The sequence below is a fragment of the Vigna umbellata genome, chromosome 8 (assembly GCF_029865625.1).
Source record: "Vigna umbellata cultivar VRB3 chromosome 8, Vumbellata_1.0, whole genome shotgun sequence".
NCBI classification, from domain to species: domain Eukaryota; kingdom Viridiplantae; phylum Streptophyta; class Magnoliopsida; order Fabales; family Fabaceae; genus Vigna; species Vigna umbellata.
The window spans coordinates 31167609-31239697 of NC_142172.1; the positions used below are offsets into that span (position 1 = coordinate 31167609).

General features: G+C 30.7%; 4 protein-coding genes and 1 long non-coding RNA gene across 7 annotated transcripts; 2 read left to right on the forward strand and 3 right to left on the reverse strand.

The window, feature by feature from the left end:
* The first annotated feature begins 33143 nt into the window (after nucleotides 1-33143).
* LOC124837079 (WRKY transcription factor 23-like) lies at nucleotides 33144-35254 on the forward strand. Its single transcript, XM_047312363.2, has 3 exons — nucleotides 33144-33724; nucleotides 34257-34400; nucleotides 34595-35254. Exons 1-3 carry the CDS (start codon nucleotides 33318-33320, stop codon nucleotides 34995-34997), a joined length of 954 nt encoding a protein of 317 aa, XP_047168319.2. The 5' UTR covers nucleotides 33144-33317; the 3' UTR covers nucleotides 34998-35254.
* Nucleotides 35255-37617: 2363 nt separating this feature from the next.
* LOC124837080 (uncharacterized) lies at nucleotides 37618-39359 on the reverse strand. 2 transcript variants are annotated; one of them, XR_015781514.1, is made up of 2 exons: nucleotides 39080-39359; nucleotides 37618-38574 (listed from the first exon to the last, which is right to left on the reverse strand). It is a non-coding gene; the product is annotated as an uncharacterized LOC124837080 (long non-coding RNA). The 2 variants fall into 2 exon arrangements; XR_015781515.1 differs by having other exon boundaries at nucleotides 39015-39359.
* A 5834-nt stretch (nucleotides 39360-45193) lies between these two features.
* Nucleotides 45194-46084, reverse strand: LOC124821514 (uncharacterized). Its single transcript, XM_047293403.2, has one exon. The coding sequence runs from the start codon at nucleotides 45869-45871 to the stop codon at nucleotides 45194-45196; it is 678 nt and encodes a 225-aa protein (XP_047149359.2). The 5' UTR covers nucleotides 45872-46084.
* Nucleotides 46085-51694: 5610 nt separating this feature from the next.
* LOC124837078 (3'-5' exonuclease-like) lies at nucleotides 51695-52294 on the reverse strand. Its single transcript, XM_047312362.2, has one exon. It carries the CDS (start codon nucleotides 52292-52294, stop codon nucleotides 51695-51697), a length of 600 nt encoding a protein of 199 aa, XP_047168318.2.
* A 14689-nt stretch (nucleotides 52295-66983) lies between these two features.
* On the forward strand, nucleotides 66984-69789 carry LOC124841863 (uncharacterized). Of its 2 annotated transcripts, XM_088096119.1 has the most exons (4): nucleotides 66984-67125; nucleotides 67326-67890; nucleotides 69343-69483; nucleotides 69566-69789. In XM_088096119.1, exons 2-4 carry the CDS (start codon nucleotides 67326-67328, stop codon nucleotides 69571-69573), a joined length of 714 nt encoding a protein of 237 aa, XP_087952245.1. In that variant the 5' UTR covers nucleotides 66984-67125; the 3' UTR covers nucleotides 69574-69789. The 2 variants fall into 2 exon arrangements, with proteins under 2 accessions (XP_087952245.1, XP_047174189.2); XM_047318233.2 differs by having other exon boundaries at nucleotides 69343-69789.
* Nucleotides 69790-72089: the final 2300 nt, after the last annotated feature.

Here is a 72089-nt window from a genome sequence, read left to right on the forward strand (position 1 = left end):
CATTCTTACCATTTTCCAATCGCCAAGCCAAACTCTCACAGGGGGAACCCACTCACTTACTGGATAACCTTCTCCGCCCAATCCCTCTCCATTCTCTATCAACACCAATAACCTATTTTTCCTCCATCACACACAACTCGTATTCACCCTCACCAACCTCATTCGTCCTACACTGGAAATCATCTCCAGCACCTTAAGAAAACTCCTTCTTCTTCTTCTTCTATTCTCATTTTTTCACCAATTCTTGGCCCACACAAATCATTGGATCCAGAACATATAATTTGCATCTTCCATCTCCCATCTTCTTCTAGTGGTGAACACATCTGCCTCCATCATCACCACTTTTCTCCCACGCACCGATCCACCAACCAATACCATACAAAACCAAATTCAAACTAGTGAAGTACGGTCAATAAGATTGAAAGGGGAAATGAAGCAATAGACTCAGCGGCTTTGTCAATGGTGGTTCCTAGTGATGTTTCCAGTTGCAATCCCGGTGCGCCAATGGCAGCGACGCTGCAAAAAGAAAAACCCAAGCAAAGGTTTGGTGTCGCATTCGTAGAAAATGATTAGACTCGAGTAGAGACGAGAGGAACGACGACGGAAGTGTTCACAGACCTCTGGCGGCGGCGTTGACGGTGCTTGAACAGTGCTGAATTGGTGATATTGGCACATAAAAATGGTGGAAGGCGCCAAAGAAACTGGGGAAAGAGAAATCCCCACACGCTCTAGTAGAGATGAAGATAGTGATGGTGGCGCGATGGCGGTGGAGAGAGCTCGATGGAGAGTGACGACTGATTTTAGGTGGAGTTTATCACCAACAAACCCTAACTTTGCTTTTCAATTTGGGTAAAACAGCCATGAATCCTCTGCTCTCAGGATGAATCACCAATTCACAGTGCCACGTCAACAAAAAAATGTACAGCTCATCAGTTTTCTTCCAGCTGGGCAGCTGTGCCGTTAGTTTTTTAACGCCGTAACCAAAAAGGACTAACTTGCACCGTTTTTGCGAAAAGTGGGATCTTAGTGAACTTTTGAAAAAAAGTAGGACCAATTTGAACAGACCCTACGAAAAGTGGGACCAAAATAGGAATTAAACCTTATTTTTACATCTTTTTTCGATGTATAAACTTTGATTAATGTCAACATTTTTGTAGATCTATACATCAAGTTTCCCAACATGGTTTTTTATTATTGAATTTTTTTAAGAATGTAATACTTTAAAAGAAAAACATCACATTCTATAATGATTATAGTTCTCTGATCAGTATGAAATATCACATTTCATCAATTAGAGTTGCCAACAATATAGAAATAACATATTCTATTCAGTCACTATATAATCCTCTCACTCTCTAAAAACTCATTTCCTACAATAAAATATTTACAAATATTGAAATCTCCTCACTTTTCATATCAATTCATTAACCAATATAAAAGACTCAAATAATCAATACGAGAAATTTATATTAGAGTAGGGAATTTATGCAATGTAATAAAATAAAAATAAAAATATAAACATAAATCACTTTGTTAAACACATTTGTCTTTGCTGAGTAAATTTAAATACGAGTAATGTATAATTTAAATGTAAAATGTATGCTGAGTGGACAATAAAGATAAGTCAAATATTTTTATAAAAAAAATTGTGAGAAGTATGCTAATTAAAAAAAAATGTCCAAAATTATCCAACTAGCCAGAATTGTCGAACAAAACTTGAGTTACCAAGCTCAAACTACCGCAATGAATTAGTGAAGTTATTAAATTTCTGATTTTAAAGTTTACCTGTATGTTATTCTTGCAAAATTCTGGGTTTACTTAATTAATGCGATAATTAATGTGAATCTTTAATATAAATTAATGCAGGGCTTAACATTGGCTGATTAAGTAGATTATTGAATTTTTTAAAAATTAAGGGGATTATTTAAATTTAAATTTTTTACAATTTAAATATTAGATAACTAATTTTTAGCTAATGGAATAGTTTTAGCATCCCATATAAAGATAGTTTAGACCAATAATTTAATGAACCCCAGATTAAACTTAAATTAAATTTCTTAAATATTTTGGTATTTATTTAATTAAATTGAAATTTTATCTTAATAAATTAGATAAATTATCTTTTAATGTAACTCTTATATTACAAATGTTATCTATATGATATTTGTCCTATTTTAACCCAACAAACTACACTTGAAGTGATATAACCCAACACCCAACATGCCAATTCAAATAAATTGAAACAACTGACACCTGTGTATTGCTTAGTGGGAACGGTTAATATTTTATTAAAAAATGCTTTATCTTTTAAAAAGCACTTTAAGGGATTTTTTTATATACAAAATAAAACATTGTTTCTTTAAAATAAGTGGAACGTGATGCACACTAATTAATGAAAGAGGGTTATAAAAGAATTAATACAAGTAAATTGTAAGTGTGAAGTTTGCACAAGATAATAATAAGATAACATAATTCTTCGTTGAGGGACTGACTACATTTTATGTTAAGACTATATAACTATCAAAACAAACAAAAATAAAGAAAAGGGATTTTTTTAAAGAGATCAGTGATGCAAAAGTAAAATTAATGGAACGTGATATTATCTTTATAACGATGTGGTCTTCATAGTTGAAACACATCATGAGAACATGTTTGTGTGTATTTTTTAGTACAATAATTTGTGTTGTCGTAAATTAAAATATTTTGCTGTATCACTTTCAAATGTTTTCATTCGCTCGACCTGTTTCTAAGTGCGCAAGACATTTCCTTGTTATGAAAGCTTTGTTTGATCTCGTAGAAAAGGCGTACAGAAAGTTCATTTCAATGATTTAACAATTAGCATTGTCATAACAGAATTCAATGCATTCATGGTGTAAAATAGAGAAAGCTTATTGGGTTGAAGGTGTGCATCATCTGTCGTGCATTGGGTATCTTTTCTTTCCCTTGAAATCAATAATACTCTCTACAAACATTTTCACCAGCTACTATTTTTTCGTATTCTAACCCTAATAGGAAATTATGTCTGAAAAACTTTGATGCTTAAATAAATTAAATGTGTCATATTATAATAAATATTATAATAATGAACGTAACTAATATATATATTGCTTATAGATCCTTATCTAAATAGGAGTGTGTCACATGACTTAATTACATGTTAAGCTTGTTTTGATCTTTTATTCATAACTTAATCATAATTTACAATATCAATAATCTAGCTAGTGTAGTTCTTTCTTAGTCAAATACATTTGGACCGAGTATATGTCGACTTACATGATTGAGATGTACTTCAACAAATATAGTATTTATACTTGGATGGTCGATGTATGACTAGATGTGTATAATTCATTGGTTCCCAAGCTTAAAATGTTACATGTTGAAGTCTTACGAGATGTTGCCATGATAATAGTCTACGGCCTAGTCATCATGTGCAGAGAAAAATTACATTTTTTTGGTCATCTGACTTTATAGGTATAGTATAGCCTCCAGTCTCAAGAAGCATAACAAAGAAGAGATTTGATTTGATGGTTGTCAGGCATGAAGGAAATGATGTGACGTTGGGAGGAAGTAAAGGTGTAACCTTTGACTCTTATCTGATGGTTGGGATTATAGAGGTGGAAGATGAAGTGTTTCCATGATTGTGCTATAAATAAAGTACACATTTGTCTCATTTGATCACTTACGTTAACATTCTTTCTTTATTGTTGATACTCTATTTCAAAAGTTCTTAACATCATATTGCCGACTAGAATGAGGTATGTCTTCTAGTAGTTTTAATATGTTTGTTAGGGATAACCCAAATCCAAGTAGTAGTAGTTCTTTGTCTAGTCATTATTGAGGGTTTTCCCATGTGAACCAAGAGGTTTTGATCGAGAAAAGCATAAAGTTGGCCAATGAAGTAATTGAGTCGTATTGATAAAAGAGAAAATGATATAAATGAATTGATCCTAAAGTAAAACAACACTTCCAAATTTAAGTGGTCTTCCATGTTAAGATTTTGGCTAAACACCATATATATATATATATATATATATATATATATATATATATATATAAAAGAGTGTGAGGTCAAGGACATCATATTTTTCAAAAGAGCGAATATAGTAGATAATGTTTTTCATGACCAAGAGGGTTATTCAAAGGAATTTTTTTATGTGTATATGTCTTTTTTTATCTAAGTATATGTCCACTTACTGTTTGATGAGTTTGCCATGGGTGTACAACACATTTTGAATGTACCCATCAAACTTCATCTGAATAGTTAAAGTTATCTCGAAGCATTTATGCTTATAAGTATTGATATCATAACACACTTTTACATTCATTTGACAAAGAGTATGAGGGTAAAATGATCATAAAAGTGTAAAGTTTTTGTATTTTTTCAAGAAAGAAAAGAGTAAAAAGTAAATAAGGGGGTAGTGTCAAATGAATGTAAAAAATATAGATGTGTTAAAGAATCATTTTCCTATGCTTTTTTGTGAAACCTTAGCTCTAAACCCTACATCTCAATGTTTTTTGCATTTTTATAGCACACATCCTCGACATCCAGTTAAATGACCTTCTTTGGTCAGTTAGTATGGGACAAGCTTACTAGGTTCTTAATTTGAATCATTCAAGAACTTTTAAAAATGGTTTCTTCTAGGTCATGGTGATTGACAATGGTCTATCTCATTTTTACTATGAGAAGAATAATCCTAGATTTCCTTTTTATTAGACTAACTTTCCTTTTTATTAGACTGAAAATCTAACTATGTATTAGGAATGGCCGAGAGAAGACACGACTAATTAGAATAAAAGAATTTTCAAACTACTGAATGAACTTCCCCTTCGGCTTCCTATTAGCGAGATTGTTAAGATATACTTATCCTCCAACCCTTGAATGATATGTATAGTAAGTAAACATTTTCAAGTTTATGATGGACTAGTATTCAACTAATCTAACTATGTTTCATCCTTTGCAAGAGTGATGGCTTAGCACACACAAAAGGTTTGGATAGGTGATTTCTTTTGTAGCTTGACGAATAAGATATTACTGGCGACAAGCAAGGAGAAGTTCATTCGTTCCTATGATAAATGGGTTGATTGTGGATATCCACCCTCCTCATGTTACCGCTCATAAGAAGATTTAGCCTTCAAAGATCCTAAGGAGGAGGAAGGATGAGAAGAAGTTGCGGACTAAATTGAACTTGCCTGAGGGACATTCTAGTTATAATGCTGATAACTATAGGGCATTAGTTGGTCCTTAATTGAGTATGAAACAATGCCTTCAGTTCAATTTTAACGATGACCAATGCGACTGGTCGAAGATAGTGACACAAAGGTCTTGATAAAGGCATATCTCGAACTTCATAGTCGATCTCTCATGTATGACCACATGATCACCAAGTTGTTAAAGAAAGAGATTAAGGATGAAGGGAAGACAAAAAGGGTCAATGAATTTGTGGCCTTGAAGAAAAAATGTGTCGTTGACAAGGAGGGCCTAGAAAAGGAGTAGGAGGTTGTGAAGGCGAAAAAGGCTGAATTGGAAAAAAATTATTAAAGTTGGAAAAATTGTTGCCTAGAATCAAAGAAGAAGGGTAAGGACAAGGAGAAGGAATTGAATGCGACATTGGCTAAGGAAAAGAGGGAACGAAAAAATGTTGAGGCTGAATTCTTCAATTACTGGAAGCTTGTTCTTTCTAAACATAATAATGATTTTAGTAGGGCTTTAAGGAGTTTCTCTTCAAGATATCGATAGGGGATGAGTGTTTTGAAGTGAATAAAGACATCTTCATATTAGATGTTCGCTTATGAATGTCGATGAGATTGTCGAAGCAAATGCAAATGTCACCCTTGAGGATGCCGACAACGGGGCTCATGACGATACTCAAGTGCATTCCCCTACAACGACCAAAATGTCCTCACCTTCTACTATACAAGAATCTTTCCCTACTATCAAACATCATGGTGCTAGTGTTGAAACTTAAGTCAATGAAGAAAAGAACATAAGACTATAGGATAAGATGACAATATTTGTTGCTATATTGTTTTGTTTTTTTTTTGTAAAGGCCAAGATTCATTTAGGGCAAGACTTGTATAATTATGAGCTAGTCCACGGAAACTTTTTGCTTTCAATAATCATCTCTTTGTTGCTTTTTATAACTTGTACATTATTCCAAACTTTGTGCAAATGTCGAGACTAATATATCTAGGACTAAGTATAATGTAATTGGACTAATTTTAATCATAATGAACATGGTAGTAACTTTAAATAATTTAGATTTGTAATATTCTTTATTCAATCAAGGTCAACATAGAAGTCGACAAAGGACTTTGAGATTTTCTAAAATACTGGAATGATAGTCAACAAAAAACTATTGAAGTGTTCTTCATCCTACACCGATTAGGTTGTTGGTAGGAAACTAAAGATTAAGTTCAACCAAGATTGATTAGGTTGCTAACAAGGAACAAGTGTCTCGTTAAAACATTCTTCATAGAAAACTCTCTTTTAGAAAAAAAAACGACCAATTAAAATAGTACATTATAGATTACAAGCATTAGCTAAAATATAATTTCAAATGGATTACATTCCAAGTATTAGGTATAGGATGTCCCAACAAGTATTTCGGCCTGTTGACATCTTCAACTATTCTGAATGGTCCTTCCCAGTTCACAAAGAACTTCTTAGCATTGCTACCCATGCACCATAACAAGTCTCCCTTTTGGAAAAATCTCGACTTCAAGTTAGAGTTGTATTTCCTAGATTCTCTCAGCTTAGTGGTTGTTTCTCATATTTGAGGTTTTTTCCTCATTTTAGTGAGCAAGTCGAGATCAATATGAAGGCATTCATCATTATTGTCTTCATTGTATTCTTGTTACCGAGATGATGGTTCACCTATCCTCATAGGTATTACATACCAAGCTTAAGGGCATTTCCTTAGTAGAAGATTATAAAGTACACTTATAAGCCCATAACATTTCCAAAAGATGTTTTGGTCATCTATCTTTAGCCGAGTCTAGCCTCTTCCTCAATTGCATTAAGATAACCTCTTTTGTGGCTTCAACTTGCCCATTGGACTAGAGTGTTGGAAACAGCGGTACTTGTTCCCTCCTCTGTGAACTTAAAATGGGCACTATGCGGAAGCGTAGAAATAATAACACCAAAAGTTTTTAACGTGGAAAACCCTCTAGGGAAAAACCATGAGACCTCGTCCAGAAAATTATCTCCACTATAAAAGTAGGATTACAGTGTTTCTCTCACTCTCTGAGGATCTCTCTATAAATATCTCACCCTCTCGAATGGTATACAAAACACTCACACTCACAAAAACACACTCTCTCTAATTTTCTCTCCTTCACCGTGGCTTCACTTCTCTCACGCCTATTCGTGCTTTGTACCTTGGGCTTGGGTTGTTCTCTTCATTCTTGAGCTTGAACACCCATTTGTTTTGTAATGCTCTTCTTTCTTTTGGTAATTCTACCAAATCATTAGTCTCATTTTCCTTTAAGGATTGCATCTCTTCTTCCATGGCTTGCAACCATTTGTCTTTGCCTTTCATCTCAATTGCTTTTGCAAAGCTTTGAGGTTCACCTTCATCAGTGAAAGTAACATATTCATCTGAAAAATAGCTTCTTGACGGTTGCTTCTGCCTTGTTGATCGCCTCAATTGGGGTTCTTGCAGAGCATTCTCAATTGGTTGATCTTCTACCGTCATATTAGGTTGATCAGGTTCTTCAGTCATTTCATCAAATTGTAACTCCTGATCTGGCTCAACTTAAGAAGTCTCTCCCCCTAAGTTGTTCATGACAATAGGGCTTTGATCACTTATCACCTTAAGTGTTGGTTTCTCCACTTTCTTGATGTCTTGGGTCGTTTGATCTTCAAAGAACACCACATCTCTGCTTCGAACAATCTTTCTATTTGCAGGATCCCATAATCTAAAACCAAATTCATCTCTTGGAGAACCAAGGTATATGCACTCTTTCGCCTTAGCATCGAGCTTTGCTCTTTCATCTTTCGGAATGTGAACTGATGCCTTACATTCGAAGACTCTCAAGTTGTGATATGAGGCCTTTTAACCGAACCATACTTCTTCTAGTATCTTACCGTTTAATGGTCTTGATGGTGATAAGTTGATCAAATGAGTTGTTGTTAACACGACTTCCCCCCAAAATGACTTGGGAAGTTTTGCGTGAGACAACATGCTTCTGACCTTCTCGGTAATCGTTCTGTTGAATCTTTCAGCTACACCATTCATTTGAGGTGTCTTGGGAGGTACTTTCTCATGTCTGATCCCATGAGTCTTGCAATAGTGCTCGAATGGACCTCTATATTCTCCAGCATTATCATTTCTCAAGCATTTCAACTTTCTACCAGTTTCACGTTCAACTGAGGCATGAAACTCCTTGAACATTCGTAGAACTTCATCTTTTCTCTTCAAAGGATAGACCCACAATTTTCTAGAGTGGTCATCAATGAAGGTAACAAAATATTGAGCACCACCAAGGGACCTTTCTGATGTTGAACAGACATCTGAATACACAAGATCCAAAATATGCTCTCTTCTTTTTCTATTATCATATTTATGGAAAGATACTCTGTGCTGCTTACCTGCTAGGCAGTCTTCACATAATTCAAGTGGTTGTCCTTTTATACTCTGGAGATGATCTTTCGCAAGGATCTCTAATCCTTTCTCGCTCATGTGGCCCAGTCTTTTGTGCCACAACTCCTTACTTTCTTCTTGAGCAACATTTGTCTCTCATTTACATATCTTTCCTTGTATGACATACAAAGAGTCTTCCTTTTTGCCACGAGCAACAATCATGCTTCCTCGGCTAAGTTTCCATTTTCCATCTCCAAACTGGTTGTTCATTCCAGCATCATCTAGCTTACCGACTGAGATAAGGTTTAGTCGCATTTCTGGCACATGTCTTACCTCCTTCAACACAAGTTTGTTTCCATTTTCTGTTGTCAAAGTCACTTCTCCTATGCCCACAATTTTGCTTGTGACATGATTACCCATCTTCACTGTTCCAAAGTCTCTTTTTTGATAGGATGAGAAGAATCTCTCATGAGGAGTAACATGGAAAGATGCTCCGATATCTACTATCCAAGTGCAGTCATCAAAAGCAATATTTAGATAGTTTACCTTAGTGATAAGGAACACATTCTCATCATTTGATACCATCGTTGTTGTGGTCTTTTCCTCCAACTCCTTTTTGGGATCTATCACATCAGGGTGTATAGTTCCATTCTTCTGATCTCTCTTCAGGAATCTATATTCTTGCTTCTTGTGGCCATCTTTTCCACAATAAAAGCATGTCAAACCTTTGGAACGAGACTTGAATCTTCCTCGTGACCTTTCACGTTTTCCTTTGCTTTTGTGTTCACTCCTTCCTCTATTCTCAACTACATTGGCTTTTGAGTGACTACTCGATCCCCTTTCTTTCCTTCTGGACTCTTCATTCAGCAAACTGTCTGTAATATTATCCAGACTGAGCTTTCCATCTGGCGTTGAGTTACTGAGAGTGACCACCAATGTGTCCCAGCTCTCTGGTAGAGAACTAAGGAGTAAAAGAGCCTGTAAAAGAGCCTGTAATTCATCATCAATTTTCATATCTGCTTTCATTAACTGGTTCACAATATCTTTGAAGGTATTGAGATGCTCGATCATATTCTGGTCGTCAGAGTACTCCAACTTTACGAGTCGTCTGATTAGGTGAGCTTTGTTCCTGGGAGTCTTCTTTTGAATCATTGATTCAAGCTTTGTCCATAACTTATACGCATTGGTATAAGTCGATACATGCTCAAAGAGACTTCTGTTGATGTATTTCCAAATCATAGCCACTGCTTTACAATTCAGAATCTCCCAGTCTTTTTTGGTCTTCCCTTTCGGAATTTCCGGATTTGTGATCGGCTCATACAAATCCTTGCAGTATAGATGATCTTCCATCATCGGCTTCTAGTAGGAATAATTATCCGCAGTTAGCTTGAACATGTCTCCTTCCATCTTGAGTTTCACAAGACCGTGACTTTCGAATCGGTAGCTCTGATACCACTGTTGGAAACAGCGGTACTTGTTCCCTCCTCTGTGAACTTAAAATGAGCACTATGCGGAAGCGTAAAAATGAAAGCGTAGAAATAATAACACTGAAAATTTTTAACGTGAAAAACCCTTTCGGAAAAAACCACGGGACCTCATCCAGAAAATTATCTCCACTATAAAAGTAGGATTACAGTGTTTCTCTCACTCTCTGAGGATCACAAAAACACACTCTCTATTTTCCTCTCCTTCACCGTGGCTTCACTTCTCTCACGATGGTTTTAGTTTCTGCTTCTCTGTCTTGTTCACCTTCTTAGCTTCAACCTTTTTATAGAAGAGCTTCACACAAAACACCAATCAAAGCTGAAAACATGAAGCAATCTTCTCTAAAAATGGGAAAACATTGACCCTTAATTTAGAGAAGATTACTCCATGTTTTCAGCTTTGATTAGTGTTTTGTGTGAAGCTCTTCTATAAAAAGGTAGAAGCTAAGAAGGTGAACAAGACAGAGAAGCAGAAACTAAAACAATCGTGAGAGAAGTGAAGCCATAGTGAAGGAGAGGAAAATTAGAGAGAGTATGTTTTTGTGAGTGTGAGAGTTTTGTATACTATCCAAGAGGGTGAGATATTTATAGAGAGATCCTCAGAAGAGTGATGAAAACACTATAATCCTACTTTTATAGTGGAGATAATTTTCTGGACGAGGTCCCGTAATTTTTTCCGAGATAAAAATTTTCGATGTTATTATTCCTACGTTTCCGCATAGTGCCCATTTTAAGTTCACATATAAGGAAACAAACACCATTGTTTCCCAACATATAGATACTCTAACGATTTTGTGACATTTGATGTCAAGATTGGTATAGAACTCGATCAAACTTTTATCAATTCCATTGTCGAGGGTGATAGTATGCGACACGTTCTTCCAAACAAACCATTGGAATAAGGGATAAAGATGAAAAAACAAATTGGAATAAGGGATAAAGATGAAAAAACAAATAATAGAGTTTTGAAATAGTTAAATTAGGAATGTAAACAGTAGAACAAATAATACTTTTTTTTTTGTTTTACATGTAGGAAATAAATTTTATTCACCGAGAAAAAAATGGGTATTAACAATATATAAAACCAATAAACATGAAAGAAATTTACAATAGATTTAAGGGTCAAGTAAAGGTAAATAATAAAAGATTTATAAGAAGAGATACAAAATCTTAAACAAACTATACAAATATTAGAAGAAAATTATATATCTTTAGAATATAGATGATTAGAATTAGAAGGAAAAGATATTATAAGAAATCAAAATGATAAAAAAGAGAAAAAAGAAATTGAAAGCACATATAATAATAGTTATATTAATCTATTAAATTTGATAATCACTCATAAATGGCATGTTGAAGTAATTTAGTTGTAAAAGAAGAAATATTTAAAACAATAGCTTTAATGAATTCAGAAGCATATGTGAACAGTATTCAAGAAGGATTAATTCCAACACAATACTATGAAAATACGGTAGAAAAAATAACTAGTGCAAACGATCAAAAATGCATACACAAAGTTATCTAATGTAAAAATAAAGTTTGTTATGATACTTCTTTTGTATTAATTACTCCCATGATATTAAAAATCCCATTCTTAACCTCATTATAAAGGTATCTGAATCTGGATTAACAACGAATACTTGGAAAAATAAAATTGCTTTGAATTTATTAAACCATGTAGAACAAGAGAGTTAAACCTTTTAAAAAGAATCATCAATAAAATAAATAAACTCCCAATGCAATAAAAAGATTATATTAAAATTTAACAAAATAGATTTTCTTTGGACGCCACCATTCCTGAAGACTTACCTGTTGTATACCACGCGAGTTTCATACACAACAAAAGCTCTTCATAATCATTACAATTTTTTTAAAATTAACATGTAATTAGTTAGATGTTCACTAATTATAATGTAAAATCGAAATTAATTATCAAAAGCATTTTTAAATCCAGCAAAATAAACAGCGGCAAAATGAAAGATGAAATACCCCAGCGCAACTAGAAACCCAGCTTCGACATCATCGTTTGAGGAGCGGTAAAGAGAGAAATCCGAATCGGAAGTGGAATGCACGAAAGCAAGTTCTGCTTACGAAATGAAAGATAATAAAGAAAAGGGAAATGGCAAGTTTGTGCGTGAATCTAACGCAGAAGAGAGGAACGAGGTTATGAAGAAATTCCGTTAGATTCACGCACAAACGTGTAATTTGCCTCTGCACTCTCTCTTATCTCATATAGACATGAAAAGGCAGAAATAGTATCTGTATTTGAATGGGAGTGGGAAGGAGCCACTTACACCTAGAAGCTTCTAGCGGCTCTCACGCCACAAATAATTAGGGCCGTTGGATCTTATCAAACCCTCAATTTTTTTAAACCGTTCTGCAAAATGAAATTACACGGATATATATTTTGCACACCAAGACCGCTTCGTAATAAATAAACTTATTACCTTTTTTTATTTGTATTTTTCATTTTATCTATAAATAATTCTTTTTAATATTACGATAAATAATTTACCAAGTGTTAAAATTTGTCATTCAAAAAAGGAAAAAATTGTTAAAGAAATTTACTGTCACGATGGAACGCATGTGTTGTTAACGGTAACTTAAAGCTGGACTGCTCTACATTGACGGGACAGAACACTGATGATGGGCCATGTTGCTACTGCGAGGGTGCAGTCCAATTAAGTATTAATTACTTTTTTTTTATCACGCCTTTACGAATATTTTGAATAAAAATACTTAGATAATATCTCCTAAAACAGAAAAATATTTTACACTTACGGTTCTGTTTTATTCAATAATTTCCAATGTATAAAATAATGTATTAGAAAGACTGTGTTGAAGAATACGTATTTTAAATTTGGATAATGATATTTTAAAAATATTTTTTTGACAACATCTTAACAATATTTTAGTATTATCTGCGTTTGTGATTGATTCAAAATTATTCTATAATTAATAATAATTATAAACACTAATATAAAATCAATAATAAAATATGTTAAATATTGTCAAGAAAATATTGTTAAAGTATTATTATCCTTTAAATTTAATTTACAAAACTTAAGCGTGAGATTAACTTGTTCTTGAAAGAAAAAGGTAAAATAAAATTGTTTTGAGAAACAGTTTTTAAAAAATAAAAATAAAAATAAAAAGAGAACCAAATATGTCCAGATGTATCGTAGTTGAAAACGAAAACGTTAAGCTTAGGCAGTTCTGGGTAGTCGGGTTGGTTTCTTTTCCGCCTTAAACAAAATTGTACTATATGAAATATACCGATCGTAGTTAATGGTCATTCATGGGCAATTATCAGGTATTAATAAGTCAGATTACCTTACATTCTACAAATATATGACTAATCAATGGATTTGACTGCCACAAACTCTATAAATAATACAACTGATGTCAGGTACAATCATCTTCTTCTGTCCTAATAAAATATAGACCTATTTAGGAAACATATCTGACTTGAGCGTTGGAGTGTCTTCTGCAGGTCAACTACCAATCGGAAATGATTACTTGAAGAGTTGGTCGATCGGAGCATAGTAAGGAAGGACGACCGACCCTCGGACAAATATTACCGAAACATTTTGGCGCCCACCGTGGGGCCGAGCGGCATCCCCATGAAGCCACCAAGAGTCGGATGCACGCTCGGTCTTGACATCGCTATTCGGATCAACACCAGGTTTTGCAACAAGAGTAAAAAATTCCGTAATAATTCTCAAAGGCATAACTTTTGTTTTGAGAACTTTCAGGAACGTTCAGCCCTCCATCCAACCTTGACAGACTCCAGTTTTCATTATAATTTACAAATTATAATATATTTATTTAACTCATATTTTTGTGAGTAAAAATATTATGCACAGGATGGTTTCAGAGCTGCCTTCAACCTTGTCAAGTTCTACCAACTCTTAACTTTAAATTATAAAACATTATCTGCATGAAGGTTTAGACCTCAACTTGGTCAGGTTATAATGGCCGCTTAGGGGGAAGTCAGAAAAATGGCTTTAGAAATCTTCGCTCAACGCAGAAAGTTAGAAAAATGACTCTTGTCTCAAGACCGCTCGGGGGAAGTCAGAAAAATGGCTTCAGAAATTCACACTCAACGCAGGAAGTCAGAAAAATGGCTTCAGAAATTCACACTCAACGCAGGAAGTCAGAAAAATGACTCCTGCCTCAAGACTGCTCGGGGGGAAGTCAGAAAATGGCATCAGAAATCTCCGCTCAACGCAGAAAGTCAGAAAAATGACTCCTACCTCAAGATCGCTCGGGAGAAAGTCAGAAAAATGGCTTCAGAAATCCCCGCTCAACATGACTTCTGCCTTAAGACCGCTCGGGGGGAAGTCAGAAAAATGGATTTAGAAATCCCCGCTCAACGCAGGAAGTCAGAAAAATGACTCCTGCCTCAAGACCGCTCGGGGGGAAGTCAGCCGCTCAATGCAGGAAGTCAGAAAAATGATTCCTGCCTCCGCTCGGGGGAAGTCAGAAAAATGGCTTCAGAAATCCCCGCTTAATGCAGGAAGTCAGAAAAATGACTCCTACCTTAGGATCGCTCGGGGGGAAGTCAGCCGCTCAACGCAGGAAGTCAGAAAAATGATTCCTGCCTCCGCTCGGGGGAAGTCAGAAAAATGGCTTCAGAAATCCCCCCTTAACGCAGGAAGTCAGAAAAACGACTTCTACCTTAGGACCGCTCGGGAGGAAGTCAGAAAAATGGCTTCAGAAATCTCCGCTCAATCCAGGAAGTCAGAAAAATGACTCCTGCCTCAAGCCGCTCGGGGGAAGTCAGAAAAATGACTTTAGAAATTCCAGCTCAACGCAGGAAGTTCGAAAAAGAACTCTTATCAGTCAACTATTCAACAGGTTCAGCTTTGTTCGGTTTCGATACCTTTTCATTATAAAGATTGAAGTGTTTACTTTATTTAAAAACATATTTTTTGGAGTGAAAATCTCTTGCAGAGGAAAAAGTTTCAAAGAAAACTCTTAGCATATTCTGTTCAGTCTAAGGAACAGATCCAAAGAGAACTCCTAGAGTTCGTCGCTCGATACATAGAGCAATGACAACTTAAAACATCGAAGATAGATTCCCTAAATACAACGTGAGCGACCTCTTTTAAAGCTCATATTAATCCCTACGCACCTCTTTTAATAAAGAGCTTGCTCGAACTTGGGGGCCTTATGTACTATATGAAATATACTGATCGGAGTTAATGATCATTCATGGGCAATTATCAAGTATTAATAGGTCATATTACCTTACGCTCTACAAATATACGGTATTAATTATTGATTATTGGGTTTGATTCTCTAAAAATTATAGTGCACTTATAACTAATCAATGGACTTGACTGCCACAAACTCTATAAATAATACAACTGATGTCAAGTACAATCATCTTCTTATATCCTAATAAAATATAGACCGCTTTATGGAACATATCCGACTTGAGCGTCGGAGTGTCTTCTGCAGGTCAACCACCATTCGGGAAGGATTACTTGAAGAATTGGCCGATCGGAGCATAGTAAGAAAGGACGACCGATCCTCGAACAAATATTACCGAAACAAAAATAATTCCAAAACTAATCTTAATTTAATTGAGGCCATTTTTTCCTGCACTTTCAAAATTTCAATATATATATATATATATATATATATATATATTTATAATTTTTTATATTTCAGAATATATTATTTATAATTTTTTATATTTTGAATTATATATTCTAAAATACAAAATAAAATATATATATTTTAAATTGCATAATATATTTTGAATTGAATGCTTGTAAATATATTTTTTTATCAAAAATTCAAATGAATGTATTTTGATTATGTATTCTGGAATATAATATAAAAAAGTATTCCAAATTGCACAATGAAAAATAAAAGAATTTATGGGGATGCAGGAAGTTTATAGTTTATGGAGGTTTAGGAAAAGTAGTGCCTTTAATTCACTTTGTTTGTGAGATTTAGCAGGTGTAATTGGGTTTAGAGTTTTCTTCTTGGGCCTCTATTGTATTACTGTATAAATATTTGCTTTATTTCTTGCAGATCCATAATTTCTAACTGCCCTCCCTTGTAAAAGTGATTTTGTCCGTTTCCAAAATCTCTTGGAACAAACTTTCCAAAATTTCTGGAAGAGGCTTTCGAAATACGTGAAATGCATTCTGAAATTAGCTTTGCATAGTAAAATGTCTTGAACAGGCTTTTCCTATATACTATCTTCTAGAACCGGATTTCTAAAACGAGCTTTCTAGAGAGTCAAATATTTTTTATTTTCAGAACAAGCTCTCTTTTTCTTTTGTTCCTCTCAAGAGTTCAATGGAAGCACAACAGCAATGATGCAGCAGCAGTGGCTTGACGCAGTAAAGAGGGTATTTTAATCTTTTAATATTTGTATAGGGTGCAATTAATAATAATGAGGTGCGGAAAGAGGAAACCGAAAATTTTCAATTAATGTTCTTGTAACGAATTTTAGAGGGCTACTCCTGCACCTCTCCACCTTTCTTTTCTTATAGTTGCATTCCAAAAATATTATTTTTCAACAAATTTTAAAATCTGTTAAAGTCTTCAAAAAATTTAAAAGGATTTTAAAATCTATCGAAGGACTTTCTGAAAATTTTAACAAATTTTAAAATTCGTTAAAGGCTTAAAAAATTCTTCAACAACAAATATCGAAATATGTTGAAAGATTTTCTTTTTACGGGTTTCAAAATTCGTTGAAGAAAAAAATGTGAGTGTAGGATTTTTTAAAATATTGAAGACAGTTTTAAATTTTTTAAAAAATGTGAGATGTAGGAAGAAATGTAAGATGGTGTAAGGAGTAACCTTCTGAATTTTATTGAAGAAAGTATTTAAAAGTAATGGTATTGGTCGATGGGCATTCGATGGAGTGTGTACAAAGTGTGGATGGGCTTGGGCCTGGTGATATCTTTGTTATGGAGAAAAAGAATAAAGGGAAAGAGGTGGAAGAAAAAGATGATTGTTTGATATTGAAGGAGAGAAAATGATGGAGATAGAGGGAGAGAGAGGGTTAAGAAATGGAGCAGGAAGTATTGATTTAGCAGGTAGGAGCTCACTTATAGGTGGTAGTTGTGATTTGTGATTGATATTAGATTATATATGTTAAGATTTGTATTTTCAAAGCATGGGCATTTGTGGTAAGAATTGGTAGGTCCATAGGCCCACCTAAAAGTGATTTTTCCAAAAGGGAAATGTAAAATATAATTAAATTGTTAATTATTATTTTTGAAGTGAGAAGTGTTGGGTGGTGAGGTGAATAAAACTGAATGTATTGACTTAACAAATTTAGGTGTTGACAAGATCACATGATCACTCTTTCTCATGATCCCTGTTTCTTTTATCTAATCTTTATCACTAAAAGCCATGGATTTGGAACATTTCCAAGCCACTATGCATCTCAAGTGGGACTCACACAACCATTATGACAACTTTAATGCCAATAGATAATAATAATAATAAAGATAATAATAATAATAATAATATAATGTATCAAACCAATCAAATTGCAAGGTCATTTCATCACCAAGGAAAAAAGGGAAAATATTCCCCACACCCATATCATTTACAGTACAACTTATATTAATATTACTATGTCTGCTTATATTAATACTGTCATTATTACTATTATTTATCATTAATTTTCCCAACAAAACATTAATCAACAGAAAATGAAATGACGTGCGATGCGAGCTCATTAATTGTCGTGGATGATGATGATGAAGGAATACTCGGACCTTAATTTCCATACTTTTTAAACTTTGAACCGGAGCCACTGTAAGAATTGGAACATACCGTTTTGAATTAGAAATTTCTGCTAAAAAATATTCCCAGATTAACAGAGCTGTCGGTAGGCACCTTTGACCGACGAAAATTATTCCAATGTCACTGTTTCGCATATATAAAATACATAAATACAAATAAAAAAATACCAACAAGATCAAGAAAAAAACACAAACACAAAATATCAAGTAGGTAGTCTTCACAGAGTTCGATTCTTTAACGAGAGGTAAAACGCATTTAGATTTTCTGTTGTTGTCGAAGATAGTTAATTCTATCAAATTAAAATTTGTTTTATGATCCGAAATTGTGAGTATAGATTTGAAAAAAAAATGATAATTGACATTGAAATAATATTTATCTCAAAATAATTATATATAATAACAGTATAAATAATAATGACAGAATAATAACTTATCATAAATAATATTCATACTAACAAACTCTTGATATTAGTTATAATATATAAATATTATACTAATAACAAGTTTGGATTGTTTCCTGATAAAAATATTTAATAAGATCATATTTTTTAATAAAATTATTAAACCGATAGAAACACAAGACCTAGCGGAAAGAAGAAACTGTAGGGTGTGAACGTGTTGATAGGATATTGAAGACGTGTAATGAAGAAAAAGAAGATAATTAGCGATAATAGTTTTAAAGTGTTATGGATGTTTGTCTCTTATACTTGACTGAGCAAGGTGTTACTCTTTGGCAAGCAAAACATATTTTATATATATCCCTGAGAGGGGGTTGAATTTGAATGCTGAGATGAAAGGCAGTGCTACTAAAATTTTTTATTTAATTTTAATTTTGACTTGACTCCATGTGGAGGGAAGCACGTTGAGGGTCTGAAAGCTGTTTAAAATGTTTGTTTGTTAGTAAAGAAAAAGGAAAGAAATTGGAAGGGGAAGCTTCATGGGCAGTGAGGAGTAGGATTTGGCTAAATGCCGGAGCTTCTCTTGCCTTAAATTATGTCAATCTTCTAGAAAGTGTTGTTCCCACAGATTGAGAGGGAAAAGAATAAAGATTTGGTTGATTAGTTTTTAAATTGGGTCATGAAAAAGGATAAGTTGAGCACTCAGAGGGTGATTTGTGAGGAAAAGTAACGGTTAGGTGGGGTAAGAAATCTTATATCAAATATACATCAATCATCACCCTTTCAGCAACCACTAATACCACCAATTAACCATTTTTTTTTTCAGCTCAATAATGGACCTCTTCTAACTTATCACCACACCAACCAAAGGTACGGCTTCCACACCCCATCCTTTTTTCTAATATTCTATTTCTTTTCATTTCTTTTTATAAACAATTTTTTTATAAAGTACTACCTACCCAACACCAACAACAAAACCTCTTCTCACCCCTTAATAAAAAAACACATTAAAGTTATTTTTTTTTCTAAAATTAATAATGCGACAAAGTTTAACTTCCCGTAAAAAGTATATATGATCGTAATTGTACTAAGATTGCGATGCTAATTATATAGTTGTTAGACCATAATATATAGCATGATGTGGTTTGAATGATCAAGTATCTAACATTTAAGTATCGAGAGAAAGAATGTGGAAATTAATGATCATTGCAATATGCAAGGAAATAACAGTTGAATAATATAATTAGGGTTCTGGTGCATATCCTCACATGCGACTGAGAAGAAGAAACGATATATAAACATTAAAAAAGAGGCACCTTAAAGAAGAAGGATTAGGTTTTACGATGCGAGGTGGATGTGGCATGCAACAACAGCGTTGCATTGGCAAGAGAATAATGAAGAATAAAATAAAAAAGTGGGAAATATTTATAGAAAAATAGAAATTTAGGCTTGAAAATGGGATAAGTAGCGTGGACCAGTGACAGTGGTCAATTCTAGGGTTGGGGGACCTGCTACTGCTACTGTTGCTGCTGCATATTGGGCTTGTAAGAGAAGATGGTGACGTATGGCGACAAGACAAAATTAGTTTTTATTATTTTATTTCTTTGTTTTGTCCCTACATTGAGCTCCCCAAAACGTATCCCACGAGCAACCAACCCCAATCAAACACAGTCCCAGATTGATACTTGTATGTGCAAAACCAATTATTTACCTATTATTTTATCTAAACATCCCTCAATCACCGTAACACTCAAAATTTGGAAATGAAAACCCCGCCCCATAAACAAGCTCCATCAAATTCCAAACTAATCATAATTTTTATTCAATATTATACAGGGAGTGTTCGAAGAAAAAACTACATTATCTTCACCAGTTTATTATTTCTAACTTGCATGACCGATTTATTATTTCTTCTACAAGTAAACTCATAGGTAATAATAATTCCTCTTTTATTATGATTAATCAATATAATCTGTTCCAATAAATTATGATTTTCTACAAACATGATATTCCTTTTATGTATTTAATTAGTACATTTTATATAGAGTTGTCTTAAGTCTACTAATGTCTTCTTTTGATTAATCAGAGTGCGTTAAGAGTTGTCATAAGTGTAATTGTCAATCTTAGGACATGTATAATCTCAAGTTTTACATTATGACATGCATGTATCACTTTATCATTTTCATTGAATGTTAAAATAATTTAAATATAAAAAATTGATCGATGTAAGTATTTTGTCAAATAAAAGATACAATATTGTACTGTCTTATTTTATATTTAATATAATATATGTAATATCTCAAAAATATAGTATAAATTATACAAGAGAATAATCACATATTAATAATATGATAAATCAGTCTTACAAAAGATCGGAAGCATAGTTATGGCCGAACGACCTTACAAAATACTATAGAATTTAAAACTATACAATGGCTACAACTAGACCGAACGGTTTACAAAATAAACTTATAACGAACGGTCCTACAAAAGAAGAGGCCAACAACTAACCGAACGTTTCTAAGGTTCGGCTTTCACTTCCACCTCTTCTAGTGCTTCTTCCAGCAACTCTTCTCCTTCTGCTCACATCCACACAGATGATCATTGCAACAGGACAAACAACCGAACGTATAACATAGACAAGAGAATAAATAGGGTAAGCTTACGTAATTTAATTGATTCAATAAAAACATACAATTTTCATGATTAAATCAAACAACAACCAAATCATAATTCATACGTCATGACATGCAAAGACCGACCACTTGACTCTGATTGTCCGGACTGTATGAATCCTGTGTAACTACGACGTTTGTGCACCCAGGTGATGTAGTAACTGGGATACCCTCAACAGCTGTCACCCGAGGTTAATCCGTTCCGTCCAAGTTAACCTTATGGACTAGGACCTCCTACCATTCCCACACATGACTTACTCCTCTCTAAGTGAGAATGAGTAATCACGGAATATCAGGATAAACGCCCGCTAAGCTTTGCCCACATTCATACTTTACCATTCAATAACCACTTTCTGAGATATTCCTCCCTAGAATACTCTTTCATAACCAAACTATTTCATTCGCATCACATTTCAAATTTCCTTATACTTCATCATCAATATAATCAACTGAAATAAGATCACACTTTCTCATCATAGCACAAGTCCGAATGGAATAACACTTATTAGAAACTAACATGACCGAGCGCTATTTACAAATTTATCCCCTTTAATGAACGGACCCTTAAGAGTTCAAACCGGACGCCACGAAGCCTAGGCCGAGTACTAAAACTCTAGGTCGAACACCTTTTAAAGACCAAAACTGTTTGACACCAAATACTAATAACTGATGAGATACTATGAAGAAACTAACACTATTGAGTTTGGTCGAAGACTCTTATTTTAAAAACGATAATAATAGATTACTGAAATGAGACCGAGCACTAGGTTTAAGACCGAACACTGTAGAAATCGAACACTATTGAACGAGCGCTGGTCCAAGACCAAGCACGTATCAAGAACGAGTGCTACTGAGACCGAACGCTTGGTTCAAGACCGAGCACTACTAAACTTACATAAAATGAATGAATATATATATATATATATACACACACACACACACATACAATTTCGCCACACTTATTTTTAATGAAAAATAATGATAACATCTACGACTTTAAGTAGTATAGAATACCTTAACTAACTGTTTAGGAAACCTAAAGGAGAACTACAATTAGGTCGAACGCTCATTTATATATATCTAGTATTAGAAAACGATCTTCATGAACGAAATTCTCTCCAGAAGAAGAATTTAGTTTAGACGGATGCTCAAAAGGAAAACTGAACGACCAATACTGACTCTCGGTTACATTTACATAATTTTGCAGAGTATTACAGAATGAATCTCAGACAATATCCCTAAAGCATGAGAATTCAGTTAAGATCCTACACTTCCATGAAGAATCGAACGATCACGAATGACGCTCGAGCACAATTACAAAATTTACTCAGAATACTGCAGTTTGAAGATCAAACCCTATTTCAACTCAGTTCACACCATTTATCAATCATCTATCCACACATCCAAACATGCAGTAACACGCATATTTCATACTCATCAAATAATCAAACAAAGTATCATACAAACATACAACCATTCAAAACAAGAATTTTAATCAAATTATATAAGATTCTCTTACCTCTAAACGTAACCGAACGCTCACGGATGCAGAATATAGCTCGCCACTACCAAAGACCTTAACGTTTGACAGTCACGCTTTAAGAAACTAAACCAAACAGAAAACCAGAAATACTCAGAATAAGATGATCCGCTCAGGCAACCAGAAATCTGGGTTTGCATGCGAAAAGAACAAACGTGCCAAGGAGAAAGTAACTCACCGGCTTAGAACCACAACTCGATCGGTTTAAACGAAAGGCCTTGACGCTGGGAGAGTTCAAACGGTGCTTGAGAGGTGATCGAAAGAAGAAAAGATGAGATTTTCTTAGAGAGAAGGTGGAGATGGTAGAGAGAAGGAGGAGATTCAGAAGATTGAAGATGAATGGTGGATGCAGGGAAGTGGCATGAAAATTTGAAAGTTTAAATTTTACTCCTACCGTCAAAACCGTTAGTCCAATCTGCATCACACACATGTCTTCTACTTTCTAAATTTCAAACATCCATTTCACTTATACATGTACTCCACTACGTAAGTTAGGGTTTTAAGGATTCTGACAATATAAATATAAATATGTTTAGTCAATAAGTACATACAAATAAATTAATTTGGTATCAAATAAAAACATATAAAACTTTTATTTGTAAATAATGTTTATTACCTTCTTTGCCACAAGAGAGTTAAAATAAATAAATAAAAAAATCACATCAAATGATTTCTTGAAAAATGAACAAAAGTTTTTGTTCAAAAATCACCAATGTTGTGTTTGCATTAGCATTGTTGAAGAAGAATAGTGATAAATTTGTTCAAAAATTAACTACTGTAGCAATTGAATTTCCTTTTGAATTCTTCTTTGATGTGAGATTATGATTCTGCCACTCTGGATGTCCTAAGATTTCATAGCATCATTCATTTATGTGGTCACTCTTATTACACTGTTAGTTACCTTTTTTAGAACCTCTTGATTAGAGGTGTCATTTGAGCCCCTGGCCCATGGGTTGACCCTGACCCCTTCTAAAATCAAGCCCCAATTTTCTAGCCCACTTAATAGGGGGCTTTTTAAAAGCCCCAACCCCTAAAGCCCCACATAAAGTGGGCTGGGGTAGGGTTAGGATGGGGCTAGCCCCCAAACTAAATTAATTCACTTTTAATGTTTTTTTAGTTATTTCTTTTATTTACTTTACAAGTTCAATAATTTCCAAAATTTACATGATATTTAATATCTTTTTAATTAAATATAAATGTATAAATATTGATTTTAGAAAAAATTATTTAAAATAATTTTTTAATTATAAGCATATTTTAAATATATAATTTTATTATTTTGGAAAGTTAAAAAAGAAAATTTTATTATTATTTTTATTTAAAAGAAAATGAAAAAATTTCAAAAAAGAAATTATAAAAGTAACATAGTTGAAAATTTGATTTTTCAATAATCGAATTCTGATATCTATATAATATTTGAAATATTAATTATGGATAGATTTTAAATTCAAATTTACTGATTGGATGAATTTTTAATATCGGTGTAAAATTTTTATTTTTTATAGTTTCTCATATAAAATTCTTTTGTTGAATGTTTTGTATAGATATATATACATTAAAAAATTAAACCACAAACTTTATAAAGTTTAAAATTAATTTCACGTAATAAAAGAACTAACTTTTAGTGAAAATCCTTGTTAGACAAAATTGTTATAAATATCATATATGTTAGTATACAAGATCTAGATGTAATCCTAGTGGTTATAAAATCAGATTTTTTTTCTAACCTTTTAGATTAAATTAATATTTTAAAATGACTTATTTTTATCCAACAAAGATCGTTTTTATTGAATTATATATCATAATTGAGCCGATTGTAATAAAAAATAATTAAATAATAGATACAATATTTTTAAATAAATATAATGTTATAATTTATAATACTAAAATTAAAATTATTATTGTATTTAATTATTAACATATAAAATAAATAAAAATTATAATAATTATAATAATAAATAAATTACATCAATGTCTCTTAATAAGAAACTAATAAAAAAGACAAATGAATATAATATGAAATATATGAAAAAAACATAAAAATATATAAATTGATTTAAATGACTAAATTATACGTTTTATAATTTTTTTAAAAGAATTATATAACTTTATAAATAATAAATATTAATTTTATTAAATTTGGAAAATTAAAAAAGTTAAAAAGTTATTAAGTTAAAATTTTAACATGTTCACACCAATTAAAAATAATGTAATTTTGATCACAAATCTTAATCGAATGATATTGATTTAAACTAGTGACAAAATAGATTACCATCTATAAATAAATTCGTTAGTCCATCAAAATTTTACAAATTAAATTAATTTTTTTGAACTTTTAAACCTATTTTATGTGGATATCTCTGAACCGTCAAATTTACAAACCAAAATTAAGAAACCAAAATTAAGATGAAAAAATTATCAAAACAAAATTTGGAAATTAAGGAATAATTGTATAAAAGCATTATTATTAAACTAATTAATACAGAGATAGTTATGAAGTAGAAAATTAATTTTATTGATAAAAAAATATAATTACACATGAATCAATTATGATTATAAGTTATTACTAACAAAGATAAAATGAAAGATGGATAAAAAATACACATGATTTGTGATTACTTGTATGATGATATTATGTTTCTGGAGGTTAAATTTTGTACAAAGAAAAGCCCATGGGCTGGCCCTGGCCTATAGGGCTTTAGGGCTTTTTTAATAAAGATATTTTTCGGCCCTGTGGGCTTTTTTGGCCCCAACCCACGTAGGCCAGGGCCAAATCTTATTAAAGGGGCTCATTTGACAGCTCTACTTTTGATTACTCTGCTTGCATCCTCAATCTTTCAATTCATGACTTCTAACATGACTTCATATTGTTAAGGTCCTTAACAAATATTTTGTCACGATGGTCTAAATCCCTACAATTTTCAACCAGTTCTCCAAAATATTCAATTAAGATTCTATTATTTTGTTTTGTAGTGAATATCCTTTGATTTAGAACAAACACTTGTAGCTTAAGACAGTGGGCAAGCAAAGATACATTTTCTCAATTTTTGGCTTCATGGACATCAGCAACCATATTTTTGTATCTAGCGTACCATTTTTCATATCTCTCATCTTCTTCTATCGAAGGTTTTACCTTTTCGTGGATGTTGAACAATTTTCTTCTCTTTTTAATGCGTATTTATCTTAGTTGTTACCATATATCATATTATTGTAAAAATTTACAATTTTGCAAATAAAATATCTTCATCCCAACACAGAACACATAAGTAGTCTATTTTTTTCTAAAATATTAACTTAATGATTTTTATATTGATATGCATATGGAAAAAGTGAGAATACAAATAACACATTAAGTTAAGCATAATTAACATATAATTACATGATTTTCTCTTAAGTTACATAGAAGTTAACTATAAATAGTGCCACTAGATAATAATTCAATTTGTAATATTGAATTATAAAAAATATTAGTCTTATTATCTTTTTGATTTGAGACCAAATGATTATGTGTCTTTAACATACCACCTAATGATCGAGTCAATAAAAATAAAGACATTTATCTTAACATCTTGTTATTAAAGAAAATAATTTATAATTATATAAGTTGTTTTTATCAATCGGAACAAACAACCTAAATCAAAATCTCCAAATATTTAAGAACAAAAATAATTATTCGGAACAGAAATTAAGAATATCTTATATGAAATTTTTAGGTTGACCTATGTGATACAAATATTTAGTAATTTTTTAAATTCAGTTGTTAACCCTATGAGGTCCTTACCTTTTAATTTTAGTCATGGTAAAATCTCCATTATTTGATTTTAATATCTACTAAAAGTTTAAATTATATATGTTGTAATCCTTAATTAATTTTTATAATTCTTTAATCATTTCAAAACTTTTAATATCTTTATTTTCTCACTTCATCTCACAAATACAAAAATCTAAAACAGTTTTCTAACTAAAAGAAATTATTTGGTCCTAATATAATAAAAATATTCCCTCCAACTTGCCTATCGACAATGTAGGACCCATCACCCCTTAAAGACCGGCCACCGTGTATCTTGCTTGGTGTTGCTTTTATCCCAATTTTTCAGTTTTCTACGTAAACAAACACTTTTGCGTCTATCCAATCCCTTTCATTTTTCTTACCTTTTCAAATTTTCAGTACTTATTTCTATGAGAAATATATAATAAATAGAATCTCACTTAACCCTAGAGCTTATTATTTTAAACCAGCCTGTGGATTGAACCTTAAGTTAAGGTATTCCTTTTTATGTATTTTTTGGCAGTCAAAATTTGTGTACTGCATACGTACATTAATTAATCACGTGGGTGCTATATTTATGTGTTCAAAATTAATTTTTTTGTTTTTTTAAAGATGTTGAAAATGACACTGAATTTATGGAAGAACTACCAAAATATATCCCTTCTGCAAAACTGTCTCTTCAGTACAAAATAATAAAAGAGAAAAGGAGGAGAGAAAGAAGAAACCAAATGATAAAAAAGATTTAGAAAGGTTGTAAAGAGACTGATGTAAAAAATCTAAGAACAATTGGATGACGTGCGTATGTGTTAGGCATGATGTAAAAATTTCATTACTTTACTAATTAGTTACCTGTGATTGATTATAACTAAAATATTCTTTTACTTAGATAGATTTGTTCAGACAGGCTTTTAAAATTATTAATTTCATTTGTATATAAAAGGTATTTTTTTATTTACTAAATTATGAAAAATATCATGTATATTGTGTTTTAGAAGGACAATAATCGTTGGAAATTCTGGAACTAACTAAGGCTTTTTATTTAGGAAAAAAGTTTGTGAAAAATAACTAAATTTGGAAATATACCAAGAATTTTCAATTTTTGTTGAAATCTTGACTAATGTCCCGAAGACGTTAATTATTTTAAAATAGCTCACCAAAAGAAAAGAGCAGAAATGGAGAATTTTTAGCTGGAAATGAATTATATTAACATAAACAACAAACTGACCTAAACATGTAATGTACTATTGATTCCCTAAAGTAGCACATTATTTTAAAAAATTTAAAACAATGTATAGTGTGTGCTTATTTTAGTTTTGAAAAATGATTTTGTGATAATTTTATAAAAATATTATAAATTGTTATTTTCAATTTATACGGACATAACGAAAACTTTTACTCTTTTACTAAAACTTACACAACACTATCTTATTATGTTCGGATATGGAATTACTTTTAAGAGTCTATTTGAAGAAAAAATTAAAAAAACTTAATTGTTACTTAAAATCAATTCATGTCTCTTTTTTTTTTCTGAAAAAGTTTAAGGAGTAATTGATTCCATTTTAAAAAAAAATTCTCCTAAAATCTATGAAAAAGTTTCTTCCATCATACTTTTTTATATAAAAAATTTGTATGTCCAAGTAAATAATATACACTGATATTTAGACCAAAACTACCCAACTGTACTGTACACAAATAAATGAATTAATAAGGAAGTTTTTGTAATTTAATTTCATTTTAAAAGTAGAAAAATAAAAAATTTGTACTATTTCCTTGGCTGAAGTTTTTTCGGTGGGTAGAAAAAACTATTTTCTTTCTTCAAAAGTCATATATATTCCGAATACTTCTCTGCTAACGTAGGAATGATGTGGTGAAAGATTTATCAATATATTTTATGATAGAGACTTGTAGGATTATAATAAATAGGTTTTATTTGGATAATATTTTAATAATAAGTACTTGTAATTAAAAAAAATAGAATAAAAAAAATCCTTAAACTTTAATAAATAAGAAAATTTGTAGAATTTTTTTTTTTAGTTTCTTTAAAATCAATTTAAGCTATACACAAATATTTGCCTTATATAAAAAACTCATTTTGACTTATAGAAAAGTTAAATCATTCTCTCACATTCTATAAATATTTATAAGCAAGTGTTTCCTTACCATTTACAAGTATTGGAAAAGAAAAATTAGAAATAACAAATTGGAACAAAAGATAAAATAATTTATAAAGACAAACTTCGAACGGATAGAGATACAAACGAGTAAAAGTAATTTTTTTACAACAAAATTAACATAAAATAATATTGCTAATTGTTTCAGTTGAATTGGTCCGAGAGTCGGTCGTCCTTCATTACTCTATGTATCGAGCGGCGAACTTTAGGAGTTCTCTTTGGATCTGTTCCTTAGACTGAACAGAAAATGCTAAGAGTTCTCTTTGGATCTGCGTTGAGCTTGAGGTCTGAACCTTCCTGCATATAATATTTTATAAAAATTAAGAGTCGTTAGAACCTGACAAGGTTGAACGCAGCTCTGAACCATACTGTGCATAATATTTTATAATTTAAAATTAAGAATCGGTAGAACCTAACAAGGTTGAACGCAACTCTGAACCATCTTGTGTATAATATTTTATAATTTTTATAATTTAAAATTAAGAGTGGTTAAAACCTGACAAGGTTGAACGCAACTCTGAACCATCCTATGTATAATATTTTATAATTTAAAATTAAGAGTCGTTAGAACCTGATAAAGTTAAAAGCAGCTCTTAACCATTGTGTGCATAATATTTTATAATTTTTATAATTTAAAATTAAGAGTGGTTAGAACCTGACAAGGTTGAACGCAGTTCTGAACCATCTCTGCATAATATTTTATAATTTAAGAGTTGGTAGAACCTGACAAGGTTGAACCATCTCTGCATAATATTTTATAATTTAAGAGTTGGTAGAACCTGACAAGGTTGAACGCAACTCTGTACTTCCTGTGCAAGATATTTTTACTCAAAAAAATATGAGTTAAACAACTATATTATAATTTGTAAATTATAATGAAAACTGGAACCTGTCAAGAAGATTGGAACCTGTGTAGGATATTTTTACTCACAAAAATATGAGTTAAACAACTATATTATAATTTGAAAATTATAATGAAAATTGGAACCTGTCAAGGTTGGATGTAGGGTTGAATGTTCATAAAAGTTCTTAAAACAAAAGACATGCCTTTAGGAATTATTATGGAATTTTTTACTCTTGTTGCGATGTCGAGACCGAGCGCGCGTCTGGTTCTTCGTGGCTTCATGGAGATGCCATTCGGCCCCACAGTGGGCGCCAAAATGTTTCGATTGCTCTGCTCTTTTTTCATAGAGAGATCTATATTTTATTAGGATAGAAGAAGGTGATTGTACTACTTATAAAGCTTGTGACACCCACATCCATTGATTAACCATTAGGTAATCAAACCCAATAATTAATCATTAATTAATGTCGTATACTTGTAGAGCGTTAGGCAATCTGACCTATTAGTAACTGGTTAATGACAATTAATTCCGATCGGTATACTTCATACAGTACACTAATTAATTTGTTTTTGTTGCTAACATGAGCAACTTAACTTTGTTCTTTATTTTTCCTTAACTTTGTTCTTTATTTTTTTTAAATTATTTATAATTTTATTTTTCTATACAAAGTATGATATCTATTAGTTTTTCTTTAATGTTAGAAGAATAAAACACTAAAAAAATTATATTACAAATTAATGATGTACATACCTAACCTAACAAGTATGCTAAATAAAGGTCATTCAGCTTTACTAATACAAAATGGTCAGAAGATATTCTAAGATATATTTGTTGGTGCAAACATTCGTATATTAACAACATATGTGACCAAATCGTAATTGTTTGATTACGTCATGATATTCTTTAATATCATATATATTTATAAAATATATTGTATATTGGGTAGACATCACACTATTAATATTCTTTTGCTAATTCTCATATATATATATATATATATATATATATATATATATATATATATATATAGCATATGTTATTTTGATATTAATTGATATCATCTCAACATTATATGTTTTTATCACATAAGTCATAGGTCCAAAAACTTTATAAATACAATTAGTATTTTATCATGAAATACACCTTTTCAAATTTACTCTTTTTTATTCAAAAGATTCAAACTTTTTTACTGATTTGAGAGAGTCTTTTACAAATAAATCTTTCATTTTATTTCACCTTCAGGAGTATTTATAAGAATTTTCAAATCTACTCAAATTTTGCTACATGTTCAAAAATTCACACTTCAGATCTCGATAAAAATGATCATTAATGTTTAAAATTCATCTTTAAACAAAAAATACCAACATCTTATATTGATAATAAAAAATTCATAATTAAATTTTACCAATAGATTGAATTTTTTTTAAATTTATCAATAATACCGATAAAAAATAAATCTATCGATAAATATTTGTCAATAACTATTGACAGATTTTTTTTAATAAAATTCATTCGAGTAAATAATCAAACTTGGAATGAAATGTATTATATGGATAGAATGAAAATGTATTTTTTGTATTGTGAAGATAATCAAACTTAAATGAAATTCTCCTCAAATTTATTTGTGATGGTTTTTACCGAGAGAACAAAAAGGCTTGGAAAGTTTTGATGTTACAAAGTATAAAAGTAACCCATATCTTTCACGAAGAGAATTCTCGTATTGATAACCTTGCAAATTTAGAGATCGATAAAAGACAAAACTTCCAATGGTCTGATTTTCTTTTTCTAGTTATTAATCTATAATTTTTTCGTAATAGCTGGGTTTTGTTAAAAAGGAGTTTGTTTTGTATTTTCTTCCTCATGAGTTTGGTTTTAGTTTTCATATATTTTGTTTTTTGAGTTTTTATTTTAATGGATTAATTGTTTATGATTAAATGTTGAATTTTCGGTCTAACTAAGGTGTTATAAATTCAAAACAATGTCTGCCAGCAATATAGAAAGAAAATGAAAATCTTTACAAGCTCAGCAAACTATGAGGAAATGTATATTAAAAATTAAGACAAGATTTCCTATCCGAAACCTTCAAAATTAGAAGTCAAATTTGAATTTTGCATCATAAATCATTGTATACAATAATTATAGAAGGAATAGGAAATAGGGAATAGTATAGTAGGGACCATGTGAAGTTAATTAAATTTATAAGGGATGAAGGAAGTTGATTTTTCTGCGGGCATGCATCCAGAAGAATAGGTGACGTACAACAAGGTACATCCCTAACAGATCTTCAACATTCACAGAAGCTATTCATTCCAGAAAACTCCAACAACTTATTTATTGTTACTAAAACGCACTCTAAGTATACGGTACTGTCTCAACAGAGTGATGAGAAACATAATGGAGAAAAATATAAAGGAGCTCTCAGCCTTCAAAACTTTATCATGGTTTTTCTCTATTCCTTCATTTGTAAACATACATTCATGCCCATATCTTCAAAATGAGAGAAGAACAAATTCTAATTATTGAGACGCATGCTGGATAGCAGTCAAGTACTTTCACTCGGAAACCATATGTCAGCATGCTTCTCGTGGTCGTGGCTCACTTAAAACCACACGTGCAACCTTTTTCCATTCTCTTCTCATCACATAATAAAACACTCCCTTCCACATCTTCTTATGCTACTTTTTTTTTTCTTTTTTCTTATGCAGTTTCTCTCTTCTTTTTTGCTTTCAAACTCTAATCCCCGTACAAAAAAAATCAACAATAAAGGATGCAAGTTGAAGAACATTTTTAGTAAGGGTTTTATAGTTTTGCCTGTAAAAAAATTACATCCACCGACAACACATGGGTGTGCTGACTTTCTTAGAGATATTCACACAACTTAAGGTTTGTGGCTCCGAATCCTTTATGTGTGACTTCCTCCGTCAGATATGGTCGGATGTGAGATTTAGCAACAAAAGTTTTTATGAATATTATTATCTTACACTCAACTATAACCGGATCAGTTTCTTTCCGATTTATACACCAAATCCAAATCAACCAAACCCAAACCTTCCATCAGCAATGAGGTATATTCTCATTGGAACACTCACTGTGGTACAATTCCCTGTTTAACCATAAACGAATCATATAAGTATATTTCTCTCTCTATATGAATGGATGAACAATAATAATCCCCTGTTTGCTAGTTTTCCTCACTCTACTTCTTTTAACTATTGTCTTTATACACCAAACAAAATACAACATGTAGTAAATAGGGTTGCCCTTTTCATTTACGAGAACTTGCTTTTTTGGGAATTTCAAATGTTGATTTCACAAGAGTCAAGAGGAGGAAATTAGGCTCACTGATTTAATCAATTTATTTAAGGATTTAAGATTAGTTTTGTTTAGCCATGTCGCGCCATCTATTTTTTTATGACTTTTTTCCTAACCTATTCGCGAATCCCTGTGCTACGTTGGTTTGTAAGACAAGTTGGCGTAATATCAAAACCCGCTGCAAAAGCTTCACAAAGTGAAAGAAAAAATAATAATGAAAAAGGTAGGTTGCAAAAGAGAAAAAGAAAACTAAAGAATTAAGAAAACGACGATAAACTTTGAAGGATTGATCAGATTTCGTAGATCACTTGCACACGAGTGAACACTATTATTACAATTTGGCATTTTTAGAAACGAGGGAGAGTAAAAAAAAATCATTTAACGCCGTTAGAATCTAGGAGATGACGGAACCCCTTTCACACACATCCTAAACCGGTTAAGGGGTCAAATGCTACGTATGAAAGCGTCGACCATGGCATGCATTGATTGCCACCGGCTCAGCGTTGTCCTTACCAGTCCATGACCTACACTTGCCGGTCAAATCTCGCCTTCATTTCTATCTTTGTTCCTTCCACACCGTTTTCACTTTCTTCTAAATCCAAAAGTACTCACAAACTTTCTCTCTCTCTTTCACACACACCTAAGCTATAAACCAGATCAACCCTACCTCTCTCCACTTCTCACTAGTGTTAAGTTCGAGTTTGTGGCGTGTGAGAGATGAAGGATTTGAGCATTTGAGAGATCAACGCGTTTGGTATATATGGAGAAGAAGGAGATGGTTGTGAAGACTGAGGATGCGGTTGGGTCCTCTTCCTTCCCTTGTTATAATTCAAACGTTTATCCATTCTCGAACACCTTTGATTTCTCTGAGGTGGAAAAGAGCTCTTTAGGGTTTATGGAGCTACTGGGTGTGCAGGATTACAGTCCTCTGCTTGAGTTGCCTCAACTTTCAACCGTTTCTGTGCCTCATCACTCTACAGTTAAGGCTCCACCTGATAACGGAAAAGAGTGTTCCGAGGTGTTGAACCACCAACCCGCCACTCCGAACTCTTCTTCTATTTCATCTGCATCCAGTGATGCTGTCAATGATGAACAGAATAAGACTCTAGAACAAGTTGAAGAAGATGACGATGAAGAAGAAGAAGGACAACAAAAGACTAAGAAACAGTGGGTTTTTTCCTATTTATCTCATCACTTTTTCTTTTCTCGGGGATTACTGGAATTTTTTTTTTCTAGTGAAAGGATTACTGATATATATGGTGGATTTTTTTTTTGGCTTTGTGCAAGTATTCAGTGTTTTTTTATTAAGACTGCGGTATCTTCTCACGGAAGACTACCTTAGTCTAGTATAGCTTTTGTTTTCATGTTTTGTGGTTGTTGGGGCGGGGCGGTGAAGCTTTGGCTTTAAAAAGTTAATTTTAGAAATGAATGGTTGATGGGATGTGAAGAACACACAATTTGGGATGGTCTCTCTAGTATAAAGTACGTGTTTTTATATGTTGTTTGGGTTTAATATGTATAGCAAGGGAGAAGGTGTTTGACGATCCAATTAGATAAAGTAACGAGATCATGGGGTACATTTTGTTTTGTTAAGTTATGTTTTGCTTTTGAGATAAAATAAGAATACATGTGATGTGGTTGATGTGAGGAAGGTTCTAAGATTTGATGGTTTCTGGGATCTGGTTCTTATTGGGTTTAGGTTGAAGCCCAAGAAGACAAATCAGAAGAGACAGAGAGAACCAAGATTCGCGTTCATGACGAAAAGCGAGGTCGATCATCTGGAAGATGGGTACAGATGGAGGAAGTACGGTCAAAAGGCCGTGAAAAACAGCCCTTTTCCCAGGTAACATCCGATTTAATTCTCCCGGTAAACTCTAATCTCAAGTCTTACAGTGCCTGCACCTACCTACTTTTCCTTCCTTCCCTACTTTATCTTAATTCGTTTAATTCACTCACAAGTTACACCAAACAAATTAATTAATTAATTAATTAAATAGCCTTAACATTTGGAATATACTATGTGTGGATCACATGTAGGAGTTACTATCGTTGCACCAGTGTTTCATGTAATGTGAAGAAACGCGTGGAACGATCTTTCACTGATCCAAGCGTGGTAGTCACAACCTACGAAGGCCAACACACACATCCAAGCCCAGTTATGCCTCGCTCAGGCGTCCCCGCTGGATACGCTACCAACTTTACTTCAGTTTTTCCACAAGCAGGAAACTACTTATCCCACTATCAGCAGCAGCACCAACAGCAACAACTTATTTTCAACACATTGTCCTCTTTGGGTTTCCCTTACAATGATTCTTCCACTCCAAAGAACGCGGGTTTTACTCAAGAGAGACGGCTTTGTAATTCGGGGACGAATGCATTTCTAAGGGACCATGGACTTCTTCAAGATGTTGTTCCCTCACACATGTTGAAAGAAGAGTAGAGATGATAACTCCATTACTCATGCTTCTATGTGGTTTATTTTTTGCTGACTTTTTCCTATGAGAGTTAGGTGAGAACTCTAGTAATGGTACATGTAATTTTTCTTCCTGACCGATGGTAATATTAGTGATCATGATGATATATATACTTGTAAAACCCAGTTTATAGCTTTTTGCACATAGCCCATCGATCATTACTATGTCTGTATAACAAGATGAATTATGATCTAATGCAGGGACTACTCCTAGTTGTAGTTTATTTTGCTTCGATGTTAATTTTCTTATTATGGTATAGAAAAAACAAACCTCCTCCCAAGAAAAGAAGAGAAAGAAAAGGGAACAAAGCATTCATTGGCGGGTTGGGGTGTGTGGAAATGATAAAAAAGAAATAGGCAAATAGACTTCTGTCTTCTTTTTAATATTCTGATTCTGACTCCTCGTTTTGTCTTGTATTTTTGTTTGTTCTAGTTGAAGGAATGTGCATTGATTTCACAGATGTACAGCAGTGAAGATTGTTAGGTTAAGGTTTTTAAACGGGAACGAACAATTGGTGTAGAAACTTGGTTTGGCTTGTTTTGTTCCCGGAATCGATCGAAAAGTAATTATAGATAAATGGGTTTTGAAATTAGGAGGATATGGTGGTAAAAGCGTTGTCCCAATATGGAGAGGAGGTTATAAATAGGAAGAGTAATTCAACTACTCTCCGATCCATTTTGAGGTGCGTGAGTTAATGGCTCTCTGTATCCTGCACGCGATGCAATCTATTCACGGATTGAAGAGTGGCGGAGACGGGGGGAATTAAAGAAGAACATAAGCAAAAGGAGAAAAAATTATACAAGCTTAGCATAAGGAGTGTGATATGGTCACTATGATGGAATAGATCTTGATAACGACACATGTTAGCTTTATTTATGAAGGTATCAAAGATAGGTCTCGTGCTTGTTTACAAGTTTTGTTTTATCGAGCAGGTGAGGCTCTCATTGTGAAGAAGAATAATTGAAGTTTTTGATATATAGCCGTTCACGGATAGATAGGCATAGGGTAACATATTGTGAGATGTTACATACGACACGCCACCGTCAAACAAACCACTGGGACCAGCTCTCTCTTTTTCTCTTCTACGCTTTCGTTTTCTTTCTCTTTAACGGCAAATGCCAAATACATTGCATCCAATTCAAATCCTTCACCACGAAGTGGGGAATGATCGGTTACCCTGCTCTCTTCTTCTAAAGCCAAAATTGTCTCTTCATTTCCCTATTTCTTCCATTATTTCGGCCTAGGCCTTGTTGACTTCATTAAACAAATAATATATATTAAACTTTGTTTACAAAGGGAATAAGCCCACGATCCTTTTAGAATCCACAACAACTTCCACCATCAATCATAATTTCAACATGAAAAGCAGCACGAGTTCATGAAACGGATATTTTGGCTCCGTTTATCACATGGTACGCCTTTTATGTCCAATTTCAATGTAGAAAATATTTTTAGAGTTAAAGTTTTAGGAATGCAACGAGCAGACAACGAATCTTAATCGTGTGGTGCCTACAGTAGTAGTGGAGCCACACTTCTTATCTTGCCTCGTAGGCTTAATTTAGTTTCTTATTCCTCTCTCACCCACAAGCAATCCCAAGTACGAATAAAAATCTAAAGATTTCTTTGATTGACAAGCCGAGTATGAACGTGAATCAACAGCAGCAATAACCTGCCCCCACCAAAAAAATGGAAAAGCCTGGCACCGCATCATGAAATTCGAATAGCACGCCTTATTCAGAAAAAATAAAATCTCCATGTTAATTTTTGGTGTGCGTGGGGGAGGGGCCTGTTTTACAATCACCTGAATTATGCTACCTCCACAGGTTTAAATAGTTCTAATTAACATCATTTGAGTGGATCCTTTACTTATCTAGCTATCAATTCAATAAATTACCCACAGCATATCTTTTCAAGTGCATTTCCAAGAATGAAAACAAAATGCAAAAAGGTTTCTCAATTACAAGATTTAGCTGCTGCATGTAAATTGAGAAAGTGAGTATACTACGATTACAAAATACTTTAATTTAAATCAAGAATGGGTTGTTTTTCTTTCTTGCTCTAAACTCTACTTAATTACTTGAGGAGTTAAATCCTAAATAACCAAATAGCAATAGCTTATGATACAAGAAAGGGTGCGCTTGTAGAATACTCGAGTGTACAAGTTGGTTATGTAACGTCCAATTTTTTTTTTATTAGTTTGAATCAATTATCAAGACTCATAGCACTGCAACAGTGTAGTTAAAAGTGAATAACATTTGAATAGTTTTTCTGTCAGACAGAGGCAGATGTTAGGTGTTTTCTTTTGAGCCGTATAAAGAATCTTAGTGACAAGTTTTGATATCAAACAAAAAAAACCATAAGAAACATTAGACGATAAAATTTGAAGCAATTATATAATTCTCAATGATAATAACTTTCAACAATCTGGTAATTCAGGAAACCAAGAATAATGTAATTAAACCTGCAGAACAATAGGACTTGTTTCTGACAGCCGATGAACATGATCTGTTCCTGCATAATTCCATCAAGTTAAATAAAGTAGCAGACTGAACAAATAACGTTTAGCACCAAATACAGGCCACTCTGTTAAATAAACTTGAGTAAATTAATTTATAGTTTAAAAATATTAGCTGTCACAATATGATCAAGTTTCAAGAAGCAAAAACTGGGCATGTGCAAGTGCGAGAAATAGTAAGAGCCTAGCCATCCTCAATGTCTTGCAAAAGTACAAAATAACAAAAATAATTCATTGGAAGAAGCCAGAATATAATTATCTACTCAGGGAGGGGGAGGGAAAAGAGAGGAGGGGAATCGCTAATGGTTTTGAGTGTACGATACTACCAATACACCAAGTTGACCGAATAAACCCTGTTTTGGCTACTCCTGCAGAAGATCTGTAAAGTAGAATTATTGAAATAGGAATATGGCATCAGAATGCACAGGAAGATTGCCATATTTGTGCAAAAATAAAAAAATGATACCATAACTTATGCCATTGAAAGACAACTAAGTTTATTCATGATCAGAGATAAAGCAACACGAAATTCAATGGGACTACATTACACTTTTGAAACGATAATCGACCAATTAGAAACATGGTTTCCAAAACCGGTCTATAGCCTAAGGTTTTTGGATTCACCGTGAACACATTGCTTCTGCAATTTAAAACCTTGATAAGAAGAATCTGAGATTAAAGAGGATAAGAAGCTTGCTGATTTCTTATATATAGCTGAGTGTGTTAATGGAACTGATTTGAGAGTGTACCTGTTGTCTATAAGCATTTTTGTTGAGAGCAATGAGCCCAGCTAAGACCCTTGTGTTCTTCCTGCTATTTCTGCCACTCTTTCCGTCATACAAGGCTTCTCCCACTGCACAGACTTAAAAGAGTAATAATCATCGCAGACTAAAGCTGCAGAAACATAGCACAAACAAAAAGGGTTAAAACATTACTCCGCTGCCACAAGCTACACCGATGCAACAGTACTTACAAGAATTGCTTCCAGGCTGAGAACCGAGAAACGTCACCAGAAAAAAACACTAATCCTGATGCAAATCAAAGAAGGTGAAATAAACTAGAAAATTGTCAAATTAGATAATTCACTTCAAACATTTCGGAACTGATCCTAAATTATGCAACACCATCAAATAATGAAAAAAAAAAAAAAAACTAAACTTGAAGCATCAATTGAAGGGTTTAGGAAAGCTCGAAGTCACCCATATGCAGAAATTGAAGGCTATTATGGATTGTGACTAAAAGTGAGAATGAACACACATTTAAGGGTTGAATAAGTAAGAGTATCGGCTAAACGACGTCACTCCACGTCTTCCATATCAGAAATTCAATTCAAAACGATGATTGATTGCAGTTACTTCCATATCGATTACCAACCACTCTTCTCGAGAAGAAGAAGAAAAGTGTTAGATATGATTAATTAGAAAAAAGGATTAAAATCCTATAACTGCTACGATGATGATTATTTTACCATGTGTCTTCTCTCCACTGGCAAAATTGCAAAAACAATTGGATAATGTTTAGAACCGCTTGTACCTGTAGAAGTTGGAATTCGGGCCAGGACAAGGGATGATTAGCAAACCCTTTTTTGTCGTTGAAAGTTGAAATTGTGATGCTCTGTGCAAATTAAACTATCTGCTTGCTTGGCTCTTCCGATTCGAAAAAATCACTGAGGAAATATACTTCTGAGGACAATTGAATGTTAGAAAAACTAAGAAAATCCGCGTTACAAGAAAATTAAGGTTCATTTCTGTTAAAAAAGATAGAGTTACTCTTTCACCCGAATACAAATCACAATCAAAGTTTGCAATTTTTTATAATAATGATTGAAAAAGTTATATAAAGTAATTCTTAACTAGTTAAGAGTTTAACATCTTTTATAAACTAAGTACAAAATTCATTATGTAATTATGAATATTTTTAGAAAAGAAACTCATTCTCCCCTCTTATCTAAGATAAAAATAAAAATAATCCACCCGTCTTATTTCCTGAGGAAGTATGTTCCACACAATTTCTCAATTTAAAAAGAAAAACACTTTATCTAAATTATGTTTCTTCTATATCGTGATTATCTATTCTTTTTAAATTTAAAATATTTTTTTATTACAATATAGTAATTTATAATAAAATGTAATTCTCTTATTTAAATTTATTTCTTTTAAATTTTAATTATAAGTTAATTATAAGTTATTGGAATTTATGGTACAAGACCTTTCACACTGTTTGTGGCATGGTAGTTAATATTCATAATTCTTGGTATATCATGGATGATTTTAATGTTATTCTTTGGGTTGAGAATATGAAGGGTGGTGTTGCCCCTGTTTCAATTTCTTTTGTTGAGTTTTCAAGTTGGATCAATTCTAATGAACTTGTTGTGGCTGCATTTTTTAAATTTTACTATACTTGGTCAAACGTGTAAAGAAGTATACATCGTATTAATAGAAGATTTGATAGAATTTTTTTAATTTTCTTTGTTTTGAGCATTGATCTTCTTGTCATGTTAATGTTTTTACTCAAAATTGCTTGGATCATCATCATTTGTTCCTTTTTTTTTCTTATTTGGTTGGGGTTTCTAAACCATCTTCTTTTCGGTTTCTAAATATGTAGAAGTCATAAAGATTGTCATTTCCTCCTCAATAGTTCTTGGAATGCTCTTACTTCTTGTTGTCCTATGTTGATTTTGTAAAGGAAATTGCAACATCTTGAGGTTGGTTTGAAAGGGTTGAATAAAAATGTTTTTGGAAATATATATATATATATATAAATTAGTGGTGGATAATCAAGGCTTTCTTTTAAATATTCAACAACAACTTTCAAATGCTTCTTCATTTGATTTGGATGTTTTGCTAATTCGTGAGGCCAAGATAAAAGACGATTTCAATTTTACTCTAGATTATCATGTCAGGCTATTTTTTCATGTTGGGGGTTCACAAGAAGCATAATGCAAGGGGGGTACTTTTAAGTTGCATCATGATGATCAAGTTATTTTTTATCCAAATATGATTGGAGATTCTATTTTGTCTTTCTATACTAATTTATATGTTTCTCTTACTACTTCTGATGTTTATATTACTTTTATATAGTCTTTTGTTGGTTCTTGTATTCCTTCCTAGTTACTGATGATGAAAATAATTTTTTGACTAAATATTTTAATCTTGATGAAGTGAAGCATGCAGTTTTTCTCTTAACGGTGATAAAGCTCCTGATCTACATGACTTTAATGGATATTTTCATCACTCATTTTTGGATATTGTTGATGTTTGTAAAGTTGTTCAACAATTCTTTCGACAGGGTAGGATCCTTCCTAGTATGAATTCAAATATTGTTACTCTTATTCCTAAAGTTAATGAGGGAAAATATATAACTAATTTTCGTCCTACAGTAGTGGCTAATATTTGTTTCAAAATCATTACAAAAATTTTAGCCTATAGGCTTACAATAATTTCTAGTAGGATTACTTTCCCTAATTAAAATGATTTCATTAAAGGGAGAAGTATTAAAGATTGTATTTGTATTACTTTTGAAGTTATTAATCTTCTCTCTAAAAAGCTTAAGGGTGGTAATGTAGCCATCAAGATTGATATAACTAAGGTTTTTGATATCATCAATTCACATTTCTTAATTTAAGTGTTGCATTGTTTTGGTTTTCGTGATAACTTTTTGTCGTGTATTTTTCATATCTTACAATTCTGCTCATCTTTCTATTCAAGTTAATGGTGATTTGGTTGGTTACTTCACTTGCGATAGAAGGGTTAGATAGGGAGTTCTATCTCTCATTTGCTTTTTTTATTTTGCTAAGGAGATTTTGAATAGGGGCATCTCAAAGCTTATTTGTAAAAAGTTTATGTTTCTCATGGTTGGCTCTCTATGGATACAATTTCCTTCTCATACTCTCTATGTTGATGGTATATTTGTTTTATGTAGAGGAGATACTAGTACCCTAGAACATTTGAAATCTTTCTTGCATGAATATGACACTTTCTCAAGTCACTGGGCAAGTCCTCCTAAAAGTCATTTTTACACCGCTGATGTTTATGCTTCATTTGTTAGACATCTCAAGAGGCTTCTCTCCTGTAATCAAGGATCTCTTCTTCTTACGTATTTAGGTGTGTCAATTTTTGTGGGGGTTCCTAAGGCGCGATTTTTGTTCAACTTTTGGTTGATAAGTTTCATAATAAACTTGTTTGTTGAAAAATGAAGTTGTTTAGTATGATGGGAAGAATTCAACTAGTAAATTCGATAATTGTTGGCTTATGGTCTTCTAGCTTCCAGATTTACAAATAACTTATTAAGCTTCTTCTTAAGGTAAAACAATTAATATTCAAAATTTTGTTTAAAAGAAATAAAATATTTTTTAAACTAAAACAACTAGATAATTAGACCAAAATTAAGAAAATAGATTTTAAAACCGAAACATAGAATGTAACAATATTTAAAAACCCAATATACATTTATAACTTACATTGTGTTTTTCTTACTTGTAATTATAATTTACATTATGTTTTTACAAAATTTTTAAGTTGTTACTAAGTTAAAAATTATAATTAATATTTAGAGTGCAACTCTTTAGACTTAAAGTAATACTTTAAATATCACAATTTAAGGTTTAATGTCTCAATAGGTCCCTATTTTCGTTCAGAATTTTAAATAGGTCCCTTTATTTTTTGGGGACTCGGGTCCTTATTTTTGTTAATTTGATGCAAATAAATTATTTTCGTCAATTTCATCAAACGACATTAATGAGTGTGTGACGTGGCCTGGTGAGACTGCATTTTTAATACATGTGTCAATAAAAATGTGTGTGAATGCGATTTTTTAATCAGTACTTCTTGCATTTTTAATCAGTACTTCTTGCAAACTGTTAATACTCCTCAGTACTTCTCTCCTACCATATCAGTACGTATGAATCAGCTGGAAGATCCACACAACGGTCTTTAGTGTTATGCAGAAAAAAGTATTATTGAACTCCCTAGGCTTATGCTTTTCCTGTCAGCTATGTACAAATCAAAGCTAATGTACTTATGCAAACTCTGATATGCAAGCTTGAGGATCTTTTCAATTTCTAAAGTTCAATTCCAAAGCTTAGATCCGCTTTACTAACAGGATCGAATTCAATATACCTTGATATTCATATGATATATATATATATATATATATATATATATATATATATATATATATATATATATATGACGTTGTTTCTCTCAGTTCCTTTCTCTTCATTCCTTCAACTGCTTCCTTTGATATATATAATTATCAGGCAAATTCTCTATAGTATAGGGTCAAGTACTTTCATGCAAACTTGTAATTTTAAAAATATATATACATATTAACATGTATGTTAATAAATATTCGGTAACAAACGTGATAGCACAAATCTATCAGTAACAAAAATATTTGATGAAGATAAACATTACTTTATATGAGAAAGCACTATCATATAAGAGTTGCTATATTTGTTTTACGTTATATGAGAAATCTGTTTTAGGCACTATCATATCTGATGAAAATGCTTGGACTGCTGATTATGTTAGTCTGCTGGATGCTTCTAGTAGTTATGACACTAAGGTAGGTGATGATACTTCCGGGCTCTTGTTGGAAGCTCAAAGACAGGGGGAAATTAATTGTTGCACTGAGGAAATCTTAGTGATTCAAAATCTAAGAAAATCATCTTTTGCAAACTGATTCAAAAGGGGCTGTATCTTGTATGAAGAGAAAGAGTGTCTTCAAAAGTTGTTTGGAATTACGTGAGTTTACTCAGCAAGCTGGAAACAATGATTTACAAGATGTAGATTCTTCAATGGAGGTTCAAAATTTAGGAGAGGAATTCACTTACCAATATTCGAGCATCCACTCAAACAACAACGTCTTTCTGATTCTTAAAACACTCGCGCATCCACTCTTTTCCAGCTATGAGACACGAGCCCTAAAATACAAAATTCTCCCAATTTAATTTTGATTTCCCACTTGAAGGCATGTTTCAGCAAAAAGAACAATATCATTTTCTATCTTTGCCCTTTCTTTAATTAATTTCAACAAAAATTATAATATATTTACTTAATTCTTTAATTTTAAATTTAAAAAATTGCATTTACACATGTTTTTATTGACACGTGTATTAAAAATGCAGTGTCACCAGACCACGTCACACACTCATTAACGTAGTTTGATGAAATTGACGGAAAGAATTTATTTGCATCAAATTAAATAAAATAAAATGCAGAGTCACCAGGCCACGTCACACACTCATTAACACCATTTAATAAAATTGACGGAAAAGATTTATTTGCATCAAATTAAATAAAATGAGGACCCATTGAGACGCCAAAAAAGAAACTATTTGAAATTCTGGACAAAAATAAAGACTTGAAACATTAAATCCACAATTTAATCATTACGAGACTCACCTAACCTTCCTCATTAGACAATCCAAGTTACCTCCAACATTTGTTGGAGTTATGTTTAAATAATTTTGTTGTCTAGGTTGGATTAAACGGTCTAATAGGTTTCTTCTATTGCAATCTTTATAATCATATTTTTTTTATCTTGTTTTAGACAACATTACTTAAAAGATATATTTTTTTATCTTGTTCTATAGTCTTCTTTTATTCTTATATAAACAGTGGTCGTGCCATTGTTTTGGTCATTTTCAATATCAATAAACCCTTTTGTCTTTCGGTTTATTATCCGAATTTTCGATGGATTTTGAAATATGAAATAATTTCAAGTCAAGATATGACAACGGCGACTTTTGGCTCATGAGAAACCTTTAACAATAAGCTTTTTCTTTGAGAAACAGAAATCAATTTGTAAAAACTTAGACTAGACTATTTTGTGCACAAACAACATGAACACATACATTTTATAAGCTACTCAAAAGTACACAAAAAAACTCCAGGTTAAAATACTTATCTCCTGTTGGCATAAATCCTAAAAAGAAATACAATAACACTCTAAAAAAACAATTTAAACTCCGTAGAATGGTTCCACAAAGTAAATTACAAAAGTTTTATAATATACTTTTTTGATATGCTTAAATAGTTTTATGGTTATTGTTTTACTTAGAATATTGTTTAGAACTCGTTAACTTTTTCCCTCTTCTCTTCACATATATATATATAAATAAATATATATATATATATATATATATGATGATTGTTAAGTCAAAGCAATGTACATTTTTAATGTCAATAATAAGAATATACAATTGCACTCCTCTCTGTTCCCTTATTTTCTTATCCTTCGGTTTCTCTGAAGTATAGTGCAATAAAATGTTTTCAACGAAGATTATTCTAGTAAGGTGTTTTCAGATAAATAAGATTGGATAAAAACTAAGAAGGACAGATTACACAAAACCTCAAACAAAACAAAGAAAAACACTTCTCCTACCAAGAATTTATCTATTCCACCGCCCTTCTTTTCTTCTTTCACAATTTTGATTTTCTAAACCCATCAAAGTTCATAATACATCCTACGAACACTAGAAAAATCATTACAAACACTGCAAATCTTGACTTACAAAATCCAAACCACACAAGCCAATTCTTCCTACGAATCACACGTCCTCGCTTCGATGAAATAGCAACTCTTTCCGCCAATAATTCCCTCTCAATCTTCGAAGATATAGCAGGTTTCTCCAACAATTTCCTCCTAATCTTCTCCTCGCTTCGATGAAATAGCAACTCTTTCCGCCAATAATTCCCTCTCAATCTTCGAAGATATAGCAGGTTTCTCCAACAATTTCCTCCTAATCTTCGAAGAAATAGCAGGTTTCTCAAACAATTTCCTCCCAATCTGGTAGCAACAACAAACATTGACAGTTGGAAGAAGTAAATCACCATAAGAATCCTCATACAACCGACTCCGACGTCTCCATCTTCCAAGATCAAACCCAACAACTTCAAGAGCGAGTTTATCAATACCACATGTTCCCAAATGAGGCATGCCCAATACATCAGCAGCCCATGGCCCTAATTCCACGACATTTCTGCATCTAATCCCAAACTGCGTCTCCAACAATCCCATCTTTCCCTCAATGCCAACGCCAACAAAAGTATGGTCCGGCAGACAAAGAAAATTCATCAGCGATTCGGGAATCGAATTCAGTTGCAGTAAAGGAATAATAATACATGTAAATTCATCACAAAGATATAATGTAAATTCACCCCAAGGATATAATGTGTTACTTTGTCCTATATCCAAACCGACAAACCTGGATACACAGTCATAAAACATAAATTTCAAAACATTGTCTATACCCTCTTTATTTCTTAATAAATAAGTTGTATACCGCTTTCCATTCACATCGATTTCATCCTCGGAATTCATTGAAACGGAGTGCGATTAGCTAAAGACTAACCTGGCTTCAATGACAAAACAAAGGTGAGGGCTATATATAGAGATACAGAATGCGTTCACCGTTGTAACACGCTAGAACAATCTCATGCATCGAGTTTGGTGCAGGAAGCTCAAGGGACTTAACCAAACACCATCGTGAAATACAACGGCCTAAGGAGGGAAATAAATTCTAGATTAAATGCATCATCTTATCTTTGCTTAGTTCCAAGATTAATTATATCATATTTATTATCTATCGGTCGCTTGAAGTTTCCAAAGAAGAAATCGTTCCAAAAGATAAATAAAAAAGGTACATGTTCGCTTTAAAATATCAAAGGATTGAAAAAAAAAATAGAGTAATTGTTTACTTTTAAAAATATATATAAACTTATACAGTATTTTATTTTCCATTTTAAATTTTAAATATTTATTCAACATCTCTTCCTCTTTCATAACGCAATTTAACAATTTTAGAAGAAAATTTATTTGTCTGTGAACTTAAAAGATTAAAATAAAATTTTAATCATAACTTTTGTAACTCATGTCGATAAAATTCTTAATCACAAGTTTTTTAGTTTGAAGGTTACATTAAGTGCAAAACAAATGAAATAGACTATAAAAGAATAAATGAGAAATAACATCTCGGCATTAGTAATCATGATAAAATTAATACAATTAATCAAGGATTAAGTAAACAAGTCAAGTAATACTAAAAAATGTTACTTATAAATAGTTCATGATAAATGTTCATGATAATATTATAAATAGTATGGTTTATGAAATAATATTTACGTATTTAATATTGTGTTTATTGATTGTTTATACAAATACATTAATTAAGTGTCAGAGTGTTATTGTAGGCATCTCGCACTTCTAACCTAGAAAGTACTCGAATTAGAAGGAAACATCTTGTCATTTATGTAAAAAGACTTAGTACATCTCGGTCGTTTGTAGCGGAGGAATATTTCTAAAGGACATGTATTTTTTTGTTTACTTAAGAAAAATAAGAAGTTAATTTGAAACAAAATCAAAGGAAAAAAGAGATATGAAAGACAAAATCATTTGAGCCTAATTAACTTGAATCCAAGGACTTTTCTTCCTATACCCCCATTTTTCTTCTTGCACCCTATTAAAATTACCAACTTTAGCCCTAAGTCAAAGTCAAAACCTTATATATCTCTCCTTTTCATTTTACCTTGGTCCCCTCCATCATTCTACACCTTTATCTTCCACCTTTTCCTACACCTTCATCTCCTATGTCTCTCTATACCTTCTTTGATCTTGATTGTCATTACACCTCCTTTTAGGTTAGTGACTAAAATGTCTTCTGGAACATCAATCAGAACAATATTTTTATAATTATTCTGAAATACTTTTTTGAACACTCGATCTAAAAAGTATAAAAAAAGAGACATTTGGATGTTTTGGTAGGTATTTTCCTATTCGAAAATGCCTTCTAAAATACCAAATCAGGTTAATTTTTTATATTTCAAATTGAGGCTTTTGAAGACATTTTTTTGAATCCAGAAATATATTATGAAACATCCAATCTGAATTATAAAAGAAACATCCAGATTTAGTGTTCTGAAAGGTATTTCTATATCTTGAAATATTTTTTGGAACTCCCAGTCTAAAATGTTTTTTTTTTATATTTTTTGGAATAGATGTTTCAAAAGACATTTCCGAATCTACAAATACCTTTTGAAACATCTAATTTTAAATATAAAAATATTTTTAAAATTTAAAAACATCTTTTGAAATAGTCAATCTGAAAGGTTATCTTTCGGAGAATTGCAGGGAGTTGTATTCTTAACCTTCATGCCCTCTTCTCTTAATATAGTAACAGGTCAGGTCGATATAGAAAATACCTATTCACAATTTGATCCGAAAAAAAAAATCATTCTTTATCTAGGATTGAGTAAAATTAACTAAGTTATACTAAATTATAATTAATTAAATAATTAATTATACTATAATAAACTAAAAAAAAACTGAACTAGTTAATATAATATCCAAACTGTATTGTTTTATAGTTCAATTTTAAAAAACTAAACTTATATCAATTAACTAATAACTAAATTATACTATCCATTCAATCATGCAGTAACTAAAACATATATCTAAACTAAACTTTACATTCAAACATAAGCTTAATGTGAGTTTCAAAAAGCGATAAATATATAATTACAAACTTTAAATTGTGGAATTGAAGATATTATTTAAAATACTATTTATTTTATATTTAAAATAATAAAATGGTATATTTAAAGATATTGTTTTATACTTAAAATAATAAAATAAATAGTATTTGAAGAAGAATATCTACTTTATTTGTGTAATTTATTCACTTTCTTAATTGGTGAATAATTAAGATTATAAAAAAATTAATATGAAGCACAGTGAACTTTTAACATTTGAATTTAATCACAACTGAATTTGTTAAGTAAATTAGCCTATAAATCTGAATTATTGTGTCTTGATCTTTATTAATATTATTAATATTGTAAATAATTATTTAAGTTCATAACCTTTCAATACTTACCGTAAGTTTATAAAATGCATAACAACCAATAAGTATGGAAAACAATTATTTATGTAGCTGATAGCATACTTAATCTTTCAATACAAAATTCAATTCAGTTATTAGTTAACTAATATAGTTCAGTTTTTAAAAAAATTGAACTTTTAAACAATACAATTTAAATATTATATTAAATAGTTCAATTTTATTAGTTCATTAAAAATATAGTTAACTATAGTTTAGAACAGTTTAGTATACTATACTCAGCCTTACTGTTATCTGATCCACTAACCGCACGGATACCCGCTTAAAAATACTCGCAGATATTTTAAAACTCTCAAATATTCGTAAATACCCGAGGATACCCACAAATATTTAAAAAAATATTTTTATAAATTATTAAAATAAAATATATAAAATATAATATAAATTAAATTAAATATAAAATAAAATTGAATTTAATTTTAGTTAAATTTAACCTTATGAAATACAAATTAATGTTAATTTTAGTTAAATTTAACTTAATAAAATATAAATTATATTTTTATTTTTATTTTTTTGTGGGTAGCGGATATCCGCGGGTACGAATAGTATAATACTCGCACTCGATCCATTTATAGCAATATTAAAATACCTGCTACCCGCAACCCACAAATAATAAATATCCACGAGTATTAACTCTCTGTCACGTGTTTTATCTGCGAATATCCACATGCACAAATTTTTTTACCATTCTAAGCCCTCTAATTCTTCCTTAACCCTTTTCATGCATCACCATATTCATATAAAGGTACAGTGAAAATCAAGATTGAAGGAAATGTATAGAGATGTAAGAGATGGAGGTGCGGGAAGATGCATGGGAATGCAAAGGGGAGGGAAGTGGAAGAACTACGGAATGTGAAGGAAGGTGCAACCACTCACACACAGATGTTGTAGGGAGGTGCAAGAACTCATATAGAAGAATGGAGGTGCATGAACACGTTATTGAGAGGGAAAGATGTAGTGTAAGCGAGAAAACTGAAAAGGGGAGATGTTTAGGATTTTGACCTTGACAAAGTGGTAAGGTTGGTATTTTAATTTAATTTTGGAAGGTGCAGGAAGAAAAAATGGTGGTGCAAGAAGAAAATCCCGAATCGAAACCTATTTGGTCACATGGCTATTTCATCCCACACCTCTAACATCTCATCCTCACCTCCAAAAATTCAATTTTTAATTTTTTAACATCTCATTCTACACTTTCAACTTTTTCAAAAGTTTTATTTTTAACTTTAATAAATACCTCTTCATCTTCTTCTCTTTTTTATTATTAAAAGCATTCTACACCACTTAATAATAATTTAATTTAATTTAAAATTCAAATATTATTTAATATAATTTTATATTTTAATAATGATTAAAATATGATTTATATTTTAAGAATAGTTATATTAAAATATAAAAATAAAATAATTAAAATAAAAATAAAATTATATTAAATAAAATATTTAATATATTTAAATATTTAAATTATATTAAAATATTAAATTAAATTAAATAATTATTAAAATTTAAATATAGACCTTTTAGAAACAATTATTTATCGATATTCGTAGCATAAGGTAACGGATTTCTTTAACAAATTCTTTTAAAATTTTGTTTTTGTTTAAATTTTAATAATTATTTAATTTAATTTAATATTTTAATATAATTTAATATATTTAAATATATTAAATGTTATTGTAAACTTTATTTTTATTTTTGTTATTATTACTTTTATTTTAGTTATTATTATTTAAATTTTTTTAAAAAAACTATTATAAAAATATAAATCATATTTTAACAGCGTATAACGTCCCACGTTCAACGTCATGTAAAATGATATAAAACGTCGAGTACCAAAGCGTTTCACATCAAAAGCTTAGTGAATTCAATAACCCTCGTCACATGTGAAGAGTTGTGTGATTTTATTTATTCCTTAGTTAGTCTATTTAGCATACTACATGCAAAATATTAGACAAATAATAATGCCTTTATAGCCCATAATATTGTGTCTAAGTCTATGCAACTTTTTATAAGATCTTTAACCATTCAAAAGTCATCCTTTCCACCCTCCTGTACCAAGTGTCCTTCCTTTCCTTATTTAGCCTCTGTTCGTTTGAGGTGATTTACTGTAGAAGTGAATTTGAAAAGATGGATTTGCAAAGTAAATTGTGTTCGGTGGGACTGATTTGCGATGATAGATAAGCACTTCATAGGACTGATTTGCGAGGATTTCCGCTTTTTGAGGCTCTCCAAAGATTGGCGCTGATTTGGGATGAAAAGTCATAAATGTCCCTGTGCTTTAACTATAATGCCACGACCATTTAAAAAAAAACATGCATTATTTTCGTACTCCATTCCAGTTGCATTGTTCTATCAATAGTGTGGCTTCCCAAGTCAAGACTTTGGACTGTCCAGAGACATGCTTTTGCAACGTGGTTTTGCAGCGCACAGAGTTAATAATTTTGACGCATTAACTGGTTGTATGTTTCATATCACTAGATTTAATTATTACAACCTAATACTACATTAAAATAAATTCATTTTACTAAATTATAACTTTTATAATTTTTAAACAATAATTTTATAAATTATTCATAATTTTTTTCTCTTTATAAACATTTTTACAATTAAATATAACATTAAAAAATAACTTTTTATATTACTTTTAAACTAGGGGCATTTTGGTAATCTTTAATTTCTACCAATTAAACTAATTTTAAAAATCTATCACATCAATCAAAATCCTACACTAATTCTCACAAACTTTACTTTCAAATCCACTCTCAATTAACCACAAAGTCACTCAAAATAACAACTACAAAATTACCCTCAAATCCATTCAAATCATCTCCCCCAAATACACTAAAAAAAACACACCCTTAGTGAGATGTGTCATTCGTATAGTGCCCATAGCTTTTCCATTTAAACCATTATCTCTTTCAACTCATACTCCATTCCCACTTCTTTTCATTCCATTTTCTTAACTTCCAAAGTATACTTATTTCCTATTACATGTGTATCAATGTAAATATTTTTTTAATGTTATTTTTATATCAATGTAAATATTATTTGTATGTCAATGCAAATATAAAATAATTTTAAATATTTCTTTTAACACAATTGGTGAATTTCCATATTCAAAAATGTAAACATTATATATATATATATATATATATATATATATATATATATATATATATTTATACAAAGAAATATAAACTTATGAGCTATTCATTAAACTTTCTTCTTAAAATAAATTAAAGGCAGAAACATTACGAAGTGTAAGGTTCAAGCAATTTCCTACCAACTTTATAATAAGAGTAAACATTAACAGTAGCTAGTTTGGCAAGCTTTTTGCCTAGTTCATATTCACCCCAATCCTTAAAGACCGCACTTAAAGGTCTATGTTTTCGAAGATCAAGATTATTAACCACACGGGTTAGTTCATCGATGCCACAACCACTCAAACGAGGCATCTTCATGACAGAAGCAGCCAAAGGCCCTAAATCCACTGCATTTTTGCATCTGATCCCATACTCAACCTCCAATTTATGCAAATCATCTTTAATGCCAACACCCACGAAAGTATAATTCGGAAGACGAAGAAAATTAAGCAGAGACATGGGAATGGACTTCATATGTAGAAGCTGGATAATAAGACATGAATGTCCATCACAAAGATGCAATGTGACGCATTTGGTTTTATCTACATCCTTTGACAGATGACACTCAATATCGATCCCAATAACCTTTTGCTCCGACTCTGAGGAAAACAAAAAAGATTCCAGAACCTCAAGGATTGTTCTCTTCTTCTTGGTGACATGGGTCGTAATTTGCTCCCCATTAAGATTGAAACTCTGAACAGAGTCCATATACCTACTATGGATTACAACCTCTTTGGGAACATAATGTAAAAGTCACAGCTATATATATACACAAGATAGGTTCAAGTGACTTTCCAATTCTTATACCATTTATTAATGATTTGAGGGAGAATCTATGAATGATTTGATGGGGAAGTGAAAGAGTTTATCTGCATATCATAAATTACGTAATCCAAACATTGGAAGTAGTTCTGATATTTATTAGTAGATATTATAATCATGTCTATTTCTATTTTTTGAAATATGATTAATTAATTGAAGATTTTTTCATTAAAAAATTAATAAATATTTGAAATAAATAATATAAAGTTTTTATTTTAGTGTAATTCGAGAATATAAGTATTTATGATATCAAAATATCACTCAACGTTTGGGGCAAGTGAAAGAGTTTATCTGCATTTCATAAATTACATAATTCAAACTTTGGAATAACAATGATATTTATTAGTAAGTATTACAATCATATAATTTTCTATCCCTATTTTATAAAATATCTTTAATTAATCAAGGTTTTTTATTAGAAAATTAATAAATATTTGAAATAAATTTAATAAATATAAAATTTTTATTTGTGTGTAATTTGAGAATATAAGTATATATGATATCAAAATATCACTCAAACTTTAATTTTAAATGCAATAAGAATAAATTTAAAATATCTATTGACTAATTTATTATTTTTAACTTTTTTTTTGAAATATATAAATTAGAGTTCTAACGAATAGAAACTATACGAAAAATTAAAGGCCAGAAAACAAAGTATTTTTTGATCATTGTTATTTAAATTGTGTGAAATTTGCATGTTCAATATGTCACTTCAAGGCTCGTTAATATTTGAATGATTTTTTTTATAACGTTAATGCTGCTTGAATGATTTTTTTTCTCATAACGTTAATGTTGTGTTCATTTGAGGAAGATTGAGGAGATGATTTTGGAGAGAATTTGAGGATAATTTTTTTGTCGTTTATTTAAGTGAATTTAGAGGTAATTGAGAGTTGATTTGGAGGTCAAGTTTGTGAGAATTAAGGTAGGATTTGATTGATGTGATAGATTTAAAAAATTTATTTAATTGATAGAAATTAAAGATTACTAAAATCCCCCTACTTATTAAAATAATTTAAAATGATAATTGTTAATGTTATATTTCATTGTAAAAATGTTTATAAAGAGTAAAAAATTAAAAATAATTATCAAAATTAAAAGAATTATAATGTAGTAAATGAATTAAAAAAAACACTACTTTACTACTCTTTCTTTTTCAATATTATTTGTGACATCCCAAATATATAGTATATATGCAAAGACCTCACCAATTTATAATATTAGAAAGCAGTTAAGAGATGTACTTAAAGTATTATAGGATTATAGTCTTCCAGAATTGACTAAGAAATTAAAACTTCAAGCACTAGAGTATTCCAAAATATGTCCAGAATTTGAAATTTAAAACCTAACAAGGTTCTTCAAAATGACATAAGAGAACTAAGAATTCCTAGTGAGTCTAAGCTGCAGCATCATTTTCATTTCTCTCCAATGTTGCCTCCAAAGAAACCTCATCTTCCTCTACTCACATCCAAGTTGATGATCATTGCAAAAGAAAACACATACAACAAGCACACAAACAAGCAAGGGTGAGCTAATTAATTATATAAAAGCATGCATCATATCAAGCACATAACTTACAAGAGTTAACTTAAATCAAAGCAATTTAAGGCATACATCCTAGCATGTTATCTTCTAAACTTAGACTCGTCCGGACTTTAGAATGATAGTCGAGCTATGGCGGGTCCTGCACTCATGGTGACTTATGAAACTTGGGTTTCCTATCCTGCCACACTCACGAGGTTAGCCTGTTCCGGGTCTTGAGCTCCTACTTTCATTCTAAAACACTAAGGATCTCACCAAGAGATCCTACACAGATGGAACTTGATTTACAACTTGGATCATACTTTCATCACTTTGTAATCTTATACACAATCTCAACAATATACATTACTCACCACTCACAAATTATAAAAATAAAATCTCCACAATTGAATCTAAGTTAATCAATACCAAGAACCAAACAGCTCCAACTAACCCATAACAAGTCATAAAATGCATCAATTTATACATACCTACAAGTAATATAATTATTGATTAACACTCACGTTTTAATATAAGAAACAACTATCCTTACTTTTATATATATATATATATATATATATATGATACGTATAGTATCTTGTAAATATACATATTTATATTATATTATAAGCATATCAAACTCTCTTTTCAAGCACCTGTTTTGCTGCAATCAAGGCTACTCTGGATTCTAAATTAATCATAACTAAATGTCCACCCTGTAAATCATAAAGTGCAAAATGGATATTGGAGTTATTGTTTAGAAATACCAACGCACCATTAAACTAATATATATATATATATATATATATATATATATATATATATATATATATATATATATATATACTTTAAATTCCAAACACACAGTGACTGATTTCCTAAAATTATAATTGACTAGAAATTAACAGATGATAACTTTATGCATCTACAATCAACTTGTTTTATTTTATTTTCATCCTAGTAGAGATCTTTCTTTACCCCAATTGGTCACCGGAGAGGACCCAAATGTCTGAACGCATCAAACTCGCCTTCGACGCCAGCACATATGACTAGTCACAACTGACTAGATCAGGCCAGGGCTGCTCTATGATCAGGGATGTGCCAACTCAGGTTTTTAAGGTTCCTCTATCCTACCAACAAAGAAAGGCTCTCAACAATTAATAATTAATTTATTTAAATTATCTACTATGTTCTCTTATGCTCTAAATCTGAAAATGCCTAATTTTAATATTTTCACTTCCTCTCACAACAACCTCAAACAGTATCTGTACATCTATTTAATACCCATATACATGCTATTACAGAACCCTTACTCCAGACCTTCCAACAAGATCAATTTCAGCCAACAAACTCATTCAAAACAGATTAAATTCATCACATCACAACATGCACAATTTCACAGTTTCAGTTATAACACCCAATACAATAAAAGTCATAAAACAGTTTCACAAGAGCACACCAGTTCAACATTCATATGCATATATTTTTATAAAATAAATTCATACAAAAATAATTAGCTCCCCTTACCTGGAAAGCTTAACAGTACCACTTCTAGGAACGCTCTAGCAGTACCTCCTCACAAAGGCGAGTTTGACAGCACCTATAAGCCACCAAAAATTGGTGCAGAGCACATTTCTTAGAGTTGGAAGGGACAAAGAAACTAAAGGAAAAGCTATCAGTAACAGGCGACCAGGAAGTTGCATGACTTAGGTTCAAGAACGGTTGAAGAAAAGGAAAAAAACACTTACCGGTCGGAATGGAAAAACGTTCGGTTCAAACTGAAGCCCTTGGTGCAGCGAGCGCGGAAACACCTTCAAATCAAAATTTGATCGGTTCAGTGAAGAGAAAATCTAGAGAGAAGGCAGAGAGAATTTTAGGGCAAGGGTTTTAGAGAGAGAGAAAGACAGCTGGCAAAATGAAGAAATTCTGATTTTTAGAAAACCCCTTCCTAAGGTCATCGGTCCTTAGCTTATGGGCTGACTGCCTCAACATAAGGCCCAATAGCCTTATTATTTTCAGGCTCTTACATTATTATTATTATTATTATTATTATTATTATTATTATTATTATTATTGACGTATGCTAATACGGTATTATCCTATACCTTGTCAAATTTGAGTATTTTGTATGCATAAACATAACATAACTAGTATAAAGAATGGGTTTTGAATGTGAAATAGTAGCATATGTATGAAACAAACCATATGTAACCTCAACTTGAATAACCATAATTGGAACCCGCTTCCCTCTCTCTTTCACGCCTTCCATTTGAGAAAAATTCTCATTCTCAGGCTTCCCTGCAAGTGCCACACCAGAAGAAATTAGAACAGGACACCTCCAAATGCAACCTGCTTCTCACCCCATGCCACCCCAATGCTCTTTCCTCCATCTTAACCCTTCACCACTACTTAAAATGGATGAAAATAAAGAGGAAATCGTGAATATTTAAACATTATTCCTAAACACAAATGTCTGGGTCTGATCCTAGTCCTGGACGCACGTTCATATGGATCATAACTGGTCTTTTGTTCATCTCTATAGTGGCAGGAGGTGCATGCCTTGTGGCATATATGGACCATCACAGCGCAAGCCTTCGTAACCGAATACACACCTTGGGAATCAATACAACAACTTTGCAAAATGGGGAACCAAATTCGCAATTATAGGAACCGAATACGCTTTCCCTTCTTCTTCACACTGTAACTGAATACGGCGTATTGGAACCGGTTTCACCTTCTTCGTCTTCTCCAGCTTCACAGCTTCATGTTCTTCATCAACCACTTCCTTCTTCATCGTCCGCTGTCCATCAACCTTATCTTCTTCATCTACCACCAACCTTGCAACCTTGCAATGTAAAAAACAAACTTCATCTACCACCGAATATATTAATGTACCAAGGTTCGAAGAAGTGGAATCATATGTTTATGTTGGGGCACACCAGACTTTTTCGCTTCGATCCTTTCAAATCTCGTATTCATAGTGGGTGATCGAAAAGTATACAATCCCACAATTCACCTTAATTCGTTCTGCGCATTTCGATGCAAGTGAACACAATTTTACCTTCAATTCCTCGCTCTGAGTAATGCGTAAATAGTAACTCACATCAAGTGAACACGATGCAGAGAATTGTTTCATACCAATGTGTCAAATTAAAGATTAATAAAGACAGCCAAAGATTATTTTTGTAAAATACAAAAATGGATATTATATTTCCAACAAGTTTATATTATCATCACTCCAAATTTTGGTATTTGAGTTATATACCATTTCAAACTTTATCAATTATTTACCATCATATGAAAATTTATTAAAAATAAAATAAAATAAAATAATATAAAATATAAGAAATAAGATAAAATTTATATTTCACCCCACATAAATAAACTATATCTATCATAAAAAAAATATAAATAATTTTATATCATATTTATTATCGGTTTGGCGCAGGAAGCTCAAGGGAATCAGCTAAACACAGTGAAATACAACTTCCCAAGGAAGCAAATAATTGCCAAATTAAATGTGTTATGTTAACTTGGCTTAGTTGTTCCAAGATTATTTATATCATATTTATTATAGGTAGCTTGAAGGTTCCAAATAGAAACCGTTGCAAAAGATAAATGAAGGTAAATCCTGGCTTTTAAAATATCAAAATATTGAAAAAAAATCATTTTTTTTCCTTTTTAAATTTTAAATATTTATTCACCGTCTCTTCCTCTTTTTCATAGAATGGAATTTAATAATTTTAGAAGAAAATTGATTTGTTTGTCAATTTAAAATATTAAAATAAAATTTTAATTACAACTTTTTTAATAATAATCATATGTCAATAAAATTGTTAATAAAAAGATTTTAGTTTCAAAAATAGTGCAAAACAAATGAAGCATATTATGAAATAATAAATGAGAAATAAGTTAATTAATTAAGTTATGCTCTTTGATTTATCGATTAGTTATTGGATTTATGTGACTGTTATTTTACACCGTTACATGCTAATTTATATTTTATATTTTATAATTTTATAATTGACTATATTCTTTTTATCTTTTCTTACAACACATTATCAATCAATCTACCTCAACTTTTATACTGAAAAAGTTTCCTTATTATCCCTCCTTCGGTTGGAGCCATTATAAAAGTTCCAAAAAATACAGGAGTCTTTAATGATGTTGTTTCACAAATTAAACATGAGATTTTCCTTAACATTCAAAATCTTGTCGGATTCTCTAATAACGGTGAAATGTTGGTTCCTCAAGAAAAAGTTAGTTCCACAAGCAAAAATATTCGAGACTTCAACATGGTTCCTTAAGTGAGAGAAACATTAATCTTGTAGTGGCTGTACTAGATAGAGTTATACATTTTTAATTCATTTATACTTTAATTCCTTATATCATATATTATTAGTATTATATAATTTATATTATATAATAATTTAAATAGTTTTCTAATAATTTTATCTAAACAATTCATTAATTGATTATACCATACTTTGTGTTTACATAAGAAAAAAAAAATGAGAAGTTAAATTTGATTAAAATTCAAAGGACAAAAGACGAAAGACAATATTCAGGCCTAATCGTCCTGAAATCCAAACCCATTCGGTTATACACTATGCTGGTTATTGCTTCTTACAATCCCACAATTACTACCTTCACTCCAACAATAAAATAAAAAGACTTAAAAACTCTTTTCTATACCGTTACCACTCTCCCCACTTTTATTACCACCACTAACAAAGATAAAAAAAAAAAAATTGCAAAGAAAAAGACAGAAAAAAAAAACTCTTTCTGAGAATCCTTTCTAAAACATATTTCATATCTTACGGAAAGTTTGAAACTTCCTAAATGTATTTTATGTAGAAATATATTATTACTTTTTCCTTTCATGAAAATGTATGCGAAGAAATTTATCAAAATAGAATCATAAATATAAATAACAATTAAAAATATCAGGTATACGGGAGAAAATGCATAATAAAAAATAAATTTTAAGGAAACATTAAACAAAAATTTAGGTTTAATTTTGTTTCAAATCTTTTATGATTGTGCATATTTAAAAATGAAAAAAAAATTGTCTATTCTACTTTTTTTATTTTTTTCAATTAAGTCCTTAATTTTTTTTATTTTTTTAATCAGGTAATATAATTTTTATTTTATCTTATATTTTACTTTTTTATAATAAGAAATATATTTGTAATTAATATAAAATAAATATTATAATATGATTTCAATTAAAAATAATTTTAAAAAAATAAAAATTCTAAACTCTAAACCTTAAATATTTAATGGACACAAAAAAACAATATCTCTATCGAAACACTTATAAGAGTTAAAACTTAATTAAATTTAAAATGTATTGAACATTATTATACGAGTAACATGGCCTATAAAGTATTTATTCACTCAATAACAACAAATCTAAAATACAAAATGTTTAACTTCATGTTTCGTCCAAAGAACACGAAGAAGATATAACTTTAACTCTTCAATTCTTAAATACTAAATATTTGAAGTAGAATGTAGAAGATAAAAAAATATTCACAAGTGTATTCTAAAAACAACTAACATTTTAATGATTTCATTCATTATCAAACAAAACATAATAGAATGATAAACAAAACATATGTCTTTTAAAACACAATTTTTAACAAAAAAGTATATTTTAAAAATGATTTTCATTTAGTTTTTTTTTTTAAATGATTGAATAACTACCGAATCTTACCGTATTACCAAACAGCAACTACTAATAGAAACTTTAAAAAACATCACAATTTTTCAAATCATTTTAGTGGAGTAAGATAATACTTCAAAATTATATATCTCAATCATAAACCTCACATATCTACACTCTCATGATAAGTCATTACATAACATCTAAAAACACAAATCTATATTCGTGAACAAAATAGTTATTTTCATTCAAGAGAAACAAAACATAAATTTCATGTTATGCATTTTTTAAATTACTATTAGATGTTCGTACACAAATATGAAACTACACCTGAGTTTGTCATTAAATCCCATTACCATTTTGCTTTAACATTTTCGAGTGACAAAATTTAAATATAAAATTAAAATTTGAATTTTTAACCTTTTAGATTATTTTTACTTACATGTGTGAATAAATAAAATAAAATAAATATAGTAAATGGGATTTTAAAAAGTGATTTTATAATAAACCATGATTTTATAATTTATTACTAAATTTTAAAAAATAAGCTTACCAAAAATAAAAGTGAAAATTTATACATGCAATTCAAGTATATCTATAACTATTAAAATTAGCTGTGATAGTTTATAAAAAAATTAATAACTCAAATATTTCTTCTTTAAAGTATTTTCTTTCAACAGTAAAATTATAATATCTAACCTATGTCATCTCATATCGAGAAAGCTAACAACATTTGTTCTCTAATCAACAGCAAGATCTTCATAAATATAAATTTACATATCTTAAAAATTTGATGTTCAATGTCCATGTCAAGCATTTTGTCAACGTAATAAAACATAATGAAACTTATCTAAAGTCAATGTTCTTCATTTCAATATCATTGAGTCGACCAAAGCAAAGACAATGTTTGCTCTGTGTTCTATCTTTTTTGTATGATAGGCTTTTAGGTGTTTCACCATACAAGCACTACAAAGGAAAATAAAATCAGATGAAAAAAAAAAATCAAGGCAAACAATAATATACAAACAAGATAAGTTATGAAAGAATAATATTATGTCTACTAGTTGGTAAATAAGTTTCTATTTTGTGCATTCCCAATATGATTTTATTGCAAACATTTGACTTTTGCAACATGAAAAAAAAAAGTACTTCTTAATGTCTAGATAACATTATTAGTAGGAAAATGAAACTGAAATAATTAACAAACATTAAGAATTTTTATAATTACTAACAAAATTTTAGTGACGAATTTTAAAATTTCAATTATCAATATAAATATTCGTTGATAAAGAATACATCAATAACATTTATCAGAAAATTAGAATTTATATGGCTGATTAATAAACATCTCACTTTGGGTTTTAACCAATTATTATAAAATTCATTGATAAAATTGGTTAATAACTATATATCTTAAAATTTGTAGTAAAATCTATCAATAATTTAAATTTATTATTATTCACAAAATTGTATATCAGTGAAAAGAATGTCAAATTTTTTGTCCAATGCATTTTTTATATAAATTAAGTGAACATAAGTGAAAAAAATAGAAGAAAGAAGAGAAGTAGAGACTAATGACAAAAAGACATATCACTAATGTTACTAAAGCGAGTTAACTTAGTTACAGGAAACTATAGATAATTAATACTATTTTATATTATAAAAATTGATCTACTTTTATAAAAACTGAGTTATACTGTGTTTTTTAGTTCAGTTTAAAGAAACCAAACTTTTTCTATTAGGAATTTAGTTAACAGTTTCAAATTCTGAACTATATATTAGTTTGGTTTGAAACTTTTACTCGCTCTATTTTATTTTTTAGCAAAGAAAGTAAGAAGTAAAGAAATAAAGATACACGTCTGAGTTATCTTATTGATTATATATATATATATATAATAATATGGATAAATAAAGAAATAATTGTTTTTTTAAAATTCTTTAAAAAGTTAACTATAATAATTATTAAAATAAAATAATATTAATAAAACTAAATAAATTTGTAAAACTAAAAAGATAAAAATGTGTGTAGAAAAAAAATTATAAAATATAATACAAATATATATATATATATATATATATATATATATATATATATATATATATATATATATTACTTTGTGTTATATTTCTATATCACAAATATTCACTATTATTAACATATAAGCAACACCGGATATGTGTAAAAATTTGTTAGATTTCAAAATAATACTAGCCATGAAATAATTGCAATGAATACATAGTATGACCACACTTACTTGTCACTTATTTAGATATTGTATTTCAGCACATTCTCAGTGTATATAAATAACGAATGCATGTTTTTAGAGACAAGTGATTCATTAATTAATTATATAAGTTTAGGTTTTAAAAGTTGAACTCAAAAACATTACACTTAAGTTATTATCTAAAATAGTTCATTTTGTTTTAGTTTAGTATAATATAGTTAGTTAAGTTTAATATAATTTAGTTTAGTTTGATTTGTCCAATCCTAAATGTCACAATTGTGGAGCGCTGGAGATCATCACAATTAGGGCTGGACATGATTAACCTAACTGTACTAAACTATAGATTATCTATACTATATTATACTATAAAAACTGAACTATTTTTATTAAAAACTGAATTATACTATTTTGTAGTTCAATTTAAAAAAAACTGAACTTTCCTATTAGTAGTTCAGTTAACTCAGTTAACTGTTTTAAAACAGTAAGAAAATACAACTTCATTAAAACAAACTGCAGTTTCACCCAAACATAATGAAGACATACTATTTATTCTTTTATCAAATAACTTATTGAAAAGTGATTTTAAATAAACAAATATCCTAAATTAAATTTCTAAAAGACCAATTTTAAGCGTTAGTTTAAAAAAAAAATACTCGAAGAATTTAGATAAACTTTTCAAACTTGTTTCGAAATAGTTTTAAGACAAAAAAGAACACATTTAATACTATTTACAAATTGGTATGAATTATTTTTTTTTCTCATAATGCAACTTAGTTATTTATATTAATTTATATTTGTATATCCTACTTTTCATAATTATATATCATATTCGTTTATTATTATTTTTATTTTTACTAAAAATTATTATACTATTAAAATTTATAAATGGATAGATTTTGACTAAGGTTTTTCTTATCAATTTTTTTTAATGTAATCTATGCAATTAAATTTTATTTAAGTTAAGAATTTAAATAAACTTTTCAAACTTATTCTAAAATAGTTTTAAGATAAATAAAAAAGAAAAAACACATTTAATACTATTTACAAATTGTTATGAATTATTTTTTTCTCATCTCATAACTTAGTTATTTGTATTAATTTATATTTGTATATCCTACTTTTTCATAATTATATATCATACTAGTTTATTCAGAGCCAGGTTCCGATCCTGGGACCTGTGGGTTATGGGCCCACCTTTGGTAAATTCAGTTGTGTTGTTCAACAATTTGGTATGTCTCGCAGTGAAGCGGATCATTCAGTGTTCTATCGCCACTCGAGTGCTGGATGTATCTACTTAATAGTGTATGTCGATGATATTGTTCTCACAGGAAGCGACTATCTTGGCATCTCTCAGATGAAACAACACCTTTGTCATCATTTTCAAACCAAAGATCTTGGCAAACTTCGGTATTTTTTGGGTATTGAAGTAGCACAATCCAGTGATGGTATTGTCATATCTCAGAGGAAGTATGCGTTAGACATCTTGGAGGAAACAGGGTTAATGAACTGTAAATCTGTTGAGACACCTATGGACCCTAACATCAAACTCCTACCAAATCAGGGGGAGCCTTTCTCAGATCCTGAACGGTACAGAAGACTAGTTGGTAAATTAAACTATCTTACTGTTACGCGTCCTGACATTTCCTTCGCAGTTAGTGTGGTGAGTCAATTTCTAAACTCCCCATGTGAAGACCATTGGGATGCAGTTGTTCGCATACTGAAGTATATTAAAAGATCACCTGGGAAAGGTTTGCTATATGGCCCTAACAACGATACAAAAATCGTTTGTTATTCAGATGCTGATTGGGCTGGTTCCCCTTCTGATAGGAGGTCTACTTCTGGATATTGTGTCTCTATTGGTGGCAACCTGATATCTTGGAAAAGTAAGAAGCAAAGTGTTGTGGCAAGGTCCAGTGCAGAAGCAGAATATAGAGCTATGGCATCAGCTACTTGCGAGCTTGTGTGGCTTAAACAATTGTTGAGTGAATTGAAATTTGGAGATGTCACTCACATGATACTTATATGTGATAATCAAGCTGCTCTCCATATTAGCTCTAATCCTGTCTTCCATGAGAGAACCAAACACATTGAAGTTGATTGCCATTTCATTCGAGAAAAAATCATATCCGGAGATATCAAGACTGAGTTTGTTTTATTATTTTATTTTTACTAAAAATTATTATACTGTTGAAATTTATAAATGAATAGATTTTGACCAAGGTTTTTCTTATAATTTTTTTAATGTAATCAATGCAATTAAATTTTATTTAAGTTAAAGAAAAAAAGAAAAACATGCAGTTTCTGTATGTTTGCGATGCCAAGACGAATTACAGTTTACTTTGGTTACTATTGTACGGTTTACCATTTGAAACAGTTAATTACTAATAGAAAAGTCCAGTTTTTTTAAATTGAACAGCAAAACAGTATAGTTAAATTTTTAATAAAAATAATTTAGTTTTTATAGTATAGATATAATTTAGTACAGTAAGGCTAATTATGTCCTGTAATTGTCTGGACTGTTTTCATCTTGATATGTATCATTTAGGCTTTAACTTTAATTTTAAACTGTTTTCACAATTCAGAAGCATGTATATTCACTCTGAAGTGCACAATAAATAGTTAACTAAACTGTGAATTAAAAAACAATTTACTGAATTATATTTTGGTTAACTGAACTAAAAAATAGTTCAACTCAGTTTTTTTGAACTATTTTCTAGTTCAATCCAGTTTATTTGAACTATTTTATAGTTAACTATACTTAGTTTGTAGTACAGTGCAAACAATGCAGTTTGTCCACCCTTAATCACAATAATGATAGTCAAAGATATAGAGGAGGAGGAAGAGATTAAAGAAAATCATGAGACGACATCAATAATAATAATCATGATGAAGGAAGAGAAGAGAAAAAAAAAGAAAGAAGAAGACTCAATCACAATATTTACTGATATACTTAAAATTCATGCATATTAACATATATAAATCATAATAAAATATTAGCCTTTATAAGAGATAAGATATTAAAGAGATTCAATGAGAATGCATTATTAATCTCTCTATTGTCCAACTCTTTTTCCAATTTTTTATTTTTTTCTTTTTCTTGTACACTTTTTTGATGATTAACTGATAAATAATTTTATAACTAAAAATTAAACTCTAATTCTTTTTATTAACACATGACATCAAAATAGTTACAATAAATTCTTTTATTTTATTTTTATTATAACTTCTCACAATAATTATTAATTTTTTATATTTTATTAAATCACGTTTAAATCGGCTACAATATTTTACACGAATCATATAATTAAATTAATTCATCAATTAATTCTAACATTGTATTCCTCATTTATTTTTCATTGCAAGTTTCATATTGCGAGTATTAAGTCATAATGCAAAATTAGCTTTGTTACTTTCGAGAAAATATCTCAACTACTAAAATATAAATAAAGGTTAACCGAAGATTACTTTTTTAAAATAAAAATGCATTATATTAAATCTTTAGTTGATCCCATAAACTTATATTTACATTAATTAAATTAATTACCAATATAAATCAAAACTCTTGCAACTATGTGTAATATTAATTTATTTTTAAGAGGATGTCAATTTCTACTTTAATTTTGTTACTTCGTTAATTTCGAAAGGTCTCAACTTAAAAGGTTTGGAGGTACACAAAGAGATTTAAGTGATTTTTTTAAAAATGGATTAAAGGCAAAGAATTTTCAATAAGGTTAATGAGATTGTCAGTAACATTTATCGAGAAAAATTTACTTTTAACGAATGACTATTAAGTAAATGGTATAATTCTTATTCAGAAAAAATATCTCACAATCTTTCTTATCTTTTCTTTCATTTTTATTACAAAACCAACTTTATAATTCCACTAAATATGAGATTGGTAAAAGGTCACGTCATAATTAAAGAAGTTCAAAATCTTAATTTATTAACTTTATTTTAATTTTTGTTTTCTTAATTTTTGTATTTTTAAATATATATATATATATATATATATATATATATAATTATATAAGTATTTTTTCAATTTTAATTAATATTTTTAATCAAATAAATTAAAATAATTATTATCTTTCTTTATTATAACTAATAATTGTGATTTAATTTATAAATGTAAATTATTTAAATTACAATCTTATCATATATTTATAATTTTTTAATGAGGTAATAAAAAATAATATTTTAAATTATTATTATTTTATTTATTTATTTATAAAAATAAATAATGGATCAAACTATCTCATCGTGTCTTTAACCTTCTATAGATTAGAAAGGAAAGGTCAAAGCAAATTGATGGATTAAAACATGAATCGAGTCCTTCAAATTTGGGTATGTTAATGGATTCATCCATAAGTCAAAACTTGTTCTTATAAAATAGAAAATGTAGAAAAAAATTCTAATAGTTTCCACAATTTTGGAAATGCATAATTATGATTCTTATAAAATTTTAACGATGAATATGTTTATTTATTCTTTAAAATTAAGCATTTTGTATTCCTTAATGTGATTGAGTTACTAGAAGAGAATCTTACATCTAAGTACGAAATAATAAATAATGTCGTATTTACCTAATATATCAATAATAAAGTTTATTAACTAACTTTCCTCATGTTACTCTCAGACATTAACGTTAATCTTTACAACTAAGAATTCAGTGATATATGACAGTAAAATAAAATTGTTTAAATTTTAATTAAATTTTTTATGTAAATCAAAATGATACATTCTCGAAACTAAAAGTGAATTTAAATGATATATTATATCCAAACTAGTGTTCATTTAATCAAAATTGTATTTTCAGTGATCGTTTGGTAATATTAATTTTTAAAGAATTACAATTTAATAACAAAATATTATTTCTGAAGTAAATTAATAAAATGAATATATGTTAAATAATTCTTTATTTTTTATTTATATAGAATAAGAATGTAGTAGACATGATTTAGACCTTTGTTTAAAAAAGTAGGCAGAGTGGAAAATAATTGAGAAATCGTCCTTTTGTCTTCTTGCAGAGGTGTGATTTGGAAACAAAGAGCATGTCTTATGACTCTATCCAAAACCAGTACATTGACGTTGGGTTTCATTAAAAACATGAAAATAAATTTATTTTAAAAAATAAGTAAAAGAAAGTTACAGAAATAATTGGCCATTATTAAAAGAGAAAGAAAAACTTTAAATTGTTGGTTTTTTTATTTGTTTAAAAAAATGTCACGTTTGTGTATGAGTGCGCCTGCGGGCATTTGATTCCTAGTTTGGAATGTTTCTAGGGTTCTACCCTTTGACACAAGGTACATCTCACTTATTTTTTCTTTATCTTCTATTCATTTTCGATTTTCCGTCTTTTGTTTTCCTATTCCATCTTAATTTTCAATCATTGTTTTGGCCATAATGTTCATACTTTTTACGATTCAAATTTTCATATTTGGTGTGATTCTGAGCTGGGTTTTTCAAATTGAAACTCCTTGTTAATGAAACTGATTCACCCCAGATGGACCATACTATTCCAAGAGAGAAGAAAGACGTTGAATTTGACCTTGAAAGTGGTGGGAACACTATCGAAGAGGATGTAGGCAAGGATCGTTATGTTAGTGATAAAGAATCAAAGGGTGCTTTGAGCTGCGCGGGGAATGGGATTCCGAATATTGATGGAACAGATAAGGGTAAAACTGAGATTGAATCTTTTAGAAATTCTGCAAAATCTGGAGATGTTGTGATTATAGATGAAAATAGTTTAGAAGTGTTTATGGATAGGACTTTTGTTCAACAGCAATGGTCTAATGTACATGGTAACCATCACAAACAAAATATTAAACCCTTGCACCCCAAAAAGCCTCCAAAGCCACCCCTGCCTCCCACAGGCCCTTCACTAGATGCTGGTGATCAGAAGTTTGTCAAGGAACTTGCTGAGCTTGCCTTGAGAAAGCGCGCAAGGGTTAAGAAAATGAAAGCTGTGAGAAAGATGAAAGCAAACAAGTCATCATCATCATCAACTTATACCAATCTTTCTGCCATGGTCATTACTGTTTTCTTCTTCCTTGTAATAATACTCCATGGTAAATAATCTTTTCTTCTATTGGTTGTCTTCCAAGTGCTGTGATTAATGCACGTTTTCATTTTGATTTCTTTCTAGGAAGTTGTTTTGAGAATATCTCATGATTTGGTATGTATGCTATTCTGAATGTAAATATGATTCTTCAAAGACACACTTAATATTTACTAGCACATCACCCCCCAAAATCTCAAATTACTGTCTTGTCATATTTGCAGCCACTTACAAACTTGAACTGAATAACTATTTTCTATCCCCGCTGATAGTAAATTGGTGTTTTAAAAACAATAACAGAGAGAAGCATTTGTTCTGTACACAAATTGTAGCATAGTTGCCCTCACTGTACATTGGGTTGAGTTCATTTACGTTGCAACTGTGGTTCTTGTAACGTTTATGTTGATGGCCCAAACTTGTAACATTGTTTACCATACACTTTACACCCTTCTTTTTCTCTTGCTGTTTTCTTATATTACCTCTCACGATGTCTTACAATGTCTCCAAACATTATATTTCGGTAATTAGTTGATTTACATCTACCGCTGTTGAAAAAATTAATGGCTATTTTTTCTGACTCTTACAGCTAAGATTTGTCTTAAATGAGAAGTTTCCTTGTAGTTTTATTATCACCAAGAATATAGGCATATTATTGGGGTCTGATTTACTTTTTGTTGTTTCCCTGTATTTTCTTTTACCTCTCGTTCATCATAGCAAAAATCGAAGACTTTACTTTGAAATCAAATACTTATTCTGAACTGACAAAATATGAGTGGTATTTTGCATAATGCATGCAGGTATCCACATCAGTCTCATTTCTGATTCAATATATGCATTTAATGGTCTTATTCTTTTTCAGGTTTTTCCAATGATACTATATAAATACACAACTGTGAGAATGTATCCTGATATTAAATCATCATTCCATACTATACATAATGAATTTTGTGCTACTGGATATGCAAATTATAAGAACACTGAATCAAAGATAAACTGTGAGTAATTATGATAGGGAGGGAGTTAGATTGACCTATGATCTGCCATCTTGGGTATGGATTGAACATCTTAAGACATTGTAAACTAACTTTTTGAGTTATTGTATTTTTTTATAGTTTTTCAAAATGTCTCATTCCTTTTATTAGCTTTTGTGATGTGGTTCTTGTCTTGTTGCCTAGTAAGGGCCAAACTTTTTTGCATAATATTAAATAATACTAAGCTTCACCTTTTCATATTTATTCACATGTAACTATATGTTAAGTTGGCATTCATTACATGGTTTATCTTATAAAATCTTTCTTGCTTTCTTGGCTTCACCCTGCCTTTAAAAAAAGTTACAAGTTTATCTTCAAAGTCTAGGCTATCTGGTTTCTTACATATCAAACTTTAGACTAGTATTTTTGATGATCTCGTTTGGAAGCCTGGTATTTAGGGAATAGTCATGTTGATTAGACTTTGCATGCAGGAATCAGGTCTGTGAGTAGTGCTAGTGTTGGGGTAATGGATTCCCCTGAGGCTAAATTTGCAGCAGATGAAGGCTTGATTTCTGTTCGCATTCCCACGAACTTCAACACTAATGAAGGAAATGTACCTGCCTCTCATTCATGTATGTTTTTCTTTCCCACAGCAGTGTAATTGAAGTAAACTTTTATGCTCACTATGGTAATGACTTTGCATCAAAATTGCAGCAATTTGATAGTTCTCCTAGTGTCTTATATTGTAGCAGTTCTGCAAGAAAGATGATGTGCAAATTTTGAAGGTTCTTTCCCTTTCAATGTGAGTTTAGTCTATTCTTTACTAGTTTGGATTATGTATGTCTTCTTGTACAGCCATTAGGAATCTTAGCCATTGGTCAAGTTTGCTGTATAGTGACTTGATTGGTAAATGTTAATAAAAAGGAGAGTCCTGCTTATGGATTGTGTTGTGCGTCTATTTGAATTTTTTGGTTCACCTTGGTACCGATGACAGTGCTGATTTATCCTAGTATTTTACGAGAAAAAATATTTTCAATTTATTTTACTGTAACAAATACCAGTTGTGAACTTTTATTTATTTACACCAACAATCTAAGATTTTCTAGTTTGATGAACTTGCCAGTGTAAAATAATCTTATGCAAAATAATAAGATTCAATACAATGATTGAAGCTACAACAACATATTTTTAATTTAACGAGAATCTGACTTTCGTAAATAAAACTTACACATCTTCAAGGGTTTTTTTTTTAGGCTTAATATCCTATTTTGTCCCCAGTTTCGCTCGAAAATGTCAAATTAGTCCATCCTTTTAAAAATGCGTCAATTACGTCCTCACTTAATAAAATTTGCATCAATGAAATCCCTTTTGTTAAATCCGTACAAACGGCGGTAATTATTTTTCTCTCTTATTAAGTAACGCCGTTTGTACGGATTTAACGGAAGGGATTTCATTTATGCAAATTTTATTTAGTGAGGACGTAATTGACGCATTTTTAAAAGGATGGACTAATTTGACATTTTCGAGCGAAACTGGGGACAAAACAGGGTATTAAGCCTTTTTTTTTTATCAAGTTTTGAACCTTGATTAAACAAATAGATTGCACTCTATCAAATTTCTCTCTGCACCCATCATTTCAGATTTTATTTTCAAGAATACATATAGTCAATCCTGGAAATATTTTTCCAGAAGAGACTCACATATACTCATCTACTCCTTTTCTGTAATTGATTTAGTATGTTTCGAAAAATAAAATATAAAATGATGAGCTGAAGAAATTTGATAGGTTGCAGAAATTAAATAAAATCTGGAATAATGGGGTGCACGAAGAAATTTGATAGGGTGCAGAAATTAAGTACAATCATGTCATAAAATTTCAAGTAACTTAAAGTAAAGAATGTAAGCAAAAGAAAGAAAAGTGCAAGAAAATGATATAGGATACTTGTTTTAAATAAGAGTTAATTTCGAAAGAGTAAATATAGATGCTATAAGTGAAAGAATTTTGAAATTGAAAGAAAAGTTTTGAAATGAACAAGAAAAAGAAAACATAATAATAATAAATTTCAATATATTTTGTCGTTTTAGACTTCTATGAGATTAAATAGTTTTCCATTAGCACATAATAACTCATGATAGACCTTTTGGAATCAACCTAAACTTTTGGAAAGAATATACTAAGACTAGGACATCCTTTCAAATTTCTTATTATATGAAGAGTTATTGTCATAGGAGGTTCCCATAGATGAAACAAATTGATTGAGTTTATGAACTGGGAAACTGATATCTGGCGTGATGTGAGTGAGTTATAACAGACGTCCAATCAATGTTCTATATTCACTAGGATCGAAAAGCGATGAACCTTCATTGTCAATGAGGGAACAAGATGGTTTCGTGGGAGAAGTGGCAAGTTTGCAAGCTAATAAGCCACAATCAGAAATCAGATCAACACAATATTTCCATTGATTGAGAACAATACTAGAACGTGAACAACTTATTTCAAAACCCAGAAAATATCAAAGAATATCAAGATCTTTGATACTAATAAACGAGTTATGAAGATGAGTTTTAGTACATTGAATTTCCTAAAGATTATTGCCTACCAACAGAATGTTATCAACATATATTAACAAAATTGTGAAAAAATGACTCTGTGTGAACAAATAAGGAATGCGTTGTTGTAATTTGAACATAACCAAGTAGAATTATAGTTTGAGTCAATTTCGAGTTCCATTGACTATCAACCTACTTTAGTCCATATAAAATTTTTCTAAATTTACAAACTTGCACGGAACGAGAAAGAGCATGAGCAGGGAAAGGATTCATGTACATTTCTTCATTGAGTTCACTACATTGAATTTTCTAAAGATTATTGCCTACCAACAGAATGTTATCAACATATATTAACAAAATTGTGAAAAAATGACTCTGTGTGAACAAATAAGGAATGCGTTGTTGTAATTTGAACATAACCAAGTAGAATTATAGTTTGAGTCAATTTCGAGTTCCATTGACTATCAACCTACTTTAGTCCATATAAAATTTTTCTAAATTTACAAACTTGCACGAAACGAGAAAGAGCATGAGCAGGGAAAGGATTCATGTACATTTCTTCGTTGAGTTCACCATGAATAAAGACATTATTCACATCTAATTGATGAAGAATCCAACCCTTAACACTTGCTAAAGACAAAAAATAAACCGAATGGGAATGATTTAACTGTTAGAGGAAAAGTATGAA

Coding starts and splice junctions, on each gene's coding strand:
- LOC124837078 (XM_047312362.2), bottom strand. CDS start 52,294: ATGGACTCTGTTCAGAGTTTCAATCTTAATGGGGAGCAAATTACGACC.
- LOC124821514 (XM_047293403.2), bottom strand. CDS start 45,871: ATGAATTCCGAGGATGAAATCGATGTGAATGGAAAGCGGTATACAACT.
- LOC124841863 (XM_047318233.2), top strand. CDS start 67,326: ATGGACCATACTATTCCAAGAGAGAAGAAAGACGTTGAATTTGACCTT. Junction 67,891..69,342: donor CCTTGTAATAATACTCCATG/GTAAATAATCTT, acceptor CTTTGCATGCAG/GAATCAGGTCTGTGAGTAGT.
- LOC124837079 (XM_047312363.2), top strand. CDS start 33,318: ATGGAGAAGAAGGAGATGGTTGTGAAGACTGAGGATGCGGTTGGGTCC. Junction 33,725..34,256: donor CAACAAAAGACTAAGAAACA/GTGGGTTTTTTC, acceptor TATTGGGTTTAG/GTTGAAGCCCAAGAAGACAA. Junction 34,401..34,594: donor AAAAACAGCCCTTTTCCCAG/GTAACATCCGAT, acceptor GATCACATGTAG/GAGTTACTATCGTTGCACCA.